This window comes from Nicotiana tabacum, chromosome 24 (assembly GCF_000715075.1).
Source record: "Nicotiana tabacum cultivar K326 chromosome 24, ASM71507v2, whole genome shotgun sequence".
Classification (NCBI taxonomy): Eukaryota; Viridiplantae; Streptophyta; class Magnoliopsida; order Solanales; family Solanaceae; genus Nicotiana; species Nicotiana tabacum.
In genome coordinates, this window is record NC_134103.1 from 4,779,602 (window position 1) to 4,851,690 (window position 72,089).

Consider the following 72,089-nt stretch of genomic DNA (forward strand, 5'->3'; position numbering starts at 1 on the left):
ATCACAGGTGCGGATTTCACTTAAAATCCTGACTTCTCTCTTGCGGCCTCAAAACCGCATCTGCGCCTTACGCAGGTGCGGAAACTATCTCGCTTCTGCGGTCAATACTCGCACCCGCGCCTCCCTGCCCGCATCTACGACTCACGTAGGTACGGGAATACCTTCGCACCTGTGGTTCTTGCCCAGGCCCTCCATGGATGCATCTGCAGCTCCTTAGTCTCTCCTTCGGGCTTGCACCTGCGGCTCTTACTCCGCAGGTGCGGAAGACACCAGAATCAGCAGCTTCAGCTGCATTTCATCAACTCCAATTCTTCCGTTAACTACCCGGAATCACCCCGAGGCCCTCGGGACCTCAACCAAACATACCAACAAGTCATATGACACCCTATAAACTTAGTCGAACCTTCGAATCACCCAAAATAACATAAAAATACCAAATTACCCTCAGATTCAAGCCTAGGAACTTCTAAATTTCCAAATTCCGCAAACGACGCCGAAACCTACCAAACCACGCCCGATTGACCTCAAATTTTGCACACAAGTCATATTCAATATTACAGACCTATTTCAACTTTCGAAACTAGAATTCGACCCCGATATCAAAAAGTCAACCCCCGGTCAAATTTCTTAAACATTCGACTTTCGCCATTTCAAGCCTAAATTAGCTACATACCTCAAATTCACAATCCGGACACGCTCCTAAGTCCAAAATCACCCAACAGAGCTAACAGAACTGATAGAACTCCATTCCGGAGTCGTCTTCATACACTTCTGACTACGGTCAAAATCTGAGACTTAAGCTTCCGTTTTAGGGACTAATTGTCCTGAAACACTCCGAAACCAAAACAAGATTTCTCGGCAAGTCACATAAGCAGAAATAGATACGGGGAATGCAGTAAATAAGGGATCGGGGCTAATACACTCAAAACGATCACCCGGGTCATTACAATAAACCTGTAAAAGGAGATAAAACAATTGAGAACTTAATGACACGAGAGGAACCCAAATATTACTTACTCGGGAAAGGAATCTCACTGTGAGAACGGGCCTCCCACCGTCCCTTCTAAAGTTTGTGCCATGATCGCTCGGAATATGGCCTTTGTAACACAATGCCCTCGACCCACTCCTTGAGTCGAGGGACTGCATTCGGGACCCGAGTGGCAGTTGCACCACCACAAAGCACCGATAAGAAGGAAGGAAAAAGGAATAAAATAAGATTTTGAAAATAAAATTTTACTTACATGATATATTCCACTTCTCGGGGAACGACATAAGCTCTTTGCTGGGATCAAGTCCGAGGTCCTCACTCGGACAAAATGGCCTAGCCAGCCTCGATCCTGATCTTCATCAATACTCGAGAACGGGGCTTTACTGGCCCGGCGTGCGAGTTTGATCACCCCCTCCCCCACCCCTCCCCCCCACCCCGAACGATTCGGCGACTGTATAAGCGCATGAGGTAGTCGACGGTAAACGAGCATCTATCGATCTTGCTCATGAAAAATCAAAGAAGGATCATTTGACGAGTACAAAACACACACTTAAATTGTGCTCACTAGTCAAAGATAGTATAGTATAATATCGTGTCCACATGGAGTGGATTTAAATAGTTTTCTTGTAGTTTCTATCTTGATTGCTATCCGGGAGGATCAACAGTTGAGATTTATATGATTAATAGTAAAATTTAACTAAGAATCTAAAATCTACAGCTATTGACTCGTGACTATCGAAACAAGGAATAAGCAATTAAGGTTATCAGTGGAAGAGGATAGGGTTTTGACAGAATAAGTGCAAGATAATTGTTCGGGATCTAACTCTAGATAATTCACTTTCCAATGTTCAAGTGAGTCTCTCTAATTCACTCTATTATTAGTTCAAACATTCAGCAAAAACTCCTCTCTCGATTAAGTCTTAACCTCACGAGATGAACCAATTTAAGCACTATGAAGATGTGCAAGAATGTATAGTGGATCGGTATTTAGGAAAACCTCTTTCGATTATTCTCCTAACTAGATTTAATCAATGATTCAACTTGACTCTTTCGATTACTTAGAAGAATCTATGAACTCAAGCAATAATATAATGCAAAGATTTTACAAGTTATGCCTCTTTCGATTACAAAAACAAGTGAATATGGATGCAATAATTAAATCTTCCAAAAATAATTCAAATACATAAAAATAGAGTTATAATACAGAAATAATCATCAATACACCAAATCCATCAAAACCCAAAAGGATATACTCCATAGACATGGAGAAGTTCTTCACAAATGTAACTAAAGTATAGGAAAACATAAATTCAATCCAAACCTGGATCTTGAGTGAGGAAGGAATGATGAAATTCTTGTGCTTGTGTTCTTCCAACTCCTCCTTAGCCTCCTTAGGTCGAAATTGTGTCAAAAGTATCCATCTAAAATGGTGTTTTGGTGTATTTAAGCCGCGCCCAAAAAAACACTAGACGAAACTACCCTTTTTAGCGGAAATGGGAAGTCACTCAAATATTTTTGTGCTACCGCATCGCGCCCCACTCCGTTCCATGCGGCGTGCCTGTAGAGAATTCCAAAACACTTTGAAAAATCAATTCTGGCTATATTTTGCACTGTCGCGCCGCGTCGTGCCCCATGCGGCGCGGCTGTGGACAAAAGTAGAGGGTTGTTCGTTTTGGCCTAAAAAAAAGTGTGACATCACGTTGTTGTGCCCTTTTTTTATTTGTTTGAATTGCTCAAAAGTTTGGCGTGTTGGCAGACACAAAGTATCTTGCTAACTTTTAATTTGCAAGTCATTATTACCTCCACTCATGTTTTCTATTCTTATTTCTTTTACTTTTTAAATACATACTCAATCCTCGGCCATGGACTCGATCCCGGCTTAATTGTTTGGGCTTTTACTCAAACTTCAAAGCGCCAAATAGCTCGAATTAGCTCCACAACATCTACATAACTCGGAATCACTCCTACAAAGCATAAAACACACAATAAGTACAAAAACACTACTAATTAAAGCTCAACATAAGTAAAGTGTAGTTAATTAGAGTACAATAAATGACTAAAATACGGGATTATAACCTACCATCAATCAAGTCCGAGGTCCTCACTTGGACGAAACGGCCTAGCCAGCCTCGATCCTGATCTTCATCAATACTCGAGAATGGGGCTTTACTGGCCCAACGTGCGAGCTTGATCAGCCCCACCCCCCACCCCCCCCGAAAGATTCGGGGACTGTATAGGCGCATGAGGTAGTCGATGGTGAGCGGGAATCCATCAATCTTTCTCATGAAGAATCAAAGAAGGATCACGATCCTCCAGAATGAGGGGTGAATTTGACTGAGGCATACCCCATATCTTTTGGAGAAGTCGATGATGACCGGATCTAATGGGCCCAGTGTAAAGGGATAAGTGTAAGCACTTAAGTATCCCTCAACGTGGGTGGTGATGTCTTCATCGGGTCCGGGAGCTACCACGTGCTTGTCAACTCAATTGCAATCCTTTTTGACTGTATGGAGGACTTCTTCAGTGATCGAGCATATGTATCTCGAGACCTCCTCACACCGGCCTTGTATGGGGGAAGGTTTTAAACCTTGAAATCGTCGATTACCTATCATCCTCCAGGGACGAATATTTTCAATGGGGGTTCCGGTACTGGTTTCTCGATAGCGGTACGCGAAACGGTCTCCTCGGTAACCGGCCGCGAGGTAGAGGGAGTTTCTTTTTGGGGAACGATTTTTGAAGTCTTCGCTATTTCTTTGAAAATTGAGGGAAAATGAAGAAAATGAGGAAGTTAAAGGAGTAAACTTGATGGCTTAAGATAGAAATGAACAAGGGTTCTTGCAAAGGATCTCAAATAACCGAAGTATAACTGCTAGAAAGTATTGAAATTTTGAAAATACGAGGGTAGAAGGTTTGAATGTAAAGTTGGAATGAATAAAAGAAGAGGTATTTCTAGTATTTCAGTGGCTGTTCACATCCAGTAATGGCCGACCGGCGGCTGACATGCATTTAATGCCATTGAGACTTAACTCACGAGACGTTTCGTATGTTTTGTCATTTCTATCACGGGGTATCGAAGTAAGAATCGGAAGCTCATGTCATTTCTCGTCGTCTACTCTCCGAAAAATGAGGGGACTATCTATATATGGTCGAAATTGAGCTCGCTTACGACATGGTAAGTCAGGTTCGGAATATGGCAAAAAAGAACTTAAGATCGACCCCAGGTCTCACCGGGCTAGAACTCGGGGTTGGAACGCCCGCCTTCGAGAATATCGAGATCGTGATCCCTGAATCGATCCTAGCCCCGAACGAGCTCGAAGAAACATTGTTGGCATAACAGAAGACCGAAATATCCGTGACCGGTCGGATATTGCGGTGAGAATCTCGGCACGTATCAATGAGGAATTGGCAATCGGCAAATCAAGAGATTTCTTACCTTTTATAGAATTGTACCAAATATAGGACTTCTCTACTATATAAATGGGGTTTGATGATTCATTTAACACATTGTAATACGCATTCCAAAATAATACATTATTATTTTTCTCTTTAAACTCTTGTTCTTCTGTATCGTGATATTGATCAAAGTGCATCTGGCTCGAGGGTGGCTAACCTTCCGAGATTAAAACTATCAAATTCTTGTGGTTTGAATTTACTTTATCATTGTTTATTTAAATTGCAACTTAATTTATCACTTTGTATCAAATTAATCCGCGTATCCTAAAAGCCACTTACAAATTCAATTGTTATCCGATTTTGAGGATAAACACTCTTGTTGAGAGAAAAACAAGAGGTGAAATTTAAGAACTCTTAAAATATGAGTTTAACTAATATCCATTTTGGACATTCTCATGGACCTTGCCAATTTGATTTATCAATTTCCTGTAAACACCGTCATATAACCAAAATAATATTTTTAATGTGCCATAAAAATTGATCTCCTAAAACAAAGACATTAATAAGAATCCCCCCAAAAAAAAGAAAAAAAAACACCCATTGCACACCTAGATTGCACGTTCCCAACACTTAATTCGCATTATTAAACAAATGTAAGTATGTAACCACATAAAATAATATAACACAAATCAGTAAATTGATGACATATCTGTTACAATTACAAATGATCACCAACACAAAAGAATATATATATTTATAGAGTGTGACTATACATGTCACGCCATAATTATAAAAAAGATTCTTTGTTGGTTAATTAATATGGCATGGAATTAAAAAAATTACTTGCCTCCATAAAAGTGTGGTCAAAGAAGAACGTCTTTTTTGACTCCCTAAATAGTAATGCCGCGATATAAAGTGAAAGAATAGATCGAGGGAGTAATTGTTTCTATACACGTTGATTAAACCTTGTTCGCGCAAGGTGGAGGACTAAAGTTTGGAAATACAAATTTACCATTGTTATGGCACATATCGTAGCATTCTTTTTCTGCATATAATGGACTACCTTCACCAGCAAAAATACCTTGATAACATTTTTGATAACATAATTCATGTCCTGGTTCTATTTTTAACCTCTGTCCTGCATATTCATATACTGGTCCTTCAGAACCCTGGGGTTGTGGATGGGGTTGGGGTTGGGTGTGGGGGTGAGGTTGGGGTTGGGGGTGGGGGTGAGGTTGGGGTTGAACATGGGGATGAATTTCCTCATGTGCCCATGCAAATTTGCTTGAAGCAAAGATAGTGAAAATTATGGCAACGAAAAGTATAGTTGTCATCTTGATATTAGCCATTATTTCTTTTAATTTCCCTTTATTCTTTCTTGTTGGTTTTGTTTTTAAGAGAAAGTTAAAAGGGAAATAAAAGAGTATGAGAATGAAAGGGAAGGGGGTGGATTTTATAAATGGGAAAATGATAATTTTAGTGGATGTCCATGAAAACTAAGGTAGGAGAAGGGATGTCCATCAAAAGTCTAATGTGGTCAAGAGAGAAATAAGGGAGGAAACAAGTGAAATTAGAAACTTTTTATGAGTTTTAGTTTAGAGAGGTTTTAGGCGGAAGAAAACAGTCTGGCTAATAAGGGTTGCAGTTGAACTATATACAAATAGCTTAAAAAAATACTTATAGAATCAAGTCATTTAATAATGTAATTACAGTTAAATTTTAAAAAATAAATATTTATAGGCAACATGATAAAAATGGTAATTTGATCTGATCGTAGGTTAAAACAAAAAAATTTATACGATCACTATGTATTCGTAATCCATTTTTGACCTATTAGGGTTTAAATTGTTTATGTCTTTTTCTAATTTATTGTTTCAAATAATGGAAAACAACTTTTTTCATAGCTGATATTCAATTTGCTTTAAGATATTCCCTTAGTCTAAAAAGGATTGCAACATTTTGACATTTTTGAGTCTCTAAAGTTTTTAGAAGTAGTTCTTTTTTATTGAATGTAACATAAATAACAACTTATAAATGACGTTTTTGAGTCTCTGAAATTGCTTTAGGCAAATCACAAATATATTTATAGCGTCAAATCACTTTTTTTTTAAAAACATGAAGCTACAACTTCTGCACTCAAGAACATCTAAATATCTTGTTTAATAACAAACCTGCCACCCTCTTCCAAGGAGAAAAACAGACACAACAGTACCAGCTTTTGCTGAAATTCCATAACAGAAAAAGACTACACAAATAATAGTTACGTTGATATATCAACAAACAAAGATTATCTCAGTTCTGCTACTGATGATGATTCTACCTCTGATCTTGAGGAAAAGTATAGGTAAGGCTTGGGAGGTATTTGCAAAGAGTAGTCTTGGTTCCCTTCTAACATTTCCACAACTTTGCTCATCGATGGTCGATTCAAGGGATCAGTTTGTATGCACCATAAACTCATTATCACCATCTTTTTTGCACATTCTTTCTCCTCTTCGTTCGTTATCCCGATTAGTTGAAGCTCTTCGTCTAGTTCAATTCGTCGATAGAGCCAGTGTGGAAAGTAGATTTCACTTGTGTGATCAACTCCAACATCAACATTTTTTCTTCCTCCAACCATCTCTAGGACCATCATTCCGTAGCTATAGACATCAGACTTGTGAGAGACACCTCCCAAGTTTCTGCAAACTATTTCTGGAGCTATATAACCGATAGTCCCTCGTGCACCTAGTATTGACACAACTAGGCTGAGATGGTACGGGCATGTGAAGAGGAGGAGCATAGATGCCCCGATGAGGATATGCGAGAGGTTAGCCATAGGAGGTTGAGAAGAGGTAGAAGTAGGCCTAAGAAGTCTTGGGAAGATGTGATTAGGCAGGACATGACGCAACTCAAGCTTACTGAGGACATGACCCTTGATAGAAGGGCCTGGAGGTTGGGGATTAGGGTTGAAGATCAGTCTATAGGCGAGCGTGTTTCCTTTTCATGCTGGTTGCATTAGTATTAGTCTGGTATGTCCATATCTGCTTGTCTACTTTATTTCTTTTACTAGTTGTTGGTTCGTTTGCTTCGATTACTCTATCTGCGTATCACTTTATCACCTATCTCGTTGTTGTTCCAATTGTTATTTCTGCGTCTTTTTTTTTAGCCGGGGGTCTATTTGAAGCGGCCTCTCTACCTTTCCCAGACTTTACTACATGGTATTACATGGAGTTCGTTGTTATTGTTATTTTTGCTATTGAAGAAATAAAACTATATAGGGTAAAATCATGTGATGGACAACAAAAAAATTGTAGATAAATGATATAGATAAGTACCTGCAACAATCACTTTCATTTTTATATTTCCTGCAACTGTAGTAAACAATGCAAATGTAAGCTGAACCGAGGTTTATAAAACAGAACCAAAATCTTTAATGTGAACCATGACAAAAGTTCTTTTACCTTTGGTATTATAACAAAGAAATTTGTCAGTAGTATTATCAGTTTGACACTTCCCTCCTCTATAATAACACTGATTGCATTCATCAGACACAGTCCATCCTAGTGTAACTTCATCAGTTAACAGATCAAATAAGTCATTTGATTCAGCTTCTGAACTCGACGACTTGGGCAACTGAACGAATGAACAGCCAGTAGGAAGAGGAAAACCGTGAAAATAATTGATTGTTTGGTTATAGTATAATATGAAACTTTCACAGCTATTGTAACTTTGATAACTTGTGGAATTGAAAACATCTTCATGTATCTTCTGGCTATTATTGCATTTGAACAAAGTGAGAAAGGGGTTGACTCTATATGTTATTGAAGGAGAAATTGGTAAAGACAGATTTCTATCAAAAGATTGACAACTCTTGTTTTGCAAAAGATTTCCAAGAATAATGTCCTTAATTTTGATTGATCCTCAGCTTTGGATACCCAAAACCTGATGTATTTGTGCCAGAAAATCTTTTTTCTGAAGCAGAAGAGCAAAAACAAGATTCCACTACAGGAAATCAAGAAAACTGTAACTGTGGAAAAAAAAATAAAGTCACATACCAGGAAGAGTCTGTTATTGGGGCAATTCATCTAGTACAGTTGTTATTTACAAAAGAAAGATTTTGAAAGAGTAAGCTTTTTCTATCTTCACTGAGATAGATGTGTAGACATAATAAGAGAGATAATATTAGGAATGATGATATTCGGGTCAAGGTGGGAGTGGTCCCCGTGGAGGATAAGATGCGGGAAACTAGGCTGAGATGGTACGGGCACGTGAAGAGGAGGAGCATAGATGCCCCGATGAGGATATGCGAGAGGTTAGCCATAGGAGGTTGAGAAGAGGTAGAGGTAGGCCTAAGAATTCTTGGGAAGATGTGATTAGGCAGGACATGACGCAATTCAAGCTTACTGAGGACATGACCCTTGATAGAAGGGTCTGGAGGTTGGGAATTAGGGTTGAAGATTAGTCTATAGGCGAGCGTGTTTCCTTTTCATGTTGGTTGCATTATTATTAGCCTCGTATGTCCATATTTGCTTGTCTACTTTATTTCTTTTACTAGTTGTTGGTTCGTTTGCTTCGATTACTCTATCTGCGTATCACTTTATCACATATCTCGTTGTTGTTCCAATTGTTATTTCTGCTTCTTTTTTTTTAGCTGAAAATCTATCTGAAACAACCTTTCTACCCTCCCAAACTTTACTATGTGGGTTTACACTGAGTTTGTTGTTATTGTTATCTTTGCTATTGAAGAAATAAAACTATATAGGCTAAAATCATGTGATGGACAACAAAAAAATTGTAGACAAATGGTATAGATAAGTACCTGCAACAATCACTTTCATTTTTATATTTCCTGCAACTGTAGTAATCAATGCAAATGTAAGCTGAACCAAGGTTTATAAAACAGAACCAAAATCTTTAATGTGAACCATGACAAAAGTTCTTTTACCTTTGGTATTATAACAATGAAATTTGTTAGTAGTATTATCAGTTTGACACTTCCCTCCTCTATAATAACACTGATTGCATTCATCAGAAACAATCCATCCTAGTGTAACTTCATCAGTTAACAGATCAAATAAGTCATTTGATTCTGCTTCTGAATTCGATTGCACGGGCAACCGGACAAATAAACAGCTACTAGGAAGAGGAAATCCTGGATAATAATCGATTGAGAGGTTATAGTATAATATGAAACTTTCACAGCTATTGTAGCTTTGATAACTTGTGGAATTGAAAACAACTTCATGTATCTTCTGGCTACTGTAACATTTGAACAAAGTGAAGAAGGGGGTGACTCTATATGTAATTGAAGGAGAAATTGGTAAAGACAGATTTCCATCAAAAGATTGACAACTCTTGTTTTGCAAATGATTTCCAAGAATAATGTCCTTAATTTTGATGAAAACTTCCTGTTTCTCAAGAGCTTGATATTTCACTCCATCCAATTCAATTATGGGATTTGGACTAGCTTCACAATCCACTTTACACAAACCACAATCAAGTTGTGTGGATTTGTGGAAAGGAAAGCTCAAATTTCTTAAGTTTCCACACTGGAATTCGTTAGTGCAACTTGAGGAGGATGTGTTCTGTCCTTGAGCTGAATCAAATCACCAAAAATGAAAGAAAATGGAAATAAAAAACCAAGAAAATAAATCCATGATATACCCTTTTGGATAAAAAAGAAAAAAACATCAACAACAACAGCATTAATTAACTAGAATAACCAAGAATGATTTAACAAAATCTGAAATTTGCAGAGTTTCTTTTATTGTTTTGTTTTTGCTTGGCTATAGGATTTTGCATTAATGTTTGTTGTCTTTTGGGCACGTTAGTTTGACTTAAACTTGAGGAATCAAGATTTTGAAGAAAGGCAGTCTGATGGAAGATTAGACAAAATGGAGTGTGGGACCTTGTGACTTTTACACAATGGAGAATTTTCTATTAATATCTATTGATTGAACCCGCCGCAAATGCTTGTATTAGAGTAGTCTGTCTACCTCATTACTATATAGGGTGCAATTCTTTTTCGGACCCTGCGTGAACACAAGATGCTTTGTACACCGTGTTAGAACATGCGCAGCGGAAGCAAGCATACAATCCAGATATCAAATACATGTAAACTAGACAATGCTATAATTGCTAGATTAGAAGCACTAACCTCTTGAAATCGTTGCACAAATCCTCCACACAGCTAGAGTCCAGGACTGCAGTCTTATGCTATATGCCTAGTAAAACCTTGGACAATTTTGCTTTGAGTGGGCAAGAACAATACAATTCTAAAAAGTAAGTTATTGAGTGAAATTAGTCTTCCTTAAGTAGACTAGTTTTTGGCTAAAAATCAGCTCAAAAAATGTGTAGGATTCTACTTGCACAAGTAGAATACTACTCTAACTATACATGATGACTTTTCTTCCAAGTCACTTTTTACCCAAGTTAAGTCCAGGTTTTTACTAGGTATAGCAGGGACCACAGAAATAATAAGAGGCTACTAATTATAGCATTAATTCGAAATTAGCATGAATTAATTCTTACTATAATTAATTGCATTTTATTCCACAAAAAAACTGCAATTGAACTCCTCAATATGAATTTCGAAAATTAAGTACAGTAACACATATTTTAACTCCCCATGTTAAGATCTCAAATACCAGCTAATTAAATTAAATCACTGAAAATTTAATTTAGTCAATTAATTAAATCCTTTATAATTCCGCTTAAACCATTTCATGTGACGGATACAAAATCCACCAGCCGAGTTTTCACATGAAAACTTATAAGCTCACATAAAGGGGTATCGTCAAACTCAAAACCAAGTCATGGATTCTATCAACTAATTATTATTTCACAAATGTTATTCGTTATTGTCCAATCTATTAGGCATACACTAACTCTGAATAGAGTCGTACCTTTTGATAAATCAAAATAATAAACAAATTACACTGATCATAATAATTATATCAAGATTAGGAGTATAAGCTCATTTAATGAATTAGAGAAAATATTTTTTATATATTCAGTACAAAAACATCTTTTCTCTACTTGGTCCGTTCAATATACACTAAGTATACTAGTACAAGAAGTCGGAGTAAAACCACTCCCATAATCAAGACAAATTATACTATAATCTTGTGCTACAATCATCAAGATATTTTGTCCAATAATATCTTTGATTGTGAACATAGTTTATTAATTATGTGAACCAACAATTTAATCTTTTGTGCATGAGTTAAGACTCCATACACTAAATTATCTACTACATAACTAAAATGACACACATGTAACAAATGATCTACTTAAAATAGTACTTTATTGAATTGAATAAATTAAATAAATAATTGTCCATAAAGAATAAACAAAATACTATGTCTAAACCGCATGGTTAATAGTATATCCCAACACACCGGGCTGCCCTTTATCCGCCTTCCATTTATTAAGATTCAAAGAGAATTTTTTTCCTGTAATTAAAATTCACTCACGCGATTATCAAAAGGTTATTTCATCTCAAGACTCCAACATGAAACATAAGCTTCCCAACTATCCTATCACACCTTTTTGATAGTGAGTTTTAAAACATGACTTATTAAAAAAGAGACATTTCAAATCTTTCCTTCCACATATAAGTTGATCCCAGAAAGTAATGAGGAAAAATGAGTACCTTCATTTAAAAGTTGAAAAAGACACTTTATATAAGTCTTTTTCACTTTTGGCTCTACTTGGTATAATATTTTTAGTATGACCCTAGGTAGCCATTCTAAAGGGCTGTTATTTAAGAATTAGCCAGTGCGTCCTGTATTTCAGTTTTGCAGTTTAATTTTTTGGGACAAAAATATTTTAAATTGTCTTGAAGATAAGATTTTTATTTAAAATTTCAAGATAAAAAAAGTGTTAGGCTAATTTCAAGATAAGATTTGTGCACTTGCCCGCTATTTTTATCGGGGAAATGGGCCAAGAATTAAATTCTTATGTTTGTTCTTTTCCATTCTTTTTGGATGAAGCATATGCCATATTGGACAAGATTTGAGAAATCAAATAATCTACTCAAAGATCCCCTAAAATGAGCACAAATTCTTGCACGCTTGTAGCTTTGTTTCCACCGGCTTCAAAGGAGAATAATAGACAACAGTACCTGCTCTCTACCAAAATTTCATAAAAAACGAGATTATAAAAATAATAGCTTACATATCAACAAATAAGACTATACAAAGACTGAATTTTTCAGTTGAAAAGTATGATCTTGACATCAAATCTCTTCAACTATATACTCATTTTCAGTAATCTGTACAACAGGAAAGCCTTATTCACTATAATTCAGCCCAAATCCAGGGGATCCACAATAACATTCCAGCTCATCTTGATTCTTGAATATAAATGAAAAACTTATGTTTGGACGGAGTCTTGGCGATTAAAGTTGTTGTCACGTGACCAGGAGGTCACGGGTTCAAGCTGTGAATACAGTCTCTTGCAGAAATGCAGGGTAAGACTACGTACATAGACCCTTATGGTCCGGTCCTTTTCCGAACCTCACGCTATCGCACATAGCGGAAACTTAATGCATCGAACTGCAATTTTTGTGTTTGGACCATATCTGCGATTTATAGGCTGGGTCAACAACAAAACTTGTGTCTAGTTGCAGGATAAAGGAGAACGTACAAAGCTGTCATGATATTGTGTAAGATATACTCCCTCTCTTCCAATTTATGTGAACATGTTTGATTGAGCACGGAGTTTAAAAAAAAATAAAAATTTTTGAAATTTGTGGTGTTAAACAAGTCACTATATTTGTATGGCTATAATTCTTTTGAAACTTGTGGTGGTAAATGTTGCGGCCAAACGCACACGCAAGTATACGCGGTCGTCAAGTAATAAAGTGACTAAAAGTCGGATGTCGAACCCACGAGGACTTGTGATTAACTATTAACTAAATTAGACTATCCTAATTATCTAAACAAGAATTAAACCTAAAAATATTTTATTCTAAACTAATTAAATAAAAAAATATAAATAATGAACTTTGAACAAAGAAAGAGCAGATTTTTTTATGATATCAATGTAATAAAAACGATCTAGGGTTATGGGCTATCTAACAATCCTATTGTATTCTTAAATTGAATTGATCGACTAATTTATCTGGCTTATTGGTTGACAGGGTTAGTATTACTCATAAGAATCTGTCGAGTTCTTACTCGCCTATTCAAGCTAACCTAACGCCTATATGTCTATGGAGTTAGAATCAACAAGAACGCATTTATAATTCCTGTAAATCAACCAAGCAAGGCAATTAGGTATATGTCTATCCTAACCACGAAGCCGTTTCCCGATGCCCGAGTTCAAGAACTTGCTCTACTCAATCCTATATGCAATCTAGAACTCCCACTTTCGAGTTCAATTCTAGATTCGTAGATAGTATTCAATTGGTGATCAAGCAATTAAATAATTAAGCGCAAGATTGAATAAATAAACCAATATGATAAATCAAGAAGGCAAAATCAATATCCGAATAACAATAGCCATGAAAGAACCACAACCCTAGAACGTGAAGTTTAACTCCACATAGACATGGTAGCCAAACAACAAATCATACAAAGAAACATAAAAATTACTAAGTTTGGTGGGAGAAAGATGGAACTTGATGAATTCCGGCCTCCACGGCGGCTCTGTGCTTGTGTTTTCCTCTCAAAAACGTCCTCTCCCCTTCAAAATAGGTTTAGGTTGGCTTTTATATGAGTTGTGGGCGTCTAGGGGTCAAAATAACCGAGTCCTAGTCGAAAAAGGACACTTTTCCTTCTTGAGCGTCCAGGGCAGCGTGGGGCGCTGGCCCTGGCGCTCAAATATTTTGGCTGCTGTAAATTGCGCCACAGCCAGCGCCCCACGTTGGTTGTGGCCCTCAAATCTCACTTTTTGCGATTTTGTCCCGATTTCGCTCCAATTTGGGCCCTTTCGTCCCAAATTGCATCCGAATGATCCCTACACATAGAAATACCAAAATGTAGCACAAATAATCATATTAAACATCTCAAATCATCGAGACATGAGCAAAATGTGAGGCAATATATATCACAATATGCATACATTAAGCCGATTATCAGTAAACAGGTTGTGTGGTTATAAAAACTTCTCATTAAAGATACAATTAAAGTTTAGAATAAATTGCTTTCAAATTTAAAAAGAGATTATTCTTTTGGAACGGACAAAACAAAAATAGGTTTACGAGTACAATTAGGTAGGTCGCGGAATGTAGAGGCGACATACTATTGAATAAATATTTTTGCATTTAATAAATATTTTTAAAATTTGCTTGGATGTGTTCCGGCAAACCGACCTTCACCAGTTTAGCCAAATTGATATTCTGTGATATTTTGTAAATGTTGAATAATTTTTATTACTTTAATTAAAATTGACTGAAAAATTTAGGGTAGGAGCTTGACGACAGGTGATAAGATGAGAAAAAAGTGAAGTCAAGCCTGATTTAAGATAAAAAAACTAATTCTCAACCACAACAAAAATGAGGTTTATCTATTATTGCTACCTATGTTACGTCTTTCTCACCGAAACTTATGAGATGCTACTTTTCGATGGAGTCTGATTCTTCAATCGAAAAAAGACGACATGTGTGAGTCGATTTGGACTACACTAGTGTAAGAGCCCGTTAAAATTTTCTAATGATTTAAGATTTTTAAAGTGCACTAATAATATTTAGAAATAAAGTATTTGAGTATTAAAGGAGACCTATGGGATGAAACTATATTATTTTGACTTGAAAATACACATGGAGAGTGTTTTGGAATGTATTAAGGAGGTTTGTAAGTGGGAAGAAGTTGTTTGGAAAGAGTTGGAAAATGTTAAGTGGACTAGATGTCCAAATTTGCACACACTTGACTTTGAATGGGTATAACTCTAATTATAAATATATTTCCAATGGATTTTACCTCTAGAGTGTAGCCTTTCGAGTCTGGTTTCTAACGCATCAAGTCGTTCGTCATTTGGACATTCCTACTAAAAGTTAGATCACCTAGTTATTTTGGCGGACAACGAAGTGAGGGTCACTTCGCCAGACCGGGTGTGGATCCTGTCTTCCCTTGTATGTTGTGGGCGGCGAAGTGAGGCTCACTTTGCGAGTTTGGGCGCGCCCCAACTTCAGGTCCTTTTAAGTCATTTCGTGAGCTCATTTCCCCCATTTCATTTGGACAAATTTTGGAGCTCTTCTCCACTCTCTCAAGACCACCAACTCCTCCTATCTTCAAGGTAAGCAATCTCCATTATCTTGGTGTGAAATTCCATTATTTTTACACTAGTATTGATGAGATCTATACATAAAATACTTAGATCTTCAAGAAATTTCTTCAAGAACTCAAAGGAGGGTTTTGCAAGATTTCTTCCAAAAGGTAATCCTACACCCTTAGACTTACATGTATGGATATATTATGGGAATATGAGTATGAATTAAGTATTGAAACTTATAGTATGGTGATTGAAAATCATAAGTTTCCAATTTAAATACATAATCATTGTAGAGATTAAAAGGTGATTATTTGATGAAATTTTGTTGGTTGGGTGTGGATAGATGGTCATGTATGCGATGTTGAAAATCATGAATTATTTAAGAATGATGGTGGGATAAATTGTTGGCAAATGGTAGTAGTTGGATGAACAAATTCTATGGTTAAGAGGTGTAGAGATTCATGCCTACAAGGTGTTTGATAAAATGCTTAAATGGCCTAAATTATAAAATTTGTTACTAATATTGGTCTCATTGGATGTTGTTATTGTAGATTGAAGTGGCTTAGTGTAGTGGATCGTTGTAGTATCATTAAGGGATGAATTTGAGGCTTGTTGTCTAAACTTCTCTCCTAGAATTAAATTACATGATGTTCTTGTAAGTTCGGAGTTATTCATTATAAATTAATTATTCCGAATAAGCTTTGTGTTGAAAGGCATATGTTCAAAATGTATTCCGGATGCTCTTATCATAAGATTTTATCCTTCGAGAATGTGTTCAAAGCATGAGTTGGGTATTAAAATATTATGACTTCAAGTCGTGTTTCTAGTGAAGGCTATTATGCCAAATTATGTAAGAAATCTCAAGGTGCTTAAGACTCTTAATTACTCATATGTGTACTAAATATCGGAATTAGAGATTCTTTGTTGTCGATAATATATAAAGATACTTGAAAGTGGAAGTAGTGAGTAGTGGAAATAAAGTGTGGACAACGTGCAAAGAATGAAAGTTATACTTGTGGCCAATAGCGCCAATGAAATGATGTGTGAAAGATTATGAAATGAGCCTTGGTTCAACTATTCCAAATTGACTCCGAAAATAGAATTGTCCAAAAGCTTATATACTCAAGTCATGTCCAAATGTGGTTGTTCTAATTAATGCCATGCTTGGTAGGTATTTCCAATATGTTGTGAGTTCTTACATATTCATGAATTAAAATTGTGTATTGCCCTTTTTGGGGAGAGGTATTTCAAGAGTATTCGATAGGATGATGTCTATGATGACAATCCTTGAAAGAAAAGAAATAAAATTGTGGAATATGATAAGCGGCCACAGTGCCATGAATGAAGAATAATAAGTATGGCCAAGAGAGCCAATGAAATAATGATGTGTAAGTAGTTGAAATACTAATGAAGTGATATATGGTTTGAAAAGGTTATGAAATGAACGTATTCGCATTTGTGTTTCCAATATGCTATAAGCTCCTACGCTCTCATGAGGAGAGGCTAAGGTGTTCTTACATATTTTAAATGTTCTTGATGTCCTGTGATCATCCATGGCAAGTACAAGTAAGTGATTGTATGAACATGAAATGTGGTTGTTTACCAAAATGAGAATTATGAGGTGAACACTGTAAACGGTCTATGTATAATATGATATGTGAACATTAAGGACGGTTTATGAAATATATAGGCGTAAGATAAGAGAGGGATATGGACGGTCTACTGGGACGCATCGTTAATGCTGACATTATGTGCAATTTTTATTGGCCTTGTTTGTACATGTTGTTTTAATTACTTTATATTATGTATTCCACGCATAGTTCATATGGTTCAGTTAATCCTAAACGAAGTTTAAAATGATGTAAGCATGACGAGACTTGAAATGTGAATCTATGGGATATTTCGTAGTTCTTGATATACTTCATATGACTCTTATTTGAATTACCATAATTTTATATGTTGTTTTGTTTGCCTTACATGCGAGTACTATTCCACATGTACTCACATCCCTTTTGCCCGGGGTGCTGCATCTTTTAATGGATGCAGGTATACTTTTACAGGATGTTATTGGTCTTTGGTAGGGATCTTCTGCGCATCATATTATGGTGTGCCCGCTACAATTCCAGTGGGCATTCGAGTCTAATTGGTTTTATGTACTTAGGTATCTTTTGTCATAGAAGCTCCATGTACACTATGGGTCATGTACTTAAGTTTTGAGTTTCGTCATGTATTTATGTGCATAGATATTTATGAAGCTATGTACCCATCACGAGAGAAAAATAAAAGAAAAAAAATATTTATGGGCCATTGAGCCAAATGTATTAAATATGAAAGTCATGATCTAATTATGTTTTGATAAATCATGCATGAGTTATGATGAGAGGTTGATGTAATGTAGACTTGCTCGACTGGGTTCACTCGGTTGAGCGCCGGTCATGCTCCCCAAGTTCGGGGCGTGACAAACTTGGTATTAAAGCACGGTTTAGGGGTACTAATGTGTCACGGAGCTGTGTTAGTAGATACCCTCTTATCGGTGTGTTGCCGGCTACACTTATAATAGGGAGGCTACAACGACATTTATTGAAACTTATAATATTGTGATTGGAAGCCATAAGTTCCCAATTTAAATACATAACCATTGTAGAGATTGAAAGGTGATTATTTGATGGAATTTTATTGGTTGGGTGTGGATGGATGGTCATGTATGCGATGTTGAAAGTCATGAATTATTTAAGAATGATGGTGGGATAAATTATTGGTAAATGGTAGTAGTTGGATGAACAAATTCTATGGTTAAGAGGTGAAGAGATTCATGCCTACAAGGTGTTTGATAAAATGCCTAAATGACTTAAATTATAGAATTTGTTACTAATATTGGTCCCATTGGATGTTGTTATTGTAGATTGAAGTGGCTTAGTGTAATGGATCATTGTAGTATCATTAAGGGATGAATTTGAGGTATGTTGTCTAAACTTCTCTCCTAGAATTAAATCACATGATGTTCTTGTAAGTTCGGAGTTATTCATTATAAATTAATTATTCCGAATAAGCTTTGTGTTGAAAGGCATATGTTCAAAATATATTCCGGATGCTCTTATCATAAGATTTTATCCTTCGAGAATGTGTTCAAAGTATGAGTTGGGTATTAAAATGTTATGACTTCAAGTCGTGTTTCTAGTGAAGGCTATTATGCCAAATTATGTAAGAAATCTCAAGGTGCTTAAGACTCTTAATTGCTCATATGTGTACTAAATATCGGGATTAGAGATTCTTTGTTGTAGATAATATATAAAGATACTTGAAAGTGGAAGTAGTGAGTAGTGGAAATAAAGTGGGGACAACGTGCAAAGAATGAAAGTTATACTTGTAGCCAATAGCGCCAATGAAATGATGTGTGAAAGATTATGAAATGAGCCTTGGTTCAACTATTCCAAATTGACTCCGAAAATAGAATTGTCCAAAATCTTATATACTCAAGTCATGTCCAAATATGGTTGTTCTAATTAATGCTATGGTTGGTAGGTATTTTCAATATGTTGTGAGTTCTTACATAATCATGAGTTGAAATTGTGTATTACCCTTTTTGGGGAGAGGTATTTCAAGAGTATTCAATAGGACGATGTCTATGATGACAATCCTTGAAAGAAAAGAAATGAAATTGTGGAATATGATAAGCGGCCACAGTGCCATGAATGAAGAATAATAAGTATGGCCAAGGGAGCCAATGAAATAATGATGTGTAAGTAGTTGAAATACTAATGAAGTGATATATGGTTTGAAAAGATTATGTAATGAACGTATTCGTATTTGTGTTTCCAATATGCTATATGCTCCTACGCTCTCATGAGGAGTGGCTAAGGTGTTCCTACATATTTTAAATGTTCTTGATGTCCTGTGATCATCCATGGCAAGTACAAGTAAGTGATAGTATGAACATGAAATGTGGGCATTTGCCAACATGAGTATTATGAGGTGTTGTATATTTCAATGGTTTCAATCATAGTATGTATGCTTCTAAAATAATAAATGTAAATGACTTCGATGTTAAGTCCCCAAGAATCATGAACTTAGCTAATGACTTCAAGATGACAAGTGAGTGAATAACGAGATGAAAGGGAGATGCCCTATGCTAAATGATGACGGCTCTTATGAAAACGAGTTTGGGCCATGTGCCATTGAAATTGACTTATTGATTCACCATACATGTGCTAATGTAATGAGCTATGTTTCTCCATGATAAGCTTGAACATGTAGTGTTCAAATGATCCGGGAACTTAGGACCTTAAATGTAATGTTTATCATGTCGCTTTGAGTTTATATATGGTCATGTGCATAAATGATGTGTTATGAACCCTATGGATGGTCTATGAAACGCATAGGTATATTGTGTATGAAACCCTATGGACGGTCTATGAAACGCATAGGTATATTGTGTATGAAACCCTATGGATGGTCTATAAAACACATAGGTGTATTGTATATGTAATCCTATGGACGGTCTATGAAACGCATAGGTGTATTCTGTATGGAATCCTTTGGACGGTCTATGAAACGCATCGGCATATTTTGTATGGAATCCTATGGACGGTCTATGAAACTCATAGGTGTATTGTGTTATGAATCCTATGGACGGTCTATGAAATGCATAGGTGTATTGTGTTATGAATCCTATGGACGGTCTATGAAATGCATATGTGTATTGTGTTATGAATCCTATGGACGGTCTATGAAATGCATAGGTGTATTGTGTTATGAATCATGTGAACAGTCTATGAAAAGCACAGGTGTATTGTGTAAGTAAACACTGTGAACGGTCTATGAAACGCTCAGGTGTATTGTGTAAGTAAATACTGTGAACGGTCTATGCAACGCATAGATGTATTGTGTAAGTAAACACTGTGAACGGTCTATGAAACACACATGTGTATTGTATAAGTAAACCCCGTGAACGGTCTATGAAACGCACAGGTGTATTGTGTAAGTAAACACTGTGAACGGTCTACGTATAATATGATATGTGAACATTAAGGACGGTCTATGAAATGTATAGGTGTAAGATAAGAGAGAGATATGGACGGTCTAGTGCGACGCATCGTTAACGCATATATTATGTGCAATTTTCAATGGCCTTGTTTGTACATGTTGTTTTAATTACTTTATATTATGTATTCCACGCATAGTTCATATGGTTCAGTTAATCCTAAACGAAGTTTAAAATGATCTAAGCATAACGAGACTTGAAATGTGAATTTATGGGATATTTCGTAGTTCTTGATATACTTCATATGACTCTTATTTGAATTACCATGATTTCATATGTTGTTTTGTTTGCCTTACATGCGAGTACTATTCCACATGTACTCACTTCCCTTTTGCCGGGGGCGCTGCATCTTTTAATGGATGCAGGTATACTTCTACAGGATGTTATGGGTCTTTGGTAGGGATCTTCTGCGTATCAGATTATGGTGAGCCTGCTACAATGCCAGTGGACATTCAAGTCTAGTTGGTTTTGTGTACTTAGGTATCTATTGTCATAAAAGATCCATGTACACTGTGGGTCATGTACTTAAGTTTTGAGTTTCATCATGTATTTATGTTTACCGATATTTATGAAGCTATGTACCCATCACGAGAGAAAAAGAAAAGAAAAAAAATACATTTATGGGCCATTGAGCCAAATGTATTCAATATGAAAATCATGATCTAATTATATTTTGATAAATCATGCATGAGTTATGATGAGAAGTTGATGTAAAGTAGGCTTGCTCGCTTGGGTTCACTCGGTTGAGCGCTAGTCATGCTCCCCTAGTTCGAGGCGTGACAACTAGATAGGGATGTACATGGATCAGGTTGGTTCAGTTTTGATAAAAATCATACCAATCCAACTATATCGGTTTGGATTGGTTCGATTTTATCGGGTGTTTCGGGATTTTTGTTATTTAAATATTATTTCAATCTTACTTTGTCAAATTTTTGATAAGTAAATATATGTTTAGTAAAAATATAAAAGATTGACAAATATATAATTTATTAAAATATTCTTATGGGACATATAAAAATTACTATATATTTATATGTCAGTTTGGTTCGAATTTTTTTATTCAATACCAAACCAAATCAAACTAAACCTAATCGAGTTTTTTAATCGATTTGGTTTGACTTTTCGATTTGGTGCGATTTTTCGGTTCGATTTGTATACCCCTAACACTAGGTTAGCATGTCTTTTTTAAAATCTTTTTCATATCCAATTATCTTTGTCGAGTTAGTTGGTATCGTTTGCTCCTTTCTATCGTTCCATAGGTAGTCTCTGCGAAAACAGATCCACACTAATTCACCTGGAACAAGGTACGTAAAATCTTTCTTTCCAACTCTTTGTACGAAACTCCTTTATTTTTACAAATCTCCTGGAATGAACTTACTACTATGCAAATTCAAATGAGTGATATTAGTAAGTTCTAGACACGAATTTGCTGTTACACACTTATATTTTATGGGAATCCTATTACCCCTTCAACATTTTTGAAGTGAAATAAATATCCCCTTAAAAAGTCTCAACCAGACCTTTGGTTAAGAGGTGAAATACACGCGCCTGAAAATGGTACACGTGTATTTTATCATTTAATCTTTAGTTTTTTCATTTTTTCACCCCAACCACCACTTCACGACAGCTAGAAAAATAATAGATCCCCTTTAAAACCACCCATTTGATATATTCATTAGATTTTGATTTTTAAAAAATAGTCTAGCATAAATTTAGTAGCGAGATTAATATGATCTTTCCTTAATTTCATATATAATCAAAACAAGACACATCTTATCCTTGCTCAGCAGAAAATTGGACGATTAATATGATCTTTCCAAAAATAGTTGCATATCTTATTAAATGGATTTGGTGGTGCTTCGATCTCCCTCAAGCACTGAGAACTTGATTTGACATAGTTTGAACAATATTCACACTTCTAGGCTTCTGACCTTTAATCCTACAAGAATAAAATCTTGACATCTACCTTTAACTCAAGTACAATAACAAGTAGAATAAAATTTCTGTTGAGGTTTTTTATTGTAATGAGATATGATTAGACAAATGGCTGAAATTTTTTCCAACAATGTGAAGAAAAATTGCCGTTGAGGTTTCTGCCATGGGGAGCTTGCAGAGATGTTCTATCCTGTTTGGCCAAGGTTCTCTAAGTTCAAAAGTATTTTTTTTTTTAAAAGTATTTTTTTAAAAAAAATTTGAAGTGTTTGGCCAAGTTTTTAGGAGAAAAAAAAGTGCTTCTGAGGAGAAGCAGAAAAAAGTAGCTTCTTTCCAAAAGTACTTTTTTGAGAAGTACTTTTGAAAAACATACACTTAGAAGCACTTTTTAAAAATCTGGCCTAACATTAATTGCTGCTTAGAAGTACTTTTTAAATTAATTAGCCAAACACAAACCGCATCTCACCAAAAGTACTTTTGAAAAAAATATTTTTCAAAATAAGCTGATTTTTTCAGTTTGGCCAAACGGGCTAGAAGTAGAGGGGAAGGTTTTACGGATAAGTGAATAGTTAATTGGTAGAATAGCTTGCGAGACACTTGTACTAGTTTGATTTTGTCATCCCAGTCCCTCTATTTCACAAAGTTTCAATCGGATACTTGAACTCGATCAAAACATAAATTTTAAATACATCTGCTGCTCACTCACTTGACATTAAAGACATGTCATATCCACCTCAACTAAATTAACGCCACGTCATTATTTATTACAAAATATTATTTTTTTATAAAAATTCCAACTCCATCCCTTTTTTTTCCAAAATATAAAATCTCAAACAATCCTCTCTTCCACTATTCCATTTCTCAATCTTCTACCCACACAAAACCAAACCCACGTTTGGTTACAATTAGGGGTGTTCATGGTTCGGTTTGGATCGATTTTTCCCTATAAAGAAACCAAACCAAGTAAGTTAGTTCTTCAAATATTGAATCAACTAGTGATGAATAATTTAAGTACTCAATTAAAAATTAATTATTTTTAACATCAAATAAATTCTTGTACTTAGTGTAATGGATCGTTGTAGTATCATTAAGGGATGAATTTGAGGTATGTTGTCTAAACTTCTCTCCTAGAATTAAATCACATGATGTTCTTGTAAGTTCGGAGTTATTCGTTATAAATTAAATATTTCGAATAAGCTTTGTGTTGAAAGGCATATGTTCAAAATGTATTCTGGATGCTCTTATCATAAGATTTTATCCTTCGAGAATGTGTTCAAAGCATGAGTTGGGTATTAAATGTTATGACTTCAAGTCGGGTTTCTAGTGAAGGCTATTATGCCAAATTATGTAAGAAATCTCAAGGTGCTTAAGACTCTTAATTACTCATATGTGTACTAAATATCGGAATTAGAGATTCTTTGTTGTCGATAATATATAAAGATACTTGAAAGTGGAAGTAGTGAGTAGTGGAAATAAAGTGTGGACAACGTGCAAAGAATGAAAGTTATACTTGTGGCCAATAGCGCCAATGAAATGATGTGTGAAAGATTATGAAATGAGCCTTGGTTCAACTATTCCAAATTGACTCTGAAAATAGAATTGTACAAAAGCTTATATACTCAAGTCATGTCCAAATGTGGTTGTTCTAATTAATGCTATGCTTGGTAGGTATTTCCAATATGTTGTGAGTTCTTACATATTCATGAGTTAAAATTGTGTATTGCCCTTTTTTGGGAGAGGTATTTCAAGAGTATTCGATAGGATGATGTCTATGATGACAATCCTTGAGAGAAAAGAAATAAAATTGTGGAATATGATAAGCGGTCACAGTGCCATGAATGAAGAATAATAAGTATGGCCAAGGGAGCCAATGAAATAATGATGTGTAAGTAGTTGAAATACTAATGAAGTGATATATGGTTTGAAAAGGTTATGAAATGAACGTATTTGTATTTGTGTTTCCAATATGCTATAAGCTCCTACGCTCTCATGAGGAGAGGCTAAGGTGTTCCTACATATTTTAAATGTTCTTGATGTCCTGTGATCATCCATGGCAAGTACAAGTAAGTGATAGTATGAACATGAAATGTGGGCGTTTGCCAAAATGAGAATTATGAGGTGTTGTATATCCCAATGGCTTCAATCATGGTATGTATGCTTCTAAAATAATAAATGTAAATGACTTCGATGTTAAGTCCACAAGAATCATGAACTTAGCTAATGACTTCAAGATGACAAGTGAGTGAATAACGAGATAAAAGGGAGATGCCCTATGCTAAATGATGACGACTCTTATGAAAACAAGTTTGGGCCATGTGCCATTGAAATTAACTTATTGATTCACCATACATGTGCTAATGTAATGAGCTATATTTCTCCATGATGAGCATGAACATGTAGTATTCCAATGATCCGGTAAGACATTAAATGTAATGTTTATCATGTTGCTTTGATTTTATATATGGTCATGTGCATAAATAATGTGTTATGAACCCTATGGACGGTCTATGAAACGCATAGGTATATTGTGTATGAAACCCTATGGACGGTGTATGAAACGCATAGGTATATTGTGTATGGAACTCTATGGACGGTCTATGAAACGCATATGTATATTGTGTATGGAACCCTATGGATGGTCTATGAAACACATATGTGTATTGTATATGTAATCCTATGGACGGTCTATGAAACGCATAGGTGTATTCTGTATGGAATCCTTTGGACAGTCTATGAAACGCATAGGTATATTGTGTATGGAATCCTATGGACAGTCTATGAAACGCATAGGCATATTTTGTATGAATCCTATGGACGGTCTATGAAACGCATAGGTGTATTGTGTTATGAATCCTATGGACGGTCTATGAAATGCATAGGTATATTGTGTTATGAATCCTATGGACGGTCTATGAAACACATAGGTGTATTGTTTTTATGAATCCTATGGACGGTCTATGAAACGCATATGTGTATTGTGTTATGAATCATGTGAACAGCCTATGAAACACACATGTGTATTGTGTAAGTAAACACTGTGAACGGTCTATGAAACGCTCAGGTGTATTGTGTAAGTAAACACTATGAACGGTCTATGCAACGCATAAATGTATTGTGTAAGTAAACACTGTGAACGGTCTATGAAACACACAGGTGTATTGTATAAGTAAACCCTGTGAACAGTCTATGAAACACACATGTGTATTGTGTAAGTAAACACTGTGAACGGTCTACGTATAATATGATATGTGAACATTAAAGACGGTCTATGAAATGTATAGGTGTGAGATAAGAGAGTGATATGGACGGTCTAGTGCGACGCATCGTTAACGCATACATTATGTGCAATTTTCATTGGCCTTGTTTGTAAATGTTGTTTTAATTACTTTATATTATGTATTCCACGCATAGTTTATATGGTTCAGTTAATCCTAAACGAAGTTTAAAAGAATGTAAGCATAACGAGACTTGAAATGTGAATCTATGGGATATTTCGTAGTTCTTGATATACTTCATATGACTCTTATTTGAATTACCATGATTTCATATGTTGTTTTGTTTGTCTTACATGCGAGTACTATTCCACATATACTCACTTCCCTTTTGCCGGGGGCGCTGCATCTTTTAATGGATGCAGGTATACTTCTACAGGATGTTATGGGTCTTTGGTAGGGATCTTCTGCGTATCAGATTATGGTGAGCCCGCTACAATACCAGTGGGCATTCAAGTCTAGTTGGTTTTATGTACTTAGGTATCTATTGTCATAGAAGATTCATGTACACTGTGGGTCATGTACTTAAGTTTTGAATTTCATCATGTATTTATGTTCACAGATATTTATGAAGCTATGTACCCATCACGAGAGAAAAAGAAAAGAAAAAAAATATATTTATGGGCCATTGGGCCAAATGTATTCAATATGAAAGTCATGATCTAATTATGTTTTGATAAATCATGCATAGTTATGATGAGAGATTGATGTAACGTAGGCTTGCTCGCTTGGGTTCACTCGGTTGAGTGCTAGTCATGCTCCCCTAGTTCGAGGCGTGACAACTAGATAGGGATGTACATGGATTGGGTTGGTTCAGTTTTGATAAAAATCAAACCAATCCAACTATATCGATTTGGATTGGTTCGGTTTTGTCGGGTGTTTCAGGATTTTCGGGATTTTTGTTATTTAAATATTATTTCAATCTTACTTTGTCAAATTTTTGATAAGTAAATATATGTTTAGTAAAATATAAAAGATTGACAAATATATTATCTATTAAAATATTCTTATGGGAGAATTTTCTTTGTAACACATAATAGTTATTTTTTTTAGTCGTCTGACAATAATTTTTCGTCGATGTACACTTTGAAGGTGAACCAAATATAGTAATAAAACATAAAATCAATATGATACCTAAATAATAACAATCACTTCACATTTGAAAAAGATATAAAAATGTAATAGATCTTAATATATGATATGAATATGAAAGAACAAACAGATTGACGCATTTCATTAACACTTGATGAGAAAGTGATCATACAACCAATTATTTAAGGTTAATAAATATGGAGTACTTTATATACTGTTAAATATTATATCCCGCAAGATAATCCCAAATATTTCTAGACATTTTTTAAAAAAAATTTTATATAAAATTTTAAAAGTATATATAAAAATTACTATATATTTATATGTCAGTTTGGTTCGAATTTTTTTATTCAATACCAAACCAAATCAAACTAAAACTAATCGAATTTTTTAATCGGTTTGATTTGACTTTTCGATTTGGTGCGAATTTTCGATTCGGTTTGTACACCCCTAACACTAGGTTAGCATGTCTTTTTTAAAAAAAAAATCATATCCAAATATCTTTGTCGAGTTAGTTGGTATCGTTTGCTCCTTTCTATCGTTCCATAGGCAAACAGATCCACACTAATTCACCTGGAACAAGGTACGTAAAATCTTTCTTTCCAACTCTTTGTCCGAAACTCCTTTCTTCGAACAAATCTCCTAGAATGGACTTACTACTATGCAAATTCAAATAAGTGACATTAGTAAGTTCTAAACACGAATTTGTTGTTACACACTTATGTTTTATGGGAATCGTATTACCCCTTCAACATTTTCGAAGTGAAATAAATATCCCCTTAAAAAGTCTCAACCAGACCTTTGGTTAAGAGGTGAAATACACGCGCCTGAAAATGGTACACGTGTATTTTATCATTTAATCTTTAGTTTTTTCATTTTTTCACCCCAACCACCACTTCACGACAGCTAGAAAAATAATAGATCCCTTTTAAAACCACCCATTTGATATATTCATTAGATTTTGATTTTTTAAAAATAGTCTAGCATAAATTTAGTAGCGAGATTAATATGATCTTTCCTTAATTTCATATATAATCAAAACAAGACACATCTTATCCTTGCTCAGCAGAAAATTGGACGATTAATATGATCTTTCCAAAAATAGTTGCATATCTTATTAAATGGATTTGGTGGTGCTTCGATCTCCCTCAAGCACTGAGAACTTGATTTGACATAGTTTGAACAATATTCACACTTCTAGGCTTCTGACCTTTAATCCTACAAGAATAAAATCTTGACATCTACCTTTAACTCAAGTACAATAACAAGTAGAATAAAATTTCTGTTGAGGTTTTTTATTGTAATGAGATATGATTAGACAAATGGCTGAAATTTTTTCCAACAATGTGAAGAAAAATTGCCGTTGAGGTTTCTGCCATGGGGAGCTTGCAGAGATGTTCTATCCTGTTTGGCCAAGGTTCTCTAAGTTCAAAAGTATTTTTTTTTTTAAAAGTATTTTTTTAAAAAAAATTTGAAGTGTTTGGCCAAGTTTTTAGGAGAAAAAAAAGTGCTTCTGAGGAGAAGCAGAAAAAAGTAGCTTCTTTCCAAAAGTACTTTTTTGAGAAGTACTTTTGAAAAACATACACTTAGAAGCACTTTTTAAAAATCTGGCCTAACATTAATTGCTGCTTAGAAGTACTTTTTAAATTAATTAGCCAAACACAAACCGCATCTCACCAAAAGTACTTTTGAAAAAAATATTTTTCAAAATAAGCTGATTTTTTCAGTTTGGCCAAACGGGCTAGAAGTAGAGGGGAAGGTTTTACGGATAAGTGAATAGTTAATTGGTAGAATAGCTTGCGAGACACTTGTACTAGTTTGATTTTGTCATCCCAGTCCCTCTATTTCACAAAGTTTCAATCGGATACTTGAACTCGATCAAAACATAAATTTTAAATACATCTGCTGCTCACTCACTTGACATTAAAGACATGTCATATCCACCTCAACTAAATTAACGCCACGTCATTATTTATTACAAAATATTATTTTTTTATAAAAATTCCAACTCCATCCCTTTTTTTTCCAAAATATAAAATCTCAAACAATCCTCTCTTCCACTATTCCATTTCTCAATCTTCTACCCACACAAAACCAAACCCACGTTTGGTTACAATTAGGGGTGTTCATGGTTCGGTTTGGATCGATTTTTCCCTATAAAGAAACCAAACCAAGTAAGTTAGTTCTTCAAATATTGAATCAACTAGTGATGAATAATTTAAGTACTCAATTAAAAATTAATTATTTTTAACATCAAATAAATTCTTGTACTTAGTGTAATGGATCGTTGTAGTATCATTAAGGGATGAATTTGAGGTATGTTGTCTAAACTTCTCTCCTAGAATTAAATCACATGATGTTCTTGTAAGTTCGGAGTTATTCGTTATAAATTAAATATTTCGAATAAGCTTTGTGTTGAAAGGCATATGTTCAAAATGTATTCTGGATGCTCTTATCATAAGATTTTATCCTTCGAGAATGTGTTCAAAGCATGAGTTGGGTATTAAATGTTATGACTTCAAGTCGGGTTTCTAGTGAAGGCTATTATGCCAAATTATGTAAGAAATCTCAAGGTGCTTAAGACTCTTAATTACTCATATGTGTACTAAATATCGGAATTAGAGATTCTTTGTTGTCGATAATATATAAAGATACTTGAAAGTGGAAGTAGTGAGTAGTGGAAATAAAGTGTGGACAACGTGCAAAGAATGAAAGTTATACTTGTGGCCAATAGCGCCAATGAAATGATGTGTGAAAGATTATGAAATGAGCCTTGGTTCAACTATTCCAAATTGACTCTGAAAATAGAATTGTACAAAAGCTTATATACTCAAGTCATGTCCAAATGTGGTTGTTCTAATTAATGCTATGCTTGGTAGGTATTTCCAATATGTTGTGAGTTCTTACATATTCATGAGTTAAAATTGTGTATTGCCCTTTTTTGGGAGAGGTATTTCAAGAGTATTCGATAGGATGATGTCTATGATGACAATCCTTGAGAGAAAAGAAATAAAATTGTGGAATATGATAAGCGGTCACAGTGCCATGAATGAAGAATAATAAGTATGGCCAAGGGAGCCAATGAAATAATGATGTGTAAGTAGTTGAAATACTAATGAAGTGATATATGGTTTGAAAAGGTTATGAAATGAACGTATTTGTATTTGTGTTTCCAATATGCTATAAGCTCCTACGCTCTCATGAGGAGAGGCTAAGGTGTTCCTACATATTTTAAATGTTCTTGATGTCCTGTGATCATCCATGGCAAGTACAAGTAAGTGATAGTATGAACATGAAATGTGGGCGTTTGCCAAAATGAGAATTATGAGGTGTTGTATATCCCAATGGCTTCAATCATGGTATGTATGCTTCTAAAATAATAAATGTAAATGACTTCGATGTTAAGTCCACAAGAATCATGAACTTAGCTAATGACTTCAAGATGACAAGTGAGTGAATAACGAGATGAAAGGGAGATGCCCTATGCTAAATGATGACGACTCTTATGAAAACAAGTTTGGGCCATGTGCCATTGAAATTAACTTATTGATTCACCATACATGTGCTAATGTAATGAGCTATATTTCTCCATGATGAGCATGAACATGTAGTATTCCAATGATCCGGTAAGACATTAAATGTAATGTTTATCATGTTGCTTTGATTTTATATATGGTCATGTGCATAAATAATGTGTTATGAACCCTATGGACGGTCTATGAAACGCATAGGTATATTGTGTATGAAACCCTATGGACGGTGTATGAAACGCATAGGTATATTGTGTATGGAACTCTATGGACGGTCTATGAAACGCATATGTATATTGTGTATGGAACCCTATGGATGGTCTATGAAACACATATGTGTATTGTATATGTAATCCTATGGACGGTCTATGAAACGCATAGGTGTATTCTGTATGGAATCCTTTGGACAGTCTATGAAACGCATAGGTATATTGTGTATGGAATCCTATGGACAGTCTATGAAACGCATAGGCATATTTTGTATGAATCCTATGGACGGTCTATGAAACGCATAGGTGTATTGTGTTATGAATCCTATGGACGGTCTATGAAATGCATAGGTATATTGTGTTATGAATCCTATGGACGGTCTATGAAACACATAGGTGTATTGTTTTTATGAATCCTATGGACGGTCTATGAAACGCATATGTGTATTGTGTTATGAATCATGTGAACAGCCTATGAAACACACATGTGTATTGTGTAAGTAAACACTGTGAACGGTCTATGAAACGCTCAGGTGTATTGTGTAAGTAAACACTATGAACGGTCTATGCAACGCATAAATGTATTGTGTAAGTAAACACTGTGAACGGTCTATGAAACACACAGGTGTATTGTATAAGTAAACCCTGTGAACAGTCTATGAAACACACATGTGTATTGTGTAAGTAAACACTGTGAACGGTCTACGTATAATATGATATGTGAACATTAAAGACGGTCTATGAAATGTATAGGTGTGAGATAAGAGAGTGATATGGACGGTCTAGTGCGACGCATCGTTAACGCATACATTATGTGCAATTTTCATTGGCCTTGTTTGTAAATGTTGTTTTAATTACTTTATATTATGTATTCCACGCATAGTTTATATGGTTCAGTTAATCCTAAACGAAGTTTAAAAGAATGTAAGCATAACGAGACTTGAAATGTGAATCTATGGGATATTTCGTAGTTCTTGATATACTTCATATGACTCTTATTTGAATTACCATGATTTCATATGTTGTTTTGTTTGTCTTACATGCGAGTACTATTCCACATATACTCACTTCCCTTTTGCCGGGGGCGCTGCATCTTTTAATGGATGCAGGTATACTTCTACAGGATGTTATGGGTCTTTGGTAGGGATCTTCTGCGTATCAGATTATGGTGAGCCCGCTACAATACCAGTGGGCATTCAAGTCTAGTTGGTTTTATGTACTTAGGTATCTATTGTCATAGAAGATTCATGTACACTGTGGGTCATGTACTTAAGTTTTGAATTTCATCATGTATTTATGTTCACAGATATTTATGAAGCTATGTACCCATCACGAGAGAAAAAGAAAAGAAAAAAAATATATTTATGGGCCATTGGGCCAAATGTATTCAATATGAAAGTCATGATCTAATTATGTTTTGATAAATCATGCATAGTTATGATGAGAGATTGATGTAACGTAGGCTTGCTCGCTTGGGTTCACTCGGTTGAGTGCTAGTCATGCTCCCCTAGTTCGAGGCGTGACAACTAGATAGGGATGTACATGGATTGGGTTGGTTCAGTTTTGATAAAAATCAAACCAATCCAACTATATCGATTTGGATTGGTTCGGTTTTGTCGGGTGTTTCAGGATTTTCGGGATTTTTGTTATTTAAATATTATTTCAATCTTACTTTGTCAAATTTTTGATAAGTAAATATATGTTTAGTAAAATATAAAAGATTGACAAATATATTATCTATTAAAATATTCTTATGGGAGAATTTTCTTTGTAACACATAATAGTTATTTTTTTTAGTCGTCTGACAATAATTTTTCGTCGATGTACACTTTGAAGGTGAACCGAATATAGTAATAAAACATAAAATCAATATGATACCTAAATAATAACAATCACTTCACATTTGAAAAAGATATAAAAATGTAATAGATCTTAATATATGATATGAATATGAAAGAACAAACAGATTGACGCATTTCATTAACACTTGATGAGAAAGTGATCATACAACCAATTATTTAAGGTTAATAAATATGGAGTACTTTATATACTGTTAAATATTATATCCCGCAAGATAATCCCAAATATTTCTAGACATTTTTTAAAAAAAATTTTATATAAAATTTTAAAAGTATATATAAAAATTACTATATATTTATATGTCAGTTTGGTTCGAATTTTTTTATTCAATACCAAACCAAATCAAACTAAAACTAATCGAATTTTTTAATCGGTTTGATTTGACTTTTCGATTTGGTGCGAATTTTCGATTCGGTTTGTACACCCCTAACACTAGGTTAGCATGTCTTTTTTAAAAAAAAAATCATATCCAAATATCTTTGTCGAGTTAGTTGGTATCGTTTGCTCCTTTCTATCGTTCCATAGGCAAACAGATCCACACTAATTCACCTGGAACAAGGTACGTAAAATCTTTCTTTCCAACTCTTTGTCCGAAACTCCTTTCTTCGAACAAATCTCCTAGAATGGACTTACTACTATGCAAATTCAAATAAGTGACATTAGTAAGTTCTAAACACGAATTTGTTGTTACACACTTATGTTTTATGGGAATCGTATTACCCCTTCAACATTTTCGAAGTGAAATAAATATCCCCTTAAAAAGTCTCAACCAGACCTTTGGTTAAGAGGTGAAATACACGCGCCTGAAAATGGTACACGTGTATTTTATCATTTAATCTTTAGTTTTTTCATTTTTTCACCCCAACCACCACTTCACGACAGCTAGAAAAATAATAGATCCCTTTTAAAACCACCCATTTGATATATTCATTAGATTTTGATTTTTTAAAAATAGTCTAGCATAAATTTAGTAGCGAGATTAATATGATCTTTCCTTAATTTCATATATAATCAAAACAAGACACATCTTATCCTTGCTCAGCAGAAAATTGGACGATTAATATGATCTTTCCAAAAATAGTTGCATATCTTATTAAATGGATTTGGTGGTGCTTCGATCTCCCTCAAGCACTGAGAACTTGATTTGACATAGTTTGAACAATATTCACACTTCTAGGCTTCTGACCTTTAATCCTACAAGAATAAAATCTCGACATCTACCTTTAACTCAAGTACAATAACAAGTAGAATAAAATTTCTGTTGAGGTTTTTTATTGTAATGAGATATGATTAGACAAATGGCTGAAATTTTTTCCAACAATGTGAAGAAAAATTGCCGTTGAGGTTTCTGCCATGGGGAGCTTGCAGAGATGTTCTATCCTGTTTGGCCAAGGTTCTCTAAGTTCAAAAGCACTTTTTTTTTTTCAAATTTGAAGTGTTTGTCCAAGTTTTTAGGAGAAAAAAAAAATACTTCTGAGGAGAAACAGAAAAAAGTAACTTCTTCCCAGAAGCACTTTTTTGAGAAGTACTTTTGAAAAACATACACTTAGAAGCACTTTTTAAAAATCTGGCCAAACATTAATTGCTGCTTAGAAGTACTTTTTAAATTAATTAGCCAAACACAAACCGCTTCTCACCAAAAGTACTTTTGAAAAAAATACTTTTCAATATAAGCTGATTTTTCCAGTTTGGCCAAACGGGCTAGAAGTAGAGGGGAAGGTTTTACGGATAAGTGAATAGTTAATTGGCAGAATAGCTTGCGAGACACTTGTACTAGTTTGGTTTTGTCATCCCAGTCCCTCTATTTCACAAAGTTTCAATCGGATACTTGAACTCGATCAAAACATAAATTTTAAATACATCTGCTGCTCACTCACTTGACATGAAAGACATGTCATATCCACCTCAACTAAATTAACGCTACGCCATTATTTATTACAAAATATTATTTTTTTATAAAAATTCCAACTCCATCCCTTTTTTTTCCAAAATATAAAATCTCAAACAATCCTCTCTTCCACTATTCCATTTCTCAATCTTCTACCCACACAAAACCAAACCCACGTTTGGTTACAATTAGGGGTGTTCATGGTTCGGTTTGGATCGATTTTTCCCTATAAAGAAACCAAACCAAGTAAGTTAGTTCTTCAAATATTGAATCAACTAGTGATGAATAATTTAAGTACTCAATTAAAAATTGATTATTTTTAACATCAAATAAATTCTTGTACTTAGCAAAATAAAATTACTAACCAAACTAGAATGTACATGCAAAGAATTAGTTTATTATAATAGCAAAAAACTAGACTAAAAATATAAACGACTAATATGTACCATAAAATTTTTGAAACTTTATATATCGGTTTAGAAATTTTAGAAATTTTAAAATTCAAAACCAAAATCAAACCAAACCTAAAAAATATCGGTTTATTTGGTCGGTTTGGTTCGATTTTTCGGGTTTTATGAACGCCCCTAGTTACAATTTTCAATCAGCCACGTTATCCTCAATGTGTCATTGTTACCGGTGAATCTCTCCAAAACTATCAGTATACTCCTCTTCTTTTCACTTTTACTATCACTTCTCAAAATTCAAGCAATCCCTTTTGTCTACCGCATGTTTAGCAGAATACTATAGAAAGTACAATGCTTAACCACCACAATTTAAAATATCTCATAAAGAATTGGAAAAGTCAAAAAAATAATTAAAGAAAACCCGATAAAAATTATGAGATTCTTTTACCAGCAGTAGCACCTTCCGTGACACCATTGTCGAAATCGAATTTTAGAAGGGGGATCAAAATTGAAGCAGTTTGTTTCATGATTTAAGCCATGAATTTCAATTGATTATTTTGATTCCACTTAACAGTAAAAAGTAAATATGCATGTGATTATTCATACTAACTTGGGAAATCCATAAATTCATGCCTTCTCATCAGAAATTGAAATTAGAAAAACTAAAAATTAACACTTTCAGTAAGGGATTGCTTTAGTACAAGTGTCTACTAGGCTATTCTGCCTAGTTAATTTAGTAAACTTAATTTTAGTTTCCACTAAAAATTGACATGTGTAAGTATTTGTAAGTTACATTTTGCTTCTCACTTGCTTCCAAGAGAATGCACTCACTTTCTCTGCCATGTCATCACTCAAGGAGGTATTTATTTTAAATTAAAAACGTCCAAGAGGGTAATAGAACCCCACAAAGTATAAGCGGGTGACAACAAATACGAAATTAATTTGAAGGGATACTTATGCTTTTTCCCTTAAAAAAAACTTATAAGTTGTTTTCCTATTAAAAAGAGGTCATTAGTAAGCTTAGTCGGGCCAATGAATTTCGATACCGAATAGTAAAATATTAAAAGGTTATAATTTGTTTTCCTATTCAAAGAAGCCACTAAAATGCTGCATGGTTTTCTTGGGAGGACCAATTTACAAATATAAATAACATTTGGAGCTATAAATCCACCAGCTTTATACCATTATTGCTAGTGGACTGGACCATTTATTTGCTTATCTTGGTATGTGGAACAAACAGGCCCAGACATGTAGGGCCCAATACACCTTTAACAGCCTGTTAAGAGTTATTGGAATCAACAGGGTGCAGAAGTGGATAATTTTCCTAGAATTTATTGTTATGGGAAAAAAAATAAGTTTTTAATAAATCCAAGAGAAATTTCCTGCCTAAAAGCATTTTTTTTTTCTGATTTTCTTTGAGGTTGGAAGATACTTATAAGAAAAAGGGAGTATATTGGCATGATGAGAGCCAAATTCTTATATTTATATTTTATAAAGTAAGTATAATATAAAATTCATTTTCAAGTGAAAATTAGAAATTTTATGATCAAACACTGATTTCGAAAAAAATAAAAAAATTCTTATGTCCAAACGGGCTCTTAATTTTGATATGATTGACGGATATATTATTCTTATCGTGACATCTCTGAATAGTTGCTCCCGTTCTTGTCTACTGATTAAGACATCGTCTTTTTATGCTGCTTTCACTTAGAGTTTATTGATGAGTGATCGCTCGGTATCTAGCTGGAAAAAATGATCCGGAAGCTTCCTATCTCCCAAAAAGCAATATAAGATCACCACTTCTTTCATTAATGAACTTCTCTTACTTCGAGGATCAGTAAAATGTAACTTAGAAATTCATAAATAAAACACATGAGGCGTTTGCAAGATTATTTTCTTCTATTTATGTTGTAAATAGTTATTGAAGATCATTTTCGGACGGAGAATATCATACAAACATCATACACCACAAAAATGATGGACCCTAATTTAGGTGTATAGAAAACAAGGTAGGTGTCAATATGATATACTATAACAACAACAAAAAATAAGTAAAATCCCACAAGTGAAATCTGGAGAGGGTAGCGTGTACGCAAATCTTATCCCTACCCCAAAGGGGTAGAGAGACTGTTTCCGATAGACCTCGACTCAAGAGAATGAGAAAGATAATATAATAGTACTATCAACAGAAACCATAAAAATAATAACATCATGATATTCAATTTGATATATATATATATATATATATATATATATATATAGATGTTTTAGGAAGAGAAGCACTTGAAATCACACAACCACCAAGTTGAGTCACATTATCAATGGTCTATAGGCAAAGCCATCTCAAGTCATTTTCATAATACTGTAATACTCTTTGTCGCAATCAAACCTTATTGTTATTTTTCCAACTGAAATCCACCCACCTCTTTTTCATTAATGCATTGAAGTAAATGCTTGTTACATCAAATCATAATTGGGTCTTGATATCTTAGGATTCTTGTTCAATGTCAAAGTACTTACATAATTTTGGATAGGTTATTTATTACTTGAGACCATTAGTCCTTTGGAGTGAGGTTTTGCACTCCTTTCTCCTGAAACAACTTCTTTTAACTGCATAAGGCACGGGTAAAGTCGGCATATATACTACTCTCCTCATAGTGGCGAAATCAGAAATTTTCCTATGGGTATTCAAACTTAAAAGAAGAAAAAATAATTCCCGACAAAGGATGTTCAATACATATTATATACCTCTAAAACCTAATATTTTACCTATATACGCAGTGTAATTTTCCAATTAAGGGTGATCAACTAGCCAACCTAATTTACCAGAGTATAGCTTTGCATCTGCCTCCCCATATTATATTTGTTGGATTACACTGGGTTGTTGTTATTGTTGTTGTTACGTTGTTGGATTTCTCATTCAGTATCAAGTTCCTGTTTTAATTAAGGTTCGACTAATCCGAATTCGTGCACTTAAACGTCTCAATATCAATTATGAAATGACCGATATGTTTCTATGCATTTGCATTTTGATTCGACACAGAGTTTAAGAAAAAAGAAGAAGACTTTTGAAACCTGTGATCTTAAAAGTTTAAGGGGTAAAAACTTTGTGGGGTCATGACATTTGTGTAGTTATAAAAGCTTCTCATTAAGGGTAAAATGAAGAGGTTAAAGTTGAATTATTTCCAAATTTAAAAATATATCATTTATTTTGAAACAGATTAAAAATGAAAGTACCTCATCTAATTTGAATGAGAGGCAGTATTATTATTGGTTTAGTTTCAAGAACTCCCATTTCAACTGCAGTGTCATCATGTGATCAGAATAAACATAAAAGACATTGCTTTCTGAAAAAGGAGAGAAAAAAAATCATTTAAAATAACTCTATCAAGATTCTTTTTACAAGAGAAAATTACTTATCAGAAGCCAACTGTAAAACAAGACTTAATTGAGTCATTAACCCAATGAATCTTAACTAATGGTTTTCCTAAATTATTTTTTCTTCTTCTTGCACATGACACAAATATTGCTTTTGTCTAAAGATTATCTCTAGAAAATCATTAAGAAGATAACTCAAACAGTAGTACATGAATAGGCCAATGGAAAATGAGTTGTGATGAAACTTAAAAAACACTGATTTTCATATAATTTCAGAATCAAAACATCAAATTTTTGTTGAAAAAGTTAGATAATTATAATTTATTAGTTTCTTAGCATTTTGGCATCAACTAATTATTTTCACCGCTTAATAAAAAAGAAAAGAACGTAAAAACTGATTGACATGCTAAGGATACTCTAATCCTTTCACCAATTCCTACTTAAAGAGTAATAACCATTAACATAATGAATTTTGTCAAAAACCAAAAAAATAAAAATTAAAGACCAGAGAACAATTGGTTAAAATCTTCTGCATACTTTTGTTTCCCTGTTTGGTACTAAAGTATCTCCTTTAATTTGCTTCTTTTCGAAGCATAAAAAAGGCACTGGCTCCCAAAAAAACGGCTATGTAATTATTCGATAAATACTTATTCATATCGGTTGTTTATATCAACTTAATAAATATATTATATTTGAAGTGAACAAATAAATTAGTCCGATTTAGTGTAAATACTTTCATCTTAATTTATCACTTAACCACAGTAAATTAGTATGATTTGATATAAACAATCGGCATGAATATTTTTTTTACTATATTTATCTTGAAGAAAATAGAGTATACTTAAAAAGTACTCACATATTATTGCTCAATGATTCCTACCATGAGTAGCAAATAATAGGTTTCAACTTTCAATTGGATATATCAATTGGAAGCCATAATTATCGCATTCGTTTTGTGAAGTAAATTCTATTATTCTATATATGGCTCATTATTTGAAGTTGAAATTTCAACTCATGCTTTATTGAAATATTTTGAGAAACTTTTGTTTTTATTGGATGCCCACTACTTTAAATCATATTCCTTAGAATTTAATTAACCTAAGAATCTTGTAACATTCCCTTGGTCCCATGGCATTCACTTTTTAATATCTTACCAGTTTAATTTATTAAGGCAAACTACAACCCATTATTATAATTATGAGGAATTTTCATTACTTTCTTTTTGCTCAATTTTCTTAGTAAAGTTCTAACCCAAAAAAGTAAATGAGCTAATAAATAATTTTAAATGAAAATTTGTAAAATTAGTATTTGTAAATTATATTATGATAGACTGATTTAAAAAAAAGTATGTACTTGTTCAAATATAAGTGAACAAGTGTCATGTTTAATTGTTTACTACTGAAAGAGCTAAAGAAAACTTTTGTGTATGTAACACGTCTATTGAGTAGTAATATATATTTATATTTTTTAAAATTATTTTCTAAAAAAATTAGTATTTTTTTTGGCATTTGGTAGCCAGATATTTTCCAAGGAAATTATTTTGTACCAAAAGAGGGGAAAGAGTTTGGTTCACTTTTGGGCGGAAGTTAATTTTTTCACAATTATCTTAACTTTTAATTTCATAATTCCAACAAGTTATTAGATATAATTATTAACATTTAATAATAAAAATTCATCGAAGCACTATTCAATTTGATAATAGTATATAACCAATCATTACTAAAAACAATTCGCACAATATTTTTCACTCATCAAGCAAATACATAAAAATATATTTAAAAATGAGTATTTTTTAGAAAAAAAAAATCCCAAGCGCACCAATAAAAATATCAATTGTGTTATAAGAAAAATAAAATTATGGTGGATGTCTACTCTTCCTCCATGATCTTCTCAAATGCTTAATGACATATTTCATGACATATTTCTATGCTTAATGACATATTCAATGACATATTTTTCTTCACTTTTCATGCCTATATAAAGGCCTTGTAATAGATAGAAAAATACACACAATTAAAGAAGCAAATCTCTTTCTTCTCTCTAACTCCATTTCTTGTTCATGTTTTACTAAATTGCTTTTATTTCATAACAACATGTCTTGTTCATGTTTTACTAAGTTGCTTTTATTTTATAACACGTTATCAACACGATTTGCTATTTTATCTACACTTCCTACAAGAGATAACAGAATTGTAGACTTAGCTTCGTTGAGGTCTTGACTTTTGTTAGTGTGTTATATAGAGTTCATCCTTCAATAGTTTTCATGTTTTGGGACTTTTCTTATACCACACTTATATGGCCATCAAACAGTAAGAATTGTCCTCTACTGATCATTCTAAGCGTACAAACAAGGTATGCACATTTCTAATAAATAAGTCAGATGAGGTATGTACACCTAGTATAAATTATAATTATGGTTTATAATTAGTATGCTCTTTCTGTCATGTTCTCACCTTTAACTCTTGTTTTAGTTACTTGGTGATACATGATGGTGGAAAGAGTAACATACCAAGTAATTTTTCTAGAATTAATACTTTTCAATTGGACAATATCAGTTGATTGACTAGCTATATTTACTACAAAATCATGCTTGTGTTTTAAAACTAATTCATAAAAGTGTGTTAGGTTGTCGCTTACATGATGATATCCTCGTAATAATTTAAATGTATTCTCTATAATTTTATATAGTTTAGATAAATTGATCTTCTCTAAAAGGTTTTGTTAAGTTAGGCACCTATTTAACATAAAAACTATAGCTTTCATTGTTTGGGTGGATTTCTCTGCAGAAAGTATTGGATTACTTTATTTCACCAAACTTATTAAACACAGCGATCAAAATGCAACACATGTAATTTGGTTTCTATTTGAGCTAATGTCATCTCGCGGAATTGTTCATATGGTAATTAAATACATGTGCTTCACACTTGTAATATGAGGTTGTATTTATTCTTTCACCAACTAATTTTATAGGTTTCTTTTAGTATGCGAAATATTTGAGCATATCACATGTACGCAACCCATTCATACTTTCATATCTTTGCATTAACTTTATGTGCAGTGTTTAGTAAAAATATTTTTTTCAATTGTATCTAGTGAAATAAAGAATTGGAAAGGCATGTCTTTATTTGCTACATCTCTTATATGACAAAGATAATATTCCAACGTATATATATGTTCTGACCTTTTACATACTATGATAGATAATTATTAAGATAATTTCCTAATTAATTTATTAAAATGTAAAAGTGATTGTATCATTTGAAAACAAAATGGCATATATCCTAACTAGCATTTTTGTTGCAGAGGAACTGTTTCAAGATTGAAATAGTTATATATGTCTTCTTGAAAGTTAATTTACTTATGCCTATAATTATGAAGTAATAATATTTTAAAGGCTCGAGTGCGAGTCCTAGTGAATTTTGGCCTATTATGCCAAAGATTGAGGGTAAGACGATGGGTTCAAGTCCCAACGCACTATGTTGATGAAAAGACGTTGGATTCAAGTTCCAACGCATTATGGCCTAGCATGCCTTTATATGGGTAAGACATTGGGTTTGAGTCCTAATGCACCATATTGATAATAATAATAACTAAAGAAAAAATAATGTAATTTTCATGAAAAAGCATGAAGCTTGTCCCACTTGATTTGCTCCATTCTTGAAGTGAATGTGATAGCAGTGCATGATAAGTCTAAATAAAGACAAGTGGTTGACCAATGAATGTGGGCGTGCGAAAGGCCAAAATAATAATAGTTATCACTATGGTAATTATAAAAAGGGAGAAATTCTTTGAAGAGAATATGACTTGTGATAAACATTGAGATTGCATACTCATTCCTGAAAGTGAATGTGAAAATATATATATGATAAAGATTATGCATAATAATGTACTAAATATTATGTATAATAATGTATTTGTGCATAGTTGGATAAATACTACAACTCACCTCTAAGGGAGGTTTGAGACAAAGAAAGATAATGAATATTATTGTGTAGTTACATGAATATATCATTGGTCGCATGCATGTGATGCGCCAAAAATATTTTGTCATGCCTTATGAAAGTTATTAAAAGCAAGATTAAAGCAAGAAATTATTTTGCTTGTGATGATTTTGAACATGACAATTATTATGATATGATTCTCTTTGTGAAGGAGACATTCATTATATGGATGGTGTGACAAAAGATCTTGTAGTACAAAAGCAGTTAAGAGCTCTGAAAGAACTAATTTGTTACTACCAGGATGAATGAAATTGTTCATGACATTAATATTGTAGTAAATCTTAAAAGAAATATTTTGATTTACAAATATATTAGCCAAAGTGGTTGGCATATTGAGACTATAAATAAAAAGAAGATTGAATATTTTTATATTACTATAATCATACCGGGTAAATATGAAAGGTTACCTGACTTTTCTTCTATTTGTACTACACAAGTATAAGCATGATGATGTAATCACAAGCCACAAGTAAACTAGAGGTTTACTGAAACAAATATTAGTTGGCATGACCGATTGACCATCTCGGTTCAATTATGATGCGAAAAAAATTAATTGAGAATTATATTGGCATATATTGAAGAAATATAAGATTCTTCAAGATTTCTCTAGTGCTGCTTATTTTCATGATATACCAGTTAAGGTTGGGATTGAATCCCTTGATTTTTGGAACGAATAAAAGGTGATAAATATATGGGCTCAGTCACCTTCTATGTGGACCGTTTACTATTATATGATTTTAATAGATGCATCTATTCCATGGTCACATGTGCATTTGTTATCAACTTGTATTTTGGCTTTTGCAAGATTGATTGCTCAAATTATTAGAACACAGTTCCAGAATATAAATTATGATGATTTATCTTGATAATACTGGTTTAAATCCAAGTTGGTTTAGCAGAAATTGTATGCCTCCAATTATATCTAAACCATTGGTTATGAGAACAAAATTGCCAAAATAAAATTTGGTATGTGATGTATTATTTAATATACAACGGCACTTGTACGCATCTAGCCAAGTTATGATAAGTTCTCCCTATCACAATCGGTTCAGGGTCAGGAACCAAATAATTTCCATATAGAAATATGAATGTGCTATATGATTTAATTGTTCCACCACAATGTACAAAGATGGATCCCCAAATAAGACTAGGGATATGTGTTGGTGATCCCAATAATAGGGAGAGAAAATGGGCAGCTGAAAAAGTAATGCATGTAATGAATTATTATGAGTACATCAAGATCCTCGTACGAGAAAATGTGAACTTGAAATTCAAGTGATAATTCATTTGCAAAATATTGCCAGGCGTATTTGCTGACCCAAAGCTAAATGTCATATTCAGCTGCTAATGTTCCAAATAAAATAAAGTTCATAATGAATAGAGTCCATGGCATGCATAAAGCATAATAGACTAATCGGTTCCAAAGATAAAACTCCTTGAAGAAGGAGATGAGCAAATGTTTAAGATGGTCATAATAAGGAGGCAAGTGCTCTAGAAGAGCACCGCGACATAACACTTCATAAGACCTCATGGGAGAGGTTCAGGTACCTGAAAATAATAAGATAAAGAGATCTCAATAAGTTATGTCTTTATTGGGTAATAGTAGAACCGATATAAAATGATCGTCGACGATATTGTTAATATAATGTAGCGCTCAATGTTATTAATATTGACGAGGATCTTGAACTCAAATCTGTCATGAAGTTTGGACAGATAATTGATTGGCCAAATTAAAAATACGTAATGAAAATTGATTTCACATGAAAAATATGAAGTTGGACGGATAGTCCCAACACCTGAAAGTATAAAGCCAGTGGAGGTATAAATGTATTCTTGTGCGGAAAAAAAAAGAAAGAAGGTCAAGTCGATAGACATAAAGACGACTTGTGTCACAAGAAGATTTGTAAATATCCTGGCATTGATTATATAAAGACATGTTCTCCTGTGGTGGATGTCGCTATTTCAGGTTTTAATCTGGCAATACAAGAAAAACGTGATATGCGTATAATGAAAATCATTGAAGGATTTAAATTATTCTGAAGCATATTAAGGTTTCCAAGAAATTTATTAAATAAAGCTTCAAAATTCCTTATACGGATTGAAACAATCAGGGCGCATGTGGTATAATCGCCTGAATGAGTACCTGTTGAAAGAAGGGTACCAGAATGATTCAATTTGTCCTTGTGTCTTTAAAAAAAAAGATCTGGATCTAAATTTGTTATAATCGCCATGTATGTTGATGATTTAAATATCATTGGAACTCCTAGGGAGCTTCCTAAAGTAGTAGACTATTTAAAGAAAGAATTTGAAATGAAAGATCTTGGAAAGATAAAATTTTGTCTTGGTCTACAAATTGAGTATATGAAAGATGGAATTTTTGTCCATCAATCAACATACACTAAAATAATTTTAAAGCGATTTTATATGGATAAAGCACATTCATTCCGACCTTATAAAAATAATGAAGAGTTTCTTGGTCCCGACGTACCATATCTTAGTGCAATTGGTGCACTAATGTATCTTTCTAACATTACAAGGTCTGACATAACTTTTTCAGTTAATGTCTTAACAAGATATAGCTCTGCTCCTACAAAGAGACATTGGAATGGAATCAAACACATATTGCGGTACCTAAAAGGGACTACCGATATGAGATTATTTTATGGCAATGATTGCAGTCCTAATCTTGTTGGTTATGCCGATGCTGGGTATTTATATGACCCACAAAAGGTTCGATCTCGAACAGCTTATGTGTTTACATATGGAGGCACTGCCATATCTTGGCGATCGACTAAGCAATCAATCGTGGCTATTTCATCTAATCATGCTGAGATAATTGCTATTCATGAAGCAAGTCGAGAATGTGTATGGTTGAGGTCTATAATATACCTTATTCGAGACAAATGTGGTTTGAGGTGTGACAAACTACCCACAATTTTGTATGAAGACAATGCAACATGCATATCCCAGTTGAATGGAGGATTCATAAAAGGGGATAGGACAAAGCACATTTCACCAAAGTTATTTTTCACACATGATCTTCAAAAGAATGGTGATATCAATGTGCGAAAGCTTCAAGAAACTAGTATACAAGATTGGGATGCGAACGCTCAAGGATGTGAATTGATGCTCTCATCAGGGGGAGTTAATATGCGTTGTACTCTTTTTTCCTTACAAGGTTTTGTCCCATTGGATTTTCCTTGCAAGATTTTTTTTAACGAGGCAACCAAAAGACGTATTTCTAAACACGTGTACTCTTTTTCCTTCACTAGGATTTTTTTTCCTATAAGGTTTTTTCCTAATAAGGTTTTAACGAGGCACATTATCTATGGACATCTAAGGGGGAGTGTTATAAGAAAAATAAAATTATGGTGGATGTCTACTCTTCTTCCATGATCTTCTCAAATGCTTACTCTTCCTCTATGATCTTCATCTCAAATGCTTAATGACATATTCAATGACATATTTTTTTCACTTTTCATGCCTATATAAAGGCCTTGTAATAGATAGGAAAATACACATAATTGAAGAAGAAAATCTCTTTCTTCTCTCTATCTCCATTTCTTGTTCATGTTTTACTAAATTGCTTTTATTTCATAACAACATGTCTTGTTCATGTTTTACTAAGTTGCTTTTATTTTATAACAAATTGTTCATTTTGTTCTCCTCAACTTATTGCTTTTTCAAAATAAAAAAAAAAATTGGCACATGGCAAAAGGTGTCTGATGTTTGATATCACATGCCTTTACCAATAGTCTAGCTAGTATCCTATGACATGAATGTTTGATCTTTTGCATCTTCTAAAAAAACATGACTTTAGTATTATCCAATTCAACAAAGATTAATCACTTGCTAATTAAGTTATTAGTACCCAAAGATTAATGTTTTCTCTGGTTCCATTTTGTTATTAGCATGTTCTTGTTAACACTTATGTCTGTCTAAAATAATTTCTTTACTTACACAAGTTATAGATAATGTCTGCATATATACTATCTTCCTCAAATTTCATTTATGGGATTAGGGTATATTATTGTTCTCGTAAAATTTTTGGACAGAAATTTGGAAAAATGTCTCTTGTTGATATTACTTACCGGTTACAAAATTTAAGGAAAAACAATTCTATGAATTTTATCCAAATAAGTTTCTTTTGTTCTACTCAAAAGGATACTATCATCAATGCAATTTAGTGTAAACATAAGGTGTCAGTAATTTTTTATATTACTAATGTAAACTATCCAATGTTGATGAAGGCGACTCGTGAAATAAATTATAAGAACGCTTGGAGGTAGATCCAGAATTAAATAAAAAATATAAAGAGTCAACTTGTTTAGAAAAGATAAAAATAACTATCCTAAAGCATTTAAAAGAAAAATTCGGCACTGAAAACATTTTAAAATAATTTAAGAAATTTTAAAATGAGGAAATGTCTATTGAAATATCTTTTTCCCCAATCCTTATAAGTTATAAGTAACATGAAAAAAAGGAAAAAAGATCATTATCATTTAAAAAAAAAAACAAGAGACAAAAGATGAAATATCTTTTTTTTGTCCATTCCTTATAAGTAATATTTAAAGGGAAAAAAAGATAATTAGAAAATAGAAAAAAGAAAGATAAAGCTTAGCTGCACCAGAAAGTCGGTAAAAAACAGAAAGCACAATGTAGTTCACAGTCTATCAAAGTCAGCTCTTTCACTTTCCATCATCTTTCTTCGAACAAACAGGTCAGCTTTCTGTTTTTATTTTTTAATTACATTTCTATGTAACTTCTTTATTAGTAATTACACTAAAAAAAGAGGAAGACAATATCTGTGTTTACTTCTGTTGTTGTAATTATGAAGTTGGCTGTTGTTTTCTTTCTTGCTGACGTGTTATATATCTTACACCAAGTAAAATACTAAAATTCATATCATTTGTTTTATTTATATTGAATTTAATTTATGTGTATATTATTATGTCTCTCTCTCTCTTTCAAGAATGTTTGTTTATTTGCTCATTTATTTTGAGTGAAAAAACTTTTTAAGTAATGGGTTTTGATGATTGGTTTATTACAGTTCATATCTTGTCAGCAACCCGCGTTTTTGTTTCCGTTTTGATTTTGTTCCTTTTTTTTTAAAGTTTTTATTATTAAATTTGTTAACTTGGAGGTGAATTCTTGACTCTGCAGTCACTATCAGATCTGCATTTTGGCTTTTTTTGCGGGGAGAAACATAGTACGTAAAAAGCCTTGTTTAATGAGGTAAATTCTTAGGTTATTTTAGCAAAAGTCAAGTGATGAAATGGAGTTTTGAGCAGATTCTTGAATATTCATGTTCTTTATGTGTTTCAGTGTTTGTTCTTGTGTTTTTTGTAGTGTGTAATTGGATTTGGAGATCAAGTTTGAAACTTTGAGAGAGTTCTTATTTTGGAATGAAATTGTTAGGAGATTCTTGAAGTTTCATCTTGTTTTATGTGTTCATTGTTGTGTTTTTGTAGTGTGTGATTGGATTTGGAGATAAAGTTTGAAACTTTATGAGAGCTCTTATTTGGGAATATTGAGGTTGTCAGGGAGTAAATGTTTGTTGGGTTGAACAAAGGCGTATTCAGGATTTGAACGCGTTCGAGTTCGGTATCCTAACACAGTCCATTTGTTTTGCTGGGTCCCAATTCTCTTATTCGTACCTTTTTAGTAAAAAAATTTAACTCATATACATGTCAAGCTAAAGCTACTGGTTCTAATGAACTCGTATGTTGCATACTAGATCCGCCCCTGGCGTTGAATTGTCTGATAAGGAGAACGCGAGAAGTTCATATTATCCAAATTCGACCAAACAAAGGATAAGCGTCGAGGTTGTGGAGGAATTAGTGAGGTTTAGCTTGGATTAATTAGTAGGAGGAAAAATGGGGTCAAGAGAAGAGAGGCATAGGTTAAATCATGATCTTGTGCCATTAGCAGCACTGATTAGCAGAGAACTGAGGAATGAAAAAATGGAGAAGCCAACTGTTAGATATGGATGTGCAGCTCAGTCCAAGAAAGGTGAGGATTATTTTCTGATGAAAACAGATTGCCAGAGAGTTCAAGGCAATCCTTCATCCTCCTTCTCTGTGTTCGCGGTATGTATTTCAACATATTTTCAATCAATCTCCACCTTTCTCCAAATTAGATGGAGTCCACATATGAATCTTTTGCATCAATTTTGCTCTATTCAGGTCCATTTCATCGCGATACATTTCTCCATCTTTCTGTATAGATAATATTGTTCATCAGATTATAATTCCTCTTTTTTTCAGATCTTTGATGGACATAATGGGACAGCAGCCGCAGTGTTCTCAAAGGATCATTTACTAAATCATGTTTTGAGTGCCATTCCTCGTGGACTAGGGAGGGACGAGTGGCTACACGCTTTGCCTCGTGCACTAGTTGCAGGCTTTGTGAAAACTGATAAGGAGTTCCAGAGAAAAGGCATGAAATTTGTGTTTTCTGCATATCTTCTTTTGAGGTAATTGTCTTAAATTCATGCTTCAGTAGTGCTAATTCCATATATGCCTTCATTTGTCACTGCAGGACAAACTTCCGGAACCACAGCTACATTTGTGATTGTTGATGGATGGACTGTGACAGTTGCGTGTGTTGGAGATTCGCGTTGCATTTTGGATACTCAGGGTGGTGCTGTTTCAGAATTAACTGTAGACCATAGGCTTGAAGAAAATGCGGAGGAGTAAGCGTCTATCTCTATCTTCTAAATCTTCCTTTCTGGTTAACCGTTGATATGAAAATGTTCACCGTCTCTTGATTATTCGCAGAAGGGAGCGTGTCACAGCAAGTGGTGGTGAAGTAGGAAGACTTAGTATTTTTGCTGGTACTGAGGTGAGTTGTAAAATTTGTGTCTGATCGAGCATAGGAAAATCGTTCTGGCATCACATTACTGGTGTAAAACAAGCTTTTGTTAATATCTGCAGGTTGGTCCTCTTCGCTGTTGGCCAGGAGGTTTATGTCTTTCAAGATCAATCGGAGATATGGATGTAGGGGAATTCATTGTTCCAATACCATATGTCAAACAAGTAAAAGTAATAACTCTCTTGTCTTTCTTACACTCTTGTAACCAAATCCTGCTGTATTCTTTTCAGTTCTATATCTGATGTCTTAGGCCTTAACTTTTTCAACATTGTGAAGCTATCAACTGCAGGTGGAAGGCTAATCATTGCATCCGATGGAATTTGGGACTCCTTATCGTCGGACATGGCTGCAAAGTCTTGTCGTGGCTTGCCTGCTGAGCTTGCTGCTAGGCAAGTTGTGAAGGTAGTGGCGTTCACACGAATTCCTTGCATCCATAATACTCCCTCCATCCCAATTTTATGCGGTAGTATTTGACTCGACATAGAATTTAAGAAAGAAAGGAAGACTTTTGAAACATATGGTCTAAAACAAGCCATAGATATTTGTGTGGATGTAGATCATTTCATTAAGGGTAAAGTATGAATTTTAAAGTAAAAATGCTTCTAAATAAGGAAGTATGACATTATTTTTGGGACAGACTAAAATGAGAAGTATGGCACATAAATTGGGACAGAGGGAGTAAGTATTTTGGATGACAGAGATTTTAACGGATTTAAGCTTTTTGTTTGAGAAATAGTTAAATTTATGGCCAATTTGTTGATTGTTTAGGAAGCTTTGAGGACGCGTGGGCTGAAGGATGACACGACGTGCATAGTAGTTGACATAATTCCTCCCGATAACACTGTACAGCCTGCAACTCCGACCAAGAAATATAACAAACTCCAATCTCTTTTCTTCAGAAGAAAGTCACAGAAATCTACTGCTAAACTATCGAAAAAGCTGTCAGCTATAGGCATTGTAGAGGAACTGTTTGAAGAAGGATCAGCAATGCTTGCTGAAAGGTTAGCATTCTCTTCAACTTTGAAACCTTCAATCTATAGTTTAATATTTCATGAAGCTTTTTTTATTTCAGTTGATGTTGATTGGAGTAATTAGAGAAAATTTGTTGATATAAGATATCAAGATGCTTATTCACATATAGCCTTTTCACACTGATATCATATTAGTAGCTTGGTATTATATTTTGACTTGAGTAGATTCTACACTGTTGTGGTTGGTGGGTATCTGATGATATATCACTATATACTGGTCAGATTCTTCAAAATCAATCAGTAATTAGAAATGCAACTTGTTGTAGCCTATGTTGTCCCGATTCTCAAAAATGTCTCGGGGTGCATGCTGGATCCTCCAAAAGTAGTACTTTTTTTGGAGGTTCCGACACGAGTCCGCAACATTTTGGCGAGTCCGTGCAATATAGGTTGTAGCTTTGTCGCATGTGTAAAGGTACGAGTCAGTTGACAAAGAGATCATGATATATGGATTTTAGTTAACGACAAGAATTGTCTGGGAATCAAATGCATTAAGAGTGCACTAAGGGGTTGTTTGTAAAGACAAGTTATGTTGGGATTAGTTATGCTTGGATTAGTTATACTGAGATTAGTTATGTTGGGATTAGTTATCCTGGTATTATTTCTTAATGACTGTTTGGTATATTGTATTAATCCTGAGATTGTTAATTTTACTTCTTTATCCTGTGTAACTTATCCTGGAATTATTATTCCACCCTCTGGCAAGTATAAGTTATCCCGGTACTATTTTTAATCTTGGGATAAAGGATTAGTAACCAAACAAGGGATAAAGTGGTAATAAATTTTTTTCAAGGATTATTTTTACTTATCCATCCTACCAAACGACCCCTAAGAGTTTCTTTGGCCTTTGCTAATCAAGGCTAACATTCCAGAATGTCAAAAGAATGGAACAAGAGTATTCTTGACTTTTTGTTCTCACTTTTCCAAGAAGAAAACTTTGATCATTTTATTATCATGTGGATTGCAGATTAGGGAGTGAGGATTCAAATGGTCCATCAATGTCCGGTCTCTTCATCTGTGCTATTTGCCAGGTTGACCTTGCTGCAAGCGAAGGCATATCAGTACATGCTGGTTCAATTTTCTCGACGAGCTCAAAGCCTTGGCAAGGTCCGTTCCTATGTGCTGACTGTCGTGATAAGAAGGACGCCATGGAAGGGAAACGGCCAAGTGGTGTTAAAGTCGCTTAACTCGTGCATCATTGCCAAGTGTGTCAACAGTTTTGTTATAATTCTTTCTGATTTCTGCCTCATATCTTAGTTAGGATGATTTATTGAACATTGGCATCAGAGCATACTGTATGTCAGCCAATAATGTAAATAGGTTCTATCAAATGGAAAAGTGCGATAGAGGTTATTGGGATGTTATATGATCCTTCTTTCATAATAGTTATGAGATTCTAAGAGACATTAAATGTGCACAAAAACTACTTATTTTGTACTTAAGATAGTGAATGAAAATGTGCTTGGAATCTCAGTTGGTACTAAAGCAAATTACAAGCTCAAAAAATATCCTATAAGTTGTAATATGTCATATCAGACTAAGAAAATACTACCAAAAAGGGAAATAACATCATTTCAAAGAGTTTGTATCTTCATTAGTCTAGCTTTCCGAGAACATTTCCATATCTACTAACAATCTTGACCCCGAATAAGCAGTGTAAATTGACTGGAAAATAATAATCACAAAAAAGAATTCCACTGAACAATTAAGTCAATATCTACTCCTTCATCCCTGTTAGCTTGTCTCTTTTGCGACGAAGGAGTGTCTTAAAATGAAGTCATCTCAGACATATCAAGTCAGTTTCTTCACTAGGCTTGACAATGAAGCCTAATTATTGATGCAAGACTTCCAAGTCTTTCCAGTGAAAAGTAAGTGCTTTGAAAATTCCCTAACAGCACATAATATACGTTTCTGCCAATTTTTCCAAAGACACTATACTTTTAAACACAAATTTAGTTCATATCTAGTCTTCCTCTTCTTGAGATAGGAAATTGTTTGTTTGATCAGTAGGAGGATTCTATATGGCTATCACTTCATTTGTAAGCTTCCTTCTATCTCTTCTTCTGATCTTTGTTCAGGCAAATGGTTTAACTAACTCAACTTGTCCAAAGTCCTTTTCATGTGGGAATCTTACTGACCTGAGCTTTCCTTTCTCTCTTTCCACACAACCTGACTGTGGAATAATGCCCATTTCTGGTTGTGATGCAAAAACACCTCCAAGAATCCAACTACTTCCTGGAGGAGATTGGTATTATGCTTTGGCCAAGCTGAATAATTATACAGTTGCGCTTGGGGACCCGAAGCTTAATGCCGAGTTGAGGCAACATGATTGCCAGGCTTTTAACAAAAATATCTCCCTTCCAGACTCTCCTTCTATTTCTTACAAAGTTCTCCCAGCAAATATTGTCAACTTCTTCAAATGCAACAGCACTAGTACTACCCAGAAGAAGATCAACCATTTTGCTGTTTATGAAAAATACAATGGTTGTAAAGGCTTTAGCATATACTACAAGTTTTTCCAAGATCGCGATGAAGACATTCGAGCAGGCAACCTTACTGTCAACTGTTCACTTATCAGATTGCCAGTAAATTCAATGCCAGATGATGGTGATGTGTTCAAAATGTTAAGTCCTGCTTTTCAGGTAGAATGGAAATTGTCTGATGAGTGTTACCAATGTCACTTTGGTGGAGGTCAATGCCAGACTGATAAAACCAAAAAATTTCACTGTACAAATCAGTATAATCCACATGCTCAAGGTCTAGTGCATATCTCTTAAGAGTCCTTACTTGTTTACATATGACATAATCACAATATTTCATAATATTTTCCCTCATCATTTTAGGTGCAAAAACGACTAAGAGTTTTTTTCATTAAGTAATATTACTGCTTGTAAAATTGGGCTTAAGCCGAGGCGTTTAATTATACCTACATGGGCACCATAAGCTTCAGCCACTCTTTGGGATGTACTTCAAAGCTACAAATTATCTAACTAAGAAGATCAACGGTTTTTTAACTTTTTCTATTTATGAAATCTACAACAGGAACATCAAAAACAGGCCAGCATCGGAGAATCTGGTTCATACTAACCACAGGTATCTCTTCTTCTTTTTCTTCTCTAAAACTGTAACTGCCAAGAAAATTTCTCAGTTACCTTCTTTCCCTTCGCTCTTTCGAACATATTCTTTTTAGTCCACATATACAATACAGACTATAACCCAAAGAGTGCTGTAGGACTTTCAGAATGAATTTATATTCTCTGATGGTGCATGGCTTCATTTTTCTTCACAGGTGCAGTTTTGTTGACTGTTGCATTGTTGGTTTTACTCTTCTGTTTTAGAGAAAAGATTGTGTGGTGCAAGAACATCAGGTTTTGGGAATCTAATCCTGAGGATCACAAAAATATTGAAGCATTTTTTAAGAACTATGGGTCATATGCTCCAAAGAGATACAGCTATTCGGAGGTCAAAAGTATCACCAGTGGCTTCAAAAACAAACTAGGTCAAGGAGGATTTGGTTCTGTATACAAAGGGAGTCTGCATAATGGAAGTCATGTGGCTGTGAAGGTCCTAAATATACTAAAAGGAAGTGGTGAAGAATTCATTAACGAGGTGGCAAGTATTAGCAGGACATCACATGTTAACATCGTGAACCTTGTGGGATTTTGTTTTGAGGGTCGCAAAAGAGCACTCATTTATGAATTCATGCCAAATGGATCTCTTGAAAAGTTTATCTATGAGGAAAGATCTGACAGAGTTCGCCAATTGGGCTGGCCAATATTGTACAAAATTGCAATAAGTATTGCTCGAGGATTAGAGTATTTGCATCGTGGTTGTACCACTCGGATTTTGCATTTTGATATAAAGCCTCATAATATCCTGCTTGATGAAGAATTTTGTCCTAAGATCTCTGATTTTGGTCTTGCCAAACTGTGCATGAAAAAGGAAAGCATTGTGTCAATGTTAGGTGCACGAGGGACTATCGGTTATATCGCTCCAGAAATTGTTTGCAGAAACTTGGGAGGTGTATCTCACAAGTCAGACGTCTATAGCTACGGAATGATGGTCCTAGAGATGGTTGGAGGAAGAAAAAATGTTGATGCCGGAGTAGATCGCACAAGTGAAATATACTTTCCACACTGGCTCTATCAACGAATTGAACTAGACGAAGAGCTTCAGTTAATTGGGATAATGAATGAAGAGGAGAAAGAATGTGCAAGAAAGATGGTGATGGTGAGTTTATGGTGCATACAGACTGATCCCTCGAATCGACCATCTATGACTAAGGTTGTAGAAATGTTAGAAGGGAACCTAGAGTTTTTGCAGATTCCTCCCAAGCCTTACCTATATTCTCCCTCAAGATCAGAGGTAGATTCATCAGTAGTAGAACTAGTCTAATGTTTATTTGTCGATATGTCAGTTATTATCCATGTAGTCTGATACAACCCAGTGAGAACCACACCCCAAAAGCTAGTTGTTAAGGTGGGAGAGCCCAATGCTATATAAACTCACATCAGCACATTGCAATACCGACGTGGGACTCAAGTCTCATACCTTGCAATGGACTATAACATAGTCCATTTTGTTATGGAATTTTAGCAAAAGCTGGTATCCAATGTGTTTAGATGTCCTTGAGTGTGGGAAACTGTAAATTTCATGTTTTTCTTAATGATTTATCACTAAAAAAGATCAGCGATTTGCGTAATGGGGGAATTTTAGAAGTGCTGGTAGGATCTAAATCAGATTGTCCTTTAATAATCCTACATGAATTTAATGGCATCCTATAGCCACTAACAATTTGCAGAAGTATTTTGATGGAATAGATCAAACATAAAGCCAATTTTTTTACCAGGAAAAGTATATGCTAATTGCACTTAACTAGTAAAGAGAAGAAATATTTGGTTCAACCAATGTTGTAGTCTAAAACTTCAGAAGAAGGAACATATTTAATGTAGAAGATTTAAGATTGTATTGCAATTATCATTAGTTGTCAGGGATGTAAAATTATTGCATGAAAATTGAAAGGATCTAATGACTTTTGGAAATAGTGTATCTTTTCACATTCAGGAAAGTATCTCACCTGGAAAATTTCTTCACAGTGTTTTGAATGTGTTTCTAAGAAATACCTATATCCATTAAGTTAATATCTAGTCTTCCTTTTCTTGAGGTAGGAATTTTTTGTTTGAGCATGGGATGATTCCATATATCTTAGTCTTCTTCTTTTGTTTGCATTCCTCAATTATTAGTCTTCTTCTTTTTCTTTGCTTCCTCAATACCTCCAATTTCTTCAAATGCAACAATACTGTCGCTAACAGAAACAGGAAGGAAAAAAAAGTACACGACTTTTATTTGCACACAAATTTTTATCACTTAACCCAAAGTTAATCACTACAAATTCTCACATCATTTTATGACTTAACAATGACAAGTTGATATAGTTTGGTGCAAACTCCTAGTACATATAAGTATTTTCCCCTTGTAGATTTTATTTGGATATATCTAATAGTTTAACGCAGAGACTTTTCAAATCCCAAGTCTTTGCAGTATGATTTTTATAGTCAGACATTTCTTTCCAGGATTTGCTCTTCAATGGTTCAGTTAATTGGGATAATGAATGAAGAGGAGAAATGTAATTATGGCTAATATTTTGACCAATGGAGTCTATCTCACATAAGCATAAATATCTTTACAAAGCGTAGACTTTGTTGGCAATATTCTTTGAGACCCAAAAATATTGCATTATGTGGTGGACATCATTTGCACAAGTTGTATCTCTTCTTTTACACCTAAGAGGCCAAGACATTTTTGCCTATAAAATGGAAGGCCATTAGTTCATTTTAGATACACCAACAAGGCTTGAGTCTTCATTTCTTGTTTCTTCCTTTCCTCCTTTATTAAAAGTATTTTGTATGAGAATTAGTGTTGGGAAGCACTTATGTGAACCCTTTCTTTGGAGTGATCTTGTGAGGTTATTTTCTTAGGGTATTTAAAATTAATTAGAGTGTTTACTCTAATTTTGTACTCTTGTTGGTATAGTGAAATTGCTCCCCCCCGCTTGTGGACGTAGGTCACTTTGACCGAACCACGTTAAATTTGTGTCTTCTTTATATGCTTTAATTGCCGCTGTTATCAAATTCCATTGTCTTTGTTATTGTCATTATACCGTTATTTGGCTAAATTTTGCACTACCCGGTTTTCCGATCCTAACAAATTGGTATCAGAGCCGGATCTAATCGGGTTTGTTTCAGTAGCCAATATGACTTTAACAAAGACTTATGTTGAGAAATTTGATCGAAGTGCAAACTTCAGAATGTGGCAATTAAAGATTGAAGCTATCCTAATTCAGAATGGTTTAGATTTGCGTTGCAAGGAAAGGAGAAAAAGCAGGATAAAATGACGGACGAGAAGTTTACCATCATAGACAAAAATGCAAAAGCAGGTATCATTTTAAATCTCTCAAATGAGGTTTTACGTGAAGTTTCTGTAGAAATCATAGCAAAGGCATATGAAAAAAATTGAAACCTTATATATGAAGAGAACAGTGGAAAATAAACTTTACCTGAAGCAGAAGCTTTATACAATTTGTATGGGTGAAAATACCTCTATTCTCTCTCATCTTGACACCTTTGATTACATTCTTATAGATTTAAGTAATATAGATGCTGAAATTAAAGATGAGGATCAAGCCGTGTTATTGTTTTATTCTCTACCCCCATCTTTTAAGCATATAAGATGTACTATGCTTTATGCAAAGGATAATATATCTTATAAGGATATTAAATCTATCTTAAAATCAAAAGAACAAATAGATAGTGATATTACTGGGGAAGCTAGTGGAACTCAAGCGAAAGTTGGCTTGTTTGTTAGGGAAAAATCCGACTCCATATTCAGATACAATAATTTAGAGTGTCACTATTGTCATAAGAAATGTCACATTATCTCCGAATGCTATAAGCTGAAAAATAAAGAAAAACATAAGGAAAGGAAAAATAAAGAAAAACTGAGGGAACTGTTTTTTAGCAACTAATAATAGTTTCAAATCTAACAATGAGTGGATTTTAGATTCGGGTTGTTCTTATCATATGTGTCCCAATCGGAATTTATTTACCATATATGAATCTATTGGAGGTGGAGTTGTCTTGATGGGCAACAATGCTGCCTGCAAAGTTTTTGAAAAAGGTACAGTTCGAATCAAAATACACGATGGTGTGGTGAGAATTCTCACCGATGTTAGACATGTTCCTGAATTGAAGAAAAATCTCATCTCTTTGGGCACTCTAGAATCTCTTGGGTGCAAGTACGCAGGTGAAGGCGGAGTTCTGAAAGTTTCTCATGGTGCTCTTGTTATCATGAAAGCACACAGATCTGGTTCGTTGTATACTTTATAAGGATCCACTATTATATGCCCTACTATAGTTTCGGTATCACACAAGCTGTCTAATTTTGATGGCATTAAATTTTGACATATGCCCATTGGGGCTTTTGCGAAGAAGGTGGAGCAAACTTACTATATCAGCCAAAATTAGGCCAAGGTGGAGATTTGTAGTTATGGCCAATATTTTGGCTAATGGAGTCCATCTCACATAAGTATAAGTATCTTTGCAAAGTGTAGACTTTGTTGGCAATATTCTTTGGGACCCAAAAATATTGCATTGTGTGATGGACATCATTTGCATAAGTTGTATCTCTTCTTTTACACCTAAGAGGCCAAGACTTTTTTGCCTATAAAAGGGAAGGCCATTAGTTCATTTTAGACACACCAACAAGACTTGAGTCTTCATTTCTTATTTCTTCCTTTCCTCCTTTATTAAGAGTGTTTTGTATGAGAATTAGTGTTGGGAAGCACTTGTGTGAACCCTTTCTTTGGAGTGATCTTGTGAGGTTATTTTCTTAGGGTATTTGGAATTAATTAGAGTGTTTACTCTAATTTTGTACTCTTGTTGATATAGTGAAATTGTCCCCCCCGCTTGTGGACGTAGGTTACTTTGACCGAACCATGTTAAATTTGTGTCTTCTTTATATGCTTTAATTGCCGTTGTTATCAACTTCCATTGTCTTTGTTATTGTCATTATACCGTTATCTGGCTAAATTTTGCACTACTCGGATTTCCGATCCTAACAAATTGGTATTAGAGCCGGATCTAATCGGGTTTGTTTCAGTAGCCAATATGACTTTAACAAAGACTTATGTTGAGAAATTTGATCGAAGTGCAAACTTCGGAATGTGGCAATTAAAGATGGAAGCTATCCTAATTTAGGATGGCTTAGATTTGCGTTGCAAGGAAAAGAGAAGGAGCAGGATAAAATGACGAACGAGAAGTTTGCCATCATAGACAAAAATGCAAAAGCATGTATCATTTTAAATCTCTCAAATGAGGTTTTACGTGAAGTTTCTGTAGAAATCATAGCAAAGGCAAGTGGGAAAAATTGAAAACCTTATATATGAAGAGGACGGTGGAAAATAGACTTTACCTGAAGCAGAAGCTTTATACAATTCGTATGGGTGAAAGTACCTCTATTCTCTCTCATCTTGACACCTTTGATTACATTCTTATGGATTTAAGTAATATAGATGCTGAAATTAAGGATGAGGATCAAGCCGTGTTACTGTTTTATTCTCTACCCCCATCTTTTAAGCATATAAGAGATACTATATTTTATGCAAAGGATAATATCTCTTATAAGGATATTAAATCTATCTTAAAATCAAAAGAACAAATAGATAGTGATATTACTGGGGAAGCTAGTGGAACTCAAGCGGAAGTTGGCTTGTTTGTTAGGGAAAAATCCGATTCCATATTCAGATACAATAATTTAGAGTGTCACTATTGTCATAAGAAATGTCACATTATCTCCGAATGCTATAAGCTGAAAAATAAAGAAAAACATAAGGAAAGGAAAAATGAGTACAAAAATACTGACACTTCCGAAACAAGTGTAGCTGCTGATGAGACTGAGGGAACTGTTTTTTTAGCAACTAATAATAGTTTCAAATCTAACAATGAGTGGATTTTAGATTCGGGTTGTTCTTATCATATATGTCCCAATCGGGATTTATTTACCATACATGAATCTATTGGAGGTGGAGTTGTCTTGATGGGCAACAATGCTGCCTGCAAAGTTTTTGGAAAAGGTACAGTTCGAATCAAAATGCACGATGGTGTGGTGAGAATTCTCACCGATGTTAGACATGTTCCTGAATTGAAGAAAAATCTCATCTCTTTGGGCACTCTAGAATCTCTTGGGTGCAAGTACGCAGGTGAAGGCGGAGTTCTGAAAGTTTCTCATGGTGCTCTTGTTATCATGAAAGCACACATATCTGGTTCGTTCTATACTTTATAAGGATCCACTGTTATATGCCCTACTATAGTTTCGGTATCAGACAAGCTGTCTGATTTTGATGGCATTAAATTTTGACATATGTCCATTGGGGCTTTTGCGAAGAAGGTGGAGCAAACTTACTATATCAGCCAAAATTAGGTCAAGGTGGAGATTTATAATTATGGCCAATATTTTGGCTAATGGAGTCCATCTCACATAAGTATAAGTATCTTTGCAAAGTGTAGACTTTGTTGGCAATATTCTTTGGGACCCAAAAATATTGCATTGTGTGATGGACATCATTTGCATAAGTTGTATCTCTTCTTTTACACCTAAGAAGTCAAGACTTTTTTGCCTATAAAAGGGAAGGCCATTAGTTCATTTTAGACACACCAACAAGACTTGAGTTTTCATTTCTTATTTCTTCATTTTCTCCTTTATTAAGAGTGTTTTGTATGAGAGTTAGTGTTGGAAAATACTTGTATGAACTCTTTCTTTGGAGTGATCTTGTGAGGTTATTCTCTTAGGGTATTTGGGATTAATTAGAGTGTTTACTCTAATTTTGTACTCTCTTTTATACTCTTGTTGGTATTGTAAAATTGCTCCTCTTCGCTTGTGGACGTAGGTCACTTTGATCGAACCACGTTAAATTTGTCTCTTCTTTATATGCTTTAATTGCCATTGTTATCAACTTCCATTATCTTTATTATTGTTATTATACCGTTGTTTGGCTAAATTTTGCACTACCCGTGTTAACTAATTCTTCAAAATAGTTCAGTTGCACATGATTTAGCCGTGACTTTTTTCTAGAAGTAGTGGACTTATGTTTTACTTGGTCTTTCTTGTTAGTTTTACAGCATTATCACTTAGTAGTGGACCATTTTTTCCACTTTTTTCTCATGTTCTCCATTATATGTTAGTTGCTATATTTTAGGCTTAGTGGTTAAATTGTAAGCCTATAAAAGGCAGTAGGTGTTCTTGTTTTCAAAGAAAGTAAATTGAGCAGTGAAAAAAACTTTCTTTCGTATATCACTTTTATAGCTTCTGCCTTTGTTTTTAACAGATTTGGTATCAGAGCAATTAGAAAAAGAAGTGGGTTAACAGATTTGATATCAGAGCAATTAGAAAAAGAAATGGGTTACAGCATAAACCTTCTTCTTTTCTATTTCCAGGTTGTACACCAAATAGTTAAGTTAGAGAGAAAGTTCTAAACACAAATCAGAGATAATAATGGCGCAAATTCCAACTCTAACACTAACTCTCAACATCTTCCAATTTTTGAAGGGGTGAATTATCATTTTTGGAGTCTTAAGATGAAGATTCTCTTCAAGTCTCAGGAATTATGAGACTTGGTGGAGAATGGATTTCCAGACCCGGATGAAGGCCACGCACAACGACTGTGGAAAAATCGCAAGAAGGATTCGAAGGCATTGTTTCTGATTTAACAAGCCCTTGATGATGATATCTTCCCCCGAATTTCAGCAGCAGAGACTTCCCATGACGCTTGGGAAATTTTGCAGCAGGAGTATATGGGAGATAAGAAGGTAATTGCAGTAAAATTGCAAACTTTGCGTCATGATTTTGAAACTTTGAGCATGAAAAATAATGAATCGGTGCAAGATTATATGTCTAGAGTATCTTCCATTGTTAATATCATGAAATCTTATGGGGAGATTGTTAGTGATGAATTGTTGTAGCAAAGGTGTTGAGGTCTTTAACCAATAAATTTGAGCATGTGGTTGCTGCAATTGAAGAATCCAAGGATTTATCTAATTTGATGAATTAATGAGTTTTTTGTTAGCACATGAAGATAGGTTAAACAGGTCTCATGAAAAAATTGAAGAAAAAACATTCCAGGTGAAAGAGGAGTCATCATCTTTTTCCAGAGAAAAATTTGCAAATTTGTTTGGTAAAGGTAAAGGAAGAGGTAGATTTCGTAGTCGAGGCCGTGGTAGAGGCAGAGGTCAATTTAATGAGACACGTCAGCCCAAGAGTGACATGAAATGCCGATATTCCAAGAAGTATGGTCATATTGAAGCATATTGCTGGACTAAGCAAAAAATGAGCAGAAGCATGCTAATTTCTCAGAGAAAGTGGAGGAAGAAAGTAAGTTGTTCATGGCTTATTCTCCAATTACTAACTCTTTTGATGGTGTTTGGTTGATTGATAGTGGATGCTCGAATCATATGTATGCCACACGGTCTTTGTTTAGAGACCTCGATGAGTCACAGAAGAGTGAAGTTTGACTTGGTGATGACAAGCAAGTTCGAGCTGAAGGCAAAGGTACCATAGCCACAAAGACAATACATGGTAATGTAAAACTTCTCTATAATGTGCAATTTGTCCCTAGTTTGGCTCATAATTTACTGAGTGTTGGACAATTGATGGCTAGTGGTTACTCTATTCTGTTTGATAATGGAGAATGTATTGTTAGTGATAAAAAAATTGGTCAGACTATTGCAGTTGTGTCTATGACACAAAACAACATGTTTCCCCTTAATGTTTTAAATGTTGTGAAAAATGCTTTAGTTGCTAAAGGTGTTAATGAAACACAACTTTGGCATCTTCGCTATGGTCATTTAAATATTAATGGGTTAAAATTGTTGACTAAGAAGAACGTGATTGTTGGGTTACCAAAAATTGGGGAGCTTGATTTGTGTGAAGGTTGAATTTTTGGGAAACAAAGTAGAAAATCCTTTCCTATAGGATAATCATGGAGGGCTACATGTTGTCTTGAGCTTGTACATGCTGACTTATGTGGACCACTGAAGACTGAGTCGCCTGGTGGGAGTCTGTAATGACCCAGCCGCTCATTTTGAGTATTATAACCATATTCTACTATTTACTGCTTAATTTATGCTTTGCAGTTATTTTATGACTTACCGAGTTTGTTTGTTCGGGTCCGGAAGGATTTCAGAGTGAAATGAGACACTTAGTCTCTTAATTAAAAACTTAAGTTGGAAAAGTTGATCAGATATTGACTTATATGTAAACGACCTCGAAATTGAATTCTGATGATTTCAATAGCTCCATATGGTGATTCTGGTCTTAGGAGTGTGTTCGGATGTGGATTTGGAGGTCTGTAGGTCGTTCCGGGGTTATTTGGCAAAAGTTGGAAATTATATGATGGGGTAAAGTTTCAAGTGAGTTCGCACGAGACCTAACTTCAAACGAGCATAACTATCAAGATATGAAGTTTTATATGTTTTGTGACCTATCAAATGAAAGGTCTATGTGTCTAGTTTCTAATGTTTCAAATCGTTCGTCATTTGGAGATTTCTACAAGAAGTTATGACCTTTTTACTAAAGGGTGACAGAACAGCTACGCGAGTCTTGCGTAGTAGACCATGTCTATCGTTCGTGTGTGATTACTATTGGTAGTCTTGAGACTAGTGTGGATCTTCTACTTCTTGATATGGTAGATTTTGATGTCATCTTGGGTATGGATTGGCTGTCACATTACCATGCTATATTGGATTGTCATTCCATGACGGTGACCCTAGCCATGCCGGAGTTACCTCGGTTACAGTGGAAAGGAACTCCTAGTCATTCTACCAGCAAGGTTATTTCTTATATGAAGGCTCGACGTATGGTCGAGAAAGGGTGTCTAGCCTATTTGGCTTATATTCGCGATCCCAGTGCGGATGTTACTTCTATGGTCTCAGTACCAATTGTTCGTGAATTTCCAAAAGTATTTCCTGCAGATTTGCCGGGGATACCACCCGACAGAGATATTGACTTCTGTATTGATTTAGTTCCGGGCACTAAGCCCATTTCTATCCCACCATACTGTATGGCCCCGCCGGAGTTGAAACAATTGAAGGAGCGGTTACAAGACTTGCTTGATCAGGGACTTATTAGACCTAGTGTCTCACCCTGGGATGCACCAATGTTATTTGTAAAGAAGAAAGATGGTTCAATGCGAATATGTATAGACTATCAGCAGTTGAACAAGGCTACTATCAAGAACAAATATCCACTGCCAAGAATTGATGACTTTCGATCAGCTTCAGGGTGCCAAGGTATTTTCAAAGATCGACTTGAGGTCTGGTTACTATCAGTTGAAGATTAGGGCATCTGATGTCCCTAAGACAGCTTTTCGGACTCGGTACGGGTATTACGAATTCCTAGTGATGTCATTTGGGTTGAAAAATGCCCCAGCATCATTTATGGATTTGATGAATCAGGGGTTCAAGCCCTATTTGGATTCTTTTGTGTTTGTATTCATTGATGATATCTTGATTTATTGTAGCAGTCGAGAGGAGCATGAGCAGCATCTTCGGAGTGTGCTTCAGACTTTGAAGAATAATAAGTTATATGCTAAATTTTCAAAATGCGAGTTTTGGTTAAGCGCAGTTGCCTTTTGGGGGCATGTTGTATCGGCAGAAGGCATAAAGGTGGATCCTAAGAAGATTGAGGTTGTTCATAATTGGCCTAGACCTACTTTAGTTACAGAGATTCGGAGTTTCCTAGGTTTGGCAGATTATTATCGTTGGTTCGTGGAAAGTTTTTCATCTATAGCAAGCCCATTGACCAGACTGGCCCAGAAAGGTGCCCCATTCAGATGGTCAGACGAGTGTGAGTTGAGCTTTTAGAAGCTCAAGACTGCTCTGACTACGGTGCCAGTATTGGTATTACCCACAGGTTCAGGATACTATACGGTATATTTTAATGCATTCTACATTGGGCTTGGTGCAGTATTAATGCAAGATGGCAGGGTGATTGCATACGCGCCGCAACAATTGAAAGTTCATAGAAGAATTATCATAACTTAGAATTGGCAGCCATTGTTCATGTGCTGAAGATTTGGTGGCATTACTTCAATGGTATCTCATGCGAGGTATTTACTGATCATTGTAGCCTTCAGTATCTGTTCAAACAAAAATATCTTAATTTGAGGTAGAGAAGATGGTTGGAGTTGTTGAAAGACTATGATATCACCATTTTGTATCACCCCCGGAAAAGCTAATGTGGTGGCCGATGCTTTGATTAGAAAGGCTGTGTGTACGGGCAGTCTTGTGTATATTCCGGTTGGTGAGAGGCCGTTAGCTGCACATGATCAGACTTTGGCTAATCAGTTCGTGAGGTTAGATATTTAAGAACCCAGTCGGGTTCTAGCTTGCAGTCGCTCGGTCTTCTTTATATAAGCGCATCAGAGAGCGACAATATGATGATCCTTATTTACTTGTCCTTAAGGACATGATGCAGCACGGTGATTCCAAACAAGTTGTTGTGGGGGAAGATGGAGTTCTACGAATGCAGGTTCGTATTTGTGTGCCTAATGTGGATAGGCTTCGTGAATTAATTATGGAAGAGGCCCACAGTTCCAAGTATTCTATTCATCCAGGTGCCGCCAAAATGTATCAAAATTTGTGGCAACATTATTGGTGGAGGAGAATGAAGAAAGATATAGTTGCATATGTAGATCGGTGTCTGAATTGTCAGCAAGTTAAGTACGAGCATCAGAGACCTGGTAGTTTTCTTCAGAAGTTAGAAATTCCCGAGTGGAAGTGAGAGCATATCACTATGGATTTTGTTATTGGGCTTCAACAGACTCAGAGAAAATTTGACGCAGTTTGGGTCATTGTGGACAGGTTGACCAAGTCAACACATTTCATTCCAATGGCAGTTACCTATTCTTCAGAGCGGTTAGCTGAATTTACATTCGTGAGATTGTCCGCCTTCACGGTGTGCCTGTGTCTATCATTTCTGATCGAGTTACGTAGTTCATATCGCACTTTTGGAGGGCTATACAACGTGAGTTAGGAATGCGGGTTGAGTTAAGTACAACATTTCATCTACAGACAGACGGACAGTAAGAGCGCACCATTCAGATATTGGAAGATATGCTTCACGCTTGTGTTATAGACTTTGGAGGTTCTTGGGACCAATTCTTGCCACTTGTGGAGTTTGCCTATAGTAATAGCTACCAGTCGAGCATTCAGATGGCTCCATATGAGGCATTATACGGAAGATGGTATCGTTCGCCAGTTGGCTGGTTTGAACCGGGAGAGGCTCATTTGTTGGGTACCGATTTGGTACACGATGCCTTGGATAAGGTCAAAATTATTCAGGATCGACTTCGCACAGCTCAGTCTAGGAAAAAGAGTTATGCCGACCGTAAAGTTCGTAATATTGCATTTATGGTTGGAGAAAGAATATTGCTCCGAGTTTCACCTATGAAAGGTGTAATGAGGTTCTGAAAGAAGGGCAAGTTGAGCCCAAGGTATATAGGACCCTTCGAAATTCTTGAAAGGGTGGGCGAAGTAGCCTACAGGCCTACATTACCACCTAGTTTATCAGCGGTTCATCCGGTTTTCTATGTGTCTATGCTCCAAAAATATCATGGTGATCTGTCCCATGTGTTAGATTTCAGCTTAGTCCAATTGGACAAGGATTTGACTTACGAAGAGGAGCCGATAGCTATTCTAGCCTGGCAGGTCCGACAGTTGAGGTCTAAGAGTTATCCTTCAGCTCAGGTGCAATGGAGAGGTCAGCCGGTATAAGCATCTACCTGGGAGTCCAATTCGGACATGCGGAGTAAATATCCACACCTCGGACATTCGGACAAGGACGAACGTTTGTTTTAGATGTGGATAATGTGATGACCCAAAAGGTCATCTTTAAATTTAATAATTAATTCTGTGTTCTAAGGCCTCAAAAGTACTATTTATCATTTCTCGACTTGCGTGCGCAGTCCGTATAATTTTTCGGAAAAGTTTTATGTAAAAAATTGATTAAAATGTGAAATACAACCTTAAAACTCAATTAAGTTGACTTTGGTCAATATTTTTAGTAAACGGACTCGGATCAGTGTTTTGACAGTTCCGGTAGGCCCATCTCGTGATTTGGGACTTGGGCGTATGCCCATAATTTAATTTGGAGGTACCTAGCTCAAGTTATGGCCATTTAACGAAAACTAAAAATTTAAAGGCTAAAGATTTCCAAAGTTTGACCACGGATTTGACTTTTTGATATCGGGGTTGGAATCTGATTCTGGAAATTGGAATAGCTCCGTTATGTCATTTATGACTTGTGTGCAAAATTTGAAGTCATTCCGGATTCATTTAACATGTTTTGGCACAAGATTTGTAAATTAAAAAGTTTGAAACTCAAAAGTTCGAATCGAGGTGTGAATTGTAATTTTAGCGTTGTTTGATGTGATTTGAGTCTCGACTAAGTTTGTATGATATTTTAGAACTTGTTGGTATATTTGGTTGAGGTCCCGACGGCCTCGGGTAGATTCCGGATGGTTAACGGATCAAAATTTGGACTTAAGGAAAAATCTAAAATTTTGGCCTTCTGGTGTAATCGCACCTGCGGATTTTAGACCGCAGATGCGGGCTCGCAGAAGCGGTCAAGTTTCCGCAGAAGCGGAAACCGCAGATGCGGTCAAGTTTTTCGCAGAAGTGGAAACTGCGGATGCGGTCAAGTTTTTGCATAAGCGAAAATGCTAAACAGAACACATAAAGGTTGGGAGTTAGCCATTTTTACTCATTTTTGAGTTTTGAGTCTCGAATTTAGGCAATTCCAAAGCGATTTTTCACGAATTTGAATTGGGTAAGTGTTCTATAACCAAAAGTTAATGTAATGACCCAACCGGTTATTTTAACTTTTAGAACTCCGTTCCCTAAAATAAAACTTCCCGTAGGTGCTTGTAATAATTTATGACTTGCGGGGATGGTTGGTTCGGGATTTGGAAGTGTTTGGGGTAAAAGTGGAACACTTGGTTCCTTAAGTTGGCCTTAAAGTGCTAAGTTTGACTTCGGTCAACATTTTGAGAAAACGACCCCAGAATAGAATTTTAATGATTCCAACAGCTCCGTATGGTGATTTTGGACTTAGGAGCGTGTTTGAAATTTTATTTGAAAATCCGTAGTTAAATTAGGCTTGAAATGGCTAAAAACAAGAATTTAAGTTTGGAAGTTTAACCGATGAGTTGACTTTTTGATACCGGAGTCGGAATCCAGATCCGAAAATTTTTATAGCTCCGTTATGTAATTTATGACTTGTGTGTAAAATTTGAGGTCAATCGGAGTTGATTTGATAGGTTCCGACATTGAATGTAGAAGTTGAAAACTCTTAGTTTCATTAAGCTTGAATTGGGGTATGATTCATGGTTTTAGCATTGTTTGATGTGATTTAGAGGTTCGACTAAGTTCGTATGATGTTTTAGGACTTGTTGGTATATTTGGTTGAGGCCCCGAGGGCCTCGGGTGAATTTTGGATGGTTAACGGATCAAAAATTGGAGTTAAAAAGCTGCTGCAATTTTTCCTGTTCTGTTGGACATTCTGGGTTGTGATCGAGCCCAAATATCGAGCCAGATATCGAGCCCAGGTATCGAGCCCAGGGTTGATGAGGCACAAGCTTGAGCTTGTGTATCGATGCCCTGATCGAAGGCATGTGCTCGATGCCCTGATCGAAGGCTCATGCTCGATGCCCTGATCGAAGGCACATGCTCGATGCCCTGATCGAAGGCCCATGCTTGATGCCCCGATCGAAGGCACATGCTCGATGTCCTGATCGAAGGCACGCCATGACTGAGGTCCAAGCTCGAGCCTGTGATCGAGGCCGCGATCGAGGCCCAGTTCGAGAATCAGTTCTGAAGGCTGCTGGGCAGTTTTATAAAAAGAGGGCATTCGCCCCATTTGCCATTTTTGACGAACTTGAGCTTGAGCAGAGGCGAATTTTGGCAGATTTTCAAGGAAAAAATATTGGGGTAAGTGATTCTAACTCGGATTTGGTCTACATATACAAGTATATCATTGTTTTCACGATAAATTAGTGTTTTGAGATTTAAATTTGGGAAATTTTTAGAAATCTCATAGAAACGAATTTTTGAGATTTCAGTATCGATTCGGAGTCTGATTTGAGTGAAACTGGTATCGTTGGACTCTTAATTGAATGGGTTGTCAGATTTCATAACTTTCGCCAGATTTCGAGATGTGGGCCCCACAGACGAATTTTTAATTAATTTCAGGATTTTTATTAAAAATGTAGTATTTTCTTATAGAATTGATTCCTATAATTTTTAGTGATTGTATCGAATTATTTTGGCTAGATTCGAGCCAGACAGAGTTGGATAATCGTGGAAAAGGCCTTATAGTGGATTAAATTGGAGCAAGACGAGGTAAGTCTCTTGCCTAATCTTGTGAAGGGGAAATTTACCCCATAGGTGATTAAATTAAATATATTTTTGCTAAATTATGGGGACGCATGAGGTGACGAGAGTCCGTGCGTAGCTACTATAAATGCTAAAGTCCGGGTAATTTAGGACTCAAAGCATGAATTACTTGTGTGAATTGTATTCTTTATTAATTAAAATAATTGATGTATATATTGTGAATTGTTATGAAAAGTAGAAAAATATGAAATTTTCATATGCTTAATTTTTGTTTAAATCAATTCATTGTTAAAAGAAATTGTTCTCCTCCCAAATTTATCTTATAATAAATATACTCTCCTTCCGGAGGCACATAAGAAAATGTCCTCCTTTCTTGTGGAGCGGGCCGAATGCCTCGGCAGGATAGATGCATCTATGGATCGCGACGCACGTCCCTCGGCAGTGTACACGACACTCTGGATCGGGCCGTACGTCCTCGACAGAAATCGTGCTTAATAATAATAATTACACGATACTTTAATAATTTATTTCAGCTTGTGAAGCTAATCAATAAATTAGAAAATCCTTGGAATTTAATGAATTGTTATTCTTGCTTGTTAAGGAATTAATTGTTACTCCTGTAAATGAGATTTAATTGACAAATTGGAAATTATTTGAATTGAAAGAATTTGATTATTTCCGCTGATTAATAAATTATTGTAAATTCTGTAAATCATGCTGATTTAAATATCCTAGTTTTATTTCAATTATTTTTGACCCATAGTGAGTGTCAAAGTCGGCCATCTCGTCTCTACCATTTCGAGATTAGGCTTGATACTTACTGAGTACATGTTATTTACGTACTCATACTACACTTGCTGCACTTTTTGTGCAGGATCTGAGACAGGTACTAGTGGAGGACCTATCATCACATACCCACGTCATCCTGAGGCATAGTGGTGAGCTGCCTTACTGAGCCGTTCTGCAGCTACCAGTGTCTCTTCTTATATTTACATTCTGTCTATTTCATTTCAGATAGTATTTGGAGTTTTGTATAATCTACTAGATGCTCATTCACTTGTGACACCAGGTCTTGGCACACTAGAGTTTGGATTTATATTTTCTTGGTTTTAAATTTTATCAATATATGCTTAATTTATTAGTTGGCTTGCCTAGCTGTAGTGTTGGGCGCCATCACGACCTTTTTGGATTTTGGGTCGTGACAACATGGTATGAGAGCACTAGGTTCACTTAGGTCTCACAAGTTATGAGCAAGCCTAATAGAGTCTTGCGGATCAGTACGGAGACGTCTGTACTTATCTTCGAGAGGCTATAGGGTGTTAGGAAACTACCTTTCTCCATATTCCATCGTGCAATTAATGTAATACTAAATATCCTTCTCTTATTCTCTCACAGATGGTGAGAACGCACTCTAATGAGGTTCCAGACCGGGGAAGAGCTACTCCCCTAGTTGCTAGAGGCCGAGGACATCCCAGGACTGTTCCAGTTATGCCTCTAGTGGGTCCAGCAGAAAATCCCATTATTGAGGAACAGGGTGAGGTGCCTGTGGCAGATCCAGCTATGGTGGATTTCACCTCTGCACCAGGATTTCAGGATGTCATGGGTCGTATGCTGCGATTCATGGATAATATGACTCAGGCCGGTTTATTTCCGGCAGACTCAGCTACATCTCAGGCGGGTGGGGGAGCACAGACCCCTACCGCGCAGGCTCATGGACAGGCAACTGTTGTATATCAGACCCAGGGTGCACTACCCGTGGGTGGAGTCCAGCAAGTGGCAGCAGCTACACCTGAGCCTAGGCCAGCTGTAGCCGCCGATCCTCAGAAACTATTAGACAGATGGACTACACTATATCCTCCTGTCTTTGGGGGTGAGCGACATGAGGATCCATAGGATTTCATTGATCGTTGCTAGGATAGACTGTACAACATGAGGATATTGGAATCCCATGTGGTTGATTTCGCTACTTTTCAGCTAGAGGGTAGAGCCCGTAGATGGTGGCAGTCTTATGCTCTTGGCAGACCAGCAGATTCTCCTCCCATGATTTGGGACAGGTTCACCCGTATCTTCTTGCACAGGTATATTCCACCCTCCCAAAGGGAAGAGTTGCAGTTTCAGTTTGAGCAGCTCCAGCAGGGTCAGATGTCTGTGACTGATTATGAGGCGAGGTTTTCTGAATTATCTCGCCATGCACTAATGATACCCCCTACTGAGGCGGAGAGAGTGCGAAGGTTTGTAGCCGGTTTACATACTGGTATTCAGGCCACTATGGCTCGAGAGGTTGAGATGGGTACTTCTTATGAGCGAGTTGTGGAGATAGCCCGGAGGATTGAGGGTGTACGTCAGCGGAGCCGAGAGCAGATTATGAGAGATAAGCGGTTCAGGTACTCTGGAGAGTTCAGAGGTGCTCTGTCCGGGGGCAGAGGTCAGTTCGTGAGGGGGTAGTCCAGCAGACCCCCATATCCAGCACCACCACCTCCTCGAGGTGCTCCAGTGCAACCTTATCTCAGTGCTATCCCAGAGAGTTCTTACCGCCCACCAGCTATTCAGAGTCCTCCCAGTGAGTATTCACGTCCCCAGGGCCAGACACTTAATCAGCAGCCCATCGCACCGAAGAGTTGTTACGAGTGCGGGGATCCCAGTCACATGCGGAGGTTTTGCCCCAGGCTTCGAGGTAGAGCAGTACAGCAGGGTCAGCAGCCTATGCTTACCGGAACAGTTGCTCCACCAGTAGTCCGACCACCAAGAGGCGGAGGACAGGTGGGTAGGGGTCGTCCTAGAGGTGGAGGTCAGCCAGGCGGAGGCCAGACAGTTGGCGCTCCAGCTCGGTTCTATGCTTTTCCGGCTAGACCAGATGCAGAGGCCTCAGATGCCGTGATTACAGGTATTATTTCTGTTTGTGTCAAAGATGCCTCAGTATTATTTGATCCAGGATCTACGTATTCATATGTGTCATCTCTATTTGCTCCATTCCTGGGTGTTTCTCGTGAGTCCTTGAGTACTCCTGTTTATGTGTCCACTCCTGTGGGCGATTCTGTTGTTGTGAACCGGATCTACCGGTCCTGTATTATTACATTCTGTGGTTATGAAACTAGAGCAGATCTCCTATTGCTTGAGATGACCGATTTTGAAATTATTCTGGGCATGGACTGGTTATCTCCATATCATGCTATTCTAGATTGTCATGCCAAGACTGTTACCTTGGCTATTCCAGCATTGCCTAAGCTGGAGTGGAAGGGTTCGCCTGTTAGTTCATTTAATCGAGTTATTTCTTTTATAAAGGCTCAACACATGGTTGAGAAGGGTTGTTTGGCTTATCTAGCCTATGTTCGGGATACTACTACAGAGACTCCGGCTATTGATTCAGTACCTGTAGTTCGGGAGTTCCCTGATGTATTTCCGTCAGATCTTCCAGGTATGCCACTTGATCGTGATATTTATTTTTGTATTGACTTGGCTTCAGATACCCAGCCTATATCTATCCCACCGTATCGCATGGCTTCGAAAGAATTGAAAGAATTGAAAGAACAGCTTGAAGAGTTACTAGCCAAAGGGTTTGTC

At 35.4% G+C, this 72,089-nt stretch overlaps 3 protein-coding genes and 1 pseudogene across 20 annotated transcripts; 2 read left to right on the top strand and 2 right to left on the bottom strand.

The window, feature by feature from the left end:
* Window positions 1–6,222: 6,222 nt before the first annotated feature.
* LOC142177992 (G-type lectin S-receptor-like serine/threonine-protein kinase At2g19130) lies at window positions 6,223–9,198 on the bottom strand. The gene is made up of 4 exons (XM_075247304.1): window positions 9,180–9,198; window positions 7,822–8,280; window positions 7,696–7,731; window positions 6,223–7,105 (listed from the first exon to the last, which is right to left on the bottom strand). Exons 1-4 carry the CDS (start codon window positions 9,196–9,198, stop codon window positions 6,669–6,671), a joined length of 951 nt encoding a protein of 316 aa, XP_075103405.1. The 3' UTR covers window positions 6,223–6,668.
* On the bottom strand, window positions 8,278–10,017 carry LOC142177948 (LEAF RUST 10 DISEASE-RESISTANCE LOCUS RECEPTOR-LIKE PROTEIN KINASE-like 1.1; annotated as a pseudogene).
* A 35,689-nt stretch (window positions 10,018–45,706) lies between these two features.
* On the top strand, window positions 45,707–51,575 carry LOC107782305 (putative protein phosphatase 2C 3). Of its 18 annotated transcripts, none has more exons than XM_016603176.2 (10): window positions 45,707–46,904; window positions 47,348–47,419; window positions 47,656–48,369; window positions 48,451–48,622; window positions 48,725–48,878; window positions 48,964–49,027; window positions 49,120–49,227; window positions 49,334–49,459; window positions 49,826–50,058; window positions 51,053–51,575. In XM_016603176.2, the coding sequence occupies exons 3-10, from the start codon at window positions 48,061–48,063 to the stop codon at window positions 51,270–51,272; spliced, it is 1,386 nt and encodes a 461-aa protein (XP_016458662.2). In that variant the 5' UTR covers window positions 45,707–46,904; window positions 47,348–47,419; window positions 47,656–48,060; the 3' UTR covers window positions 51,273–51,575. The 18 variants fall into 18 exon arrangements, with proteins under 18 accessions (XP_016458662.2, XP_016458665.2, XP_075103969.1 ...); XM_016603179.2 differs by having other exon boundaries at window positions 47,922–48,369; XM_075247868.1 differs by having other exon boundaries at window positions 47,922–48,273.
* A 231-nt stretch (window positions 51,576–51,806) lies between these two features.
* LOC107782304 (rust resistance kinase Lr10-like) lies at window positions 51,807–54,749 on the top strand. Its single transcript, XM_016603171.2, has 3 exons — window positions 51,807–52,842; window positions 53,128–53,178; window positions 53,375–54,749. The coding sequence occupies exons 1-3, from the start codon at window positions 52,107–52,109 to the stop codon at window positions 54,478–54,480; spliced, it is 1,893 nt and encodes a 630-aa protein (XP_016458657.1). The 5' UTR covers window positions 51,807–52,106; the 3' UTR covers window positions 54,481–54,749.
* The last annotated feature ends 17,340 nt before the right edge of the window (window positions 54,750–72,089 follow it).

Bases quoted from the DNA above. Each gene is read 5' to 3' on its own strand.
- LOC107782304 (XM_016603171.2), top strand. From the start codon at position 52,107: ATGGCTATCACTTCATTTGTAAGCTTCCTTCTATCTCTTCTTCTGATC. The intron at 52,843-53,127 runs GTCTAGTGCATA...AATCTACAACAG, and splicing joins GTATAATCCACATGCTCAAG to GAACATCAAAAACAGGCCAG. The intron at 53,179-53,374 runs GTATCTCTTCTT...TTTTCTTCACAG, and splicing joins CTGGTTCATACTAACCACAG to GTGCAGTTTTGTTGACTGTT.
- LOC142177992 (XM_075247304.1), bottom strand. The intron at 7,732-7,821 runs GTAAAAGAACTT...TGTTTACTACAG, and splicing joins TCTTTGTTATAATACCAAAG to TTGCAGGAAATATAAAAATG. The intron at 7,106-7,695 runs GTACTTATCTAT...TGTCAATACTAG, and splicing joins AATGAAAGTGATTGTTGCAG to GTGCACGAGGGACTATCGGT.
- LOC107782305 (XM_075247862.1), top strand. From the start codon at position 48,061: ATGGGGTCAAGAGAAGAGAGGCATAGGTTAAATCATGATCTTGTGCCA. The intron at 48,623-48,724 runs GCATGAAATTTG...TTGTCACTGCAG, and splicing joins TAAGGAGTTCCAGAGAAAAG to GACAAACTTCCGGAACCACA. The intron at 49,028-49,119 runs GTGAGTTGTAAA...TAATATCTGCAG, and splicing joins GTATTTTTGCTGGTACTGAG to GTTGGTCCTCTTCGCTGTTG.